Below are 72,089 nucleotides of genomic sequence, written 5' to 3'. Positions count from 1 at the left end.
AATGTGAAAAGGTGAAAGTTATCTACTGTAATTGCCAAAAATAATAGTTTTGGTGTAATTATCAGATGTTAGATACTGAAAGTAAAGTTTACAACTTTTTCAGCATTAAAACGAGCAATTTTTAGTGTCAGGAAACATGATATACTGTCTTAATGTATTTTTATAAGATCTGCATTAAATTTTTTCAAATGAGGCTGAATTATATATATGGGCAGGGGTATTCTATAGGGAATTTCTTGAATAAATATGTCTGTTTATAAGTTAAGACCAAAAGCTTTAATTTCGTACAGAGGGTGAGAATGACTTTGTAACTAGCACTGATGATCACTGTATTTGTTAAATTTAAAAAAACCATTAAAACAATGTTGAAACCAAGTTATACATTTGAATAGTTATTTCCTGTTTGTTGCAATTGAAATTATTGCTTCCCATCCACTTCCTAGCTATAAACGTTTCTAGTTTTGGTCACTCGGTGTGATGCAGGGAGACGTGAGAAAGAGGGAGGTGGTGGAGAGCAAATCCTGGCTGAGTTGGTAACGTCTTCCACAAGGTGCACTAATGAGCTCCTCTTCACCAACTGCTGCACTATCCAGTTGATGCGGCTATTGGTGCGTCTCATGCTGTAGCCCCTGGCTGACATTAGTGTTTTCTTCAGACAAACTCCAGGATACGCTCGGCCACCGTGGAGCTCCCATCTTGCCAGCTGCCACATCTTGCCTTGTCAGTCATCGCTTTGTCCATACCACTGCTCCCCCTTCCACTGCCAGATCCTCATTCTCCCGTCGCTTTGTTGGACATAGCGGCTTCAGGGGAGATGGAGGAGGGGAAGCAGACAAAGTGACAGCCAATAGGAAAAACCAGCACCTGGTGAGAGTAGAAGGTACCCGACGGTGACCAAGCGTGTCCTGTCAGCCTGAAGAAAGTGCGCTCGGCCACGGGCTACATACGCCGCAACATCTGGATGGTGGCAGCTGGTGAAGGCTCGCTGGTGCAGACCTGCAGCATCGCCGCTTAGTTTTAAGGTGAAGTGACACAGTGCATGAGTAACTGAACAGACTGAATCAGTCTGAAAAAGGGTCCCGACCTAAAACGTCACCCATCCATGTTCTCCTGCTGAGTTACCTCAGCTCTTTGTGTTGTTTTGTGTATTAACCGACATCTGCGGTTCTTTGTTTCTACCTAATTTTTAAGGTAATTCCAAATTGTGTAAAATCTGACCTGCACAAATTGCACAAGGGTTTACAGAACATACTCTTGCGTAAGTTGGCGAGTGTATGTATAGTTAATCTAAGTATTGAGTTCATTTTTTATGCCTTTTTCTGGAGGTCATGCAATATTTATAGCATATTTATAGTCATACAGCACCGTCTCAAACCTTTCAGTCCAACTCATCCTTGTTGACCAAGATGATCCATTTTAGCTAATCCGATTTGACTGCATTTGTCCCATATCTCTCTGAACCATGCTTACCCATGACCATGTCCAAATGTTGTTGTTGTACCTGCCACAACTTGCTTCCTCTGGCAGCTTGTCCCACAATCCTATTTATATCAAATGGAGAGAATCAAAAACTTCAAATTCCGGGCGTGCATATTTCCGAAGATCTTTCCTGGTCCGAGCACACTGATGCAATTATAAATAAAGCACATCAACGCCTCTACTTCCTTAGTAGATTACGGAGATTCGGTATGTTAGAGAGGATTCCCTTGAACTTCTACAGGTACACAATAGAGAGCATGCTGACAGGTCGTGTGTGTGTGTATATATGTTTTTCCCCCGTTTATTATATTATACCGTGTACTATGTTTACATATTCTGTTATGCTGCAGCAAGTAAGAATTTCATTGTTCTATCTGGGCATATGACAATAAAACACTCTTGACTCTTGACCCTCTATGTGGAAAAACCTGCGCTTGGATTCCTAATGAATCTTTCCCTCTCGCCTTATACCTACAGTATGCTCTCTTTCCAGATTCCCCTACCCTGGGGAGAAAGACTGCTTTCACCCTATCCCACCCATGATTTTATCAGATCACTCCTCATCCTTCTGCACTCCAAGGAATAAAATCCTAGCCTGCCTAACCTCTCCCTATAAATCAGGGTCTTGCTTCCTAGCAACATCCTCATAAATCTCTGCACCTTTTTGTAGCGTAATGATAGCTTTCCTATAGCAGGGTGATCAAAACTAAACACAATATCCCAAGTTTGGCCGCACCAATATCTTGTGCAACTATAACAGAACATCCCAATTTCTATACTCCATTACCTGACTGATGAAGGCTAATGTGCTAAAAGCCGCTGCCTTCACCCTATCTGCCTGCAGTGCTGCTTTCGGGGAACAATGTATTTGTGCTCCCTCTGCTTAACAACACTCCACAGGGCCATACTATTCACTGTGAATGTCCTACCCCAGTTTGACTTTCCAAAATGCAACTCATCAATTATTTGAATTAAATTAAATTAGCCATTTCTCGGCCTATTTACCTGGGTGATTGAGATCCTGCTGCAATTCTTGATAACCATTTTTACGGTCTACAATGCCACCTACAATTTGTTTTTAATCTATTCGCTTTTAGGCTTGGAGTACCTATTAACAATTAAGAATTGAAGTTTTGCATGAAGAAAGTTGAAAATAAATTAAATACTAAAATTGAATCTGAAGAACAAGTAAATACTGCATAGTCGACATGGAAAAGCAGAAACTAATCTTGAGCAACGGACAAACTGCTAAAGGAACACAGTGGATCAGGCAACATCTATGGAAGGAATGGACAGACAACATTTTGATTCAGGCTCGGGAGGTGCCTGACCTGAAACAGTGTCTATTTCCCTTTCACAGATGTTGCCTGACCCGCTGTGTTCATCCAGCAGTCTGTTTATTGCACATATTAAACTCTCATGCTTTTGATTGTAATTTTAAGCACAAAAGTACATAGGTTTAAAATAAATCATCATCCTGGGCTGGAATTTGCAGAAAAACAAGGAACTGGAAGGGCGACCGTCAGTCACACAGACACAGATGGACAGACACACGCACACACACATAGATACGCATACAGACGGGGAGAGAGAGACCCACAGACAGACACAAACGCACACACAGACAGACACACACACAGACAGACACAGACAGATACACACACAGACAGAGAGACACAGACACAGACAGACAGGCACACAGACAGAGACACACACAGACACACTCATTGCAGAGCCAAGGTGATACACACCGCGATGAACAGGAGGGTTGGCGCTGTAATTAAGACGGCTAAAGCACAGTGTATGGTAAATCCTTTAAAAAAAAAAGGGGGGGGGGAAGGAGGAGTAGAGACAACTTTTTCCCCCAATGAGCCAATGAAATTCACCGGCCAGCACCGGCTCCAACCTACAAGAACCTTTGACCTCCTGGCGACCCACTAGGATCTCCTGGAGACCCACCTACGGCTCGAGAATTCTCGCTGATCTCCATGGTGACTTCATTCTTGTTGCCGCTAATTTTTCAACATGTTGAAAAATTCTCAGCGACCATAATGAGGCCGCGACTAGTTTCCAAAATGTGGGAACTCCTCACGACCATGAAGGCGACTCCCCGGCAACTAACCGTGAACATGTGACGACAATGTGGCCACTGCAAAGTCTTCTGCAGTCGCCTAAAAAGTCACCTAAGTGGGACAGGTCCATTAGTCATTTCCTGGGACTTAAGTGACACTGCCATGTGTGTTCTCTGTAAAGAGCTAAATCATTGCTTCAGCACTATAAAAATTGGTGATTGCAAAAACACTGATACTTAAAACAAAAGATGTGTGATTGGAAACTTGAGCAACATTTATATTTCTCACATTCGTTTCTGATTTAATGAACACAAGATAAATCCAAAGAGAATCGCCCAACACACTACATTAATAGAAGCGATTGTATCGTCTGCTTGTAAGAGCAGTTTTAAAACTGAAAATTAGAATCCCTCTTCACTTAAATTGGGGTTACCTGCACTGATGCACTTTTAATGATGCTTGAAAGCGTGAGATGAGTTCTCTCTTCAGGCATGGTTCCCTGCAGCTTTATCAATTGTTTTGTAGCTCAATTGTATAACAGGTTTTCTTGATGTGAATCCAAACAACATGCTGTATTTTTAAATACACAATTATCAAAAGTAGACAAAGGGTGCAAAACCAGTTCTGAGGTACCACACCCATATCTCTTCTATGCAACTTTGTGCAAATTAACCATGAAGGTTCGGGTGGTTTACAGGTGCATTAGTGAAAGCATAGTTTTGGATATCACTTCTTTGATTGGCAACTATTCTGACTGCGTGTATGGGTGTACAACTGCAGGAATTTGCCGAGTTGTAAACATTGCCAAGTCCATTGTGCAGCCCTTCCTCCATTGTCTCCATCCATACTTTTTATCGTTGCCCCCTGGAAAACAGACAATGTAATCCAGAACCACTCACACCCCCTTATTCTTTCTTCTCTCACATGTCGAGCAGAAGATACAAAAGAACGTACCACCAGATTCAGGAACAGTTTCTTCCCTGCTGTTATCAGACTCTTGAACAAGCCTCTCATGCTAATGATGAACTCCTAATCTACATCATTGCAGCCTTTTCAATTTAATTTAAATCAGTATTTTCTTTGCAGATATAATGCTACTAAAAGTACACAAAGTGCCGGAGTCTACGCTTGGTATCACTGATGTACAGGAGGCCATATTGGGAACACCAGATGTAGTAGATGAGATTAGAGAGGGTGCACAGGAACGTCCGGGTCTAACTGGGAAGGACTGCTAGGGTCCCTGGATCGATGCGAGGGAGGAAGTATAGGGACAGTTGTTATTTTCCCCTGCAACCACTGGAAATGTAACGGGGTGAATGGTCTGCAGAAGGCTTTCAATTTCTAGGCGCCTATTACCCCATCTTCACCATGGACGTCCAGCCCTTTCCAACACCCGTACCAGGAAGTTCTCAAGGCCCTCCGTTTCTTTCTCCAACAGAGACCCAATCAATTTCCCTCAACTGATACTGGCAATACGTGTCCTCGCCCTGAACAATTTACTTGACTTTTCACTTACTTCAAGTTCAAGGTGTTGCTACGAGCACGTGCATGTCCCCCAGCTTTATGCCTGTTTTTTGTCGGTTATGTCAAACGCATCTTGTTACAGGTGTACACTGGCGCAATCCACCAACTCTATTCCCACTGCATCAATGACTGCATCAGCTCCTGCACCACCTCCTGCACCTGTGCAGAACTTGTTGCTTTCATTAACTTCACCACTAACTTCCACCCTGCACTCAAATTCACCTGGACTAAGTTCGACACCTCTCTCCCCATTCCTGATCGCACTGCCCCCATCACAGGGGCCTGATGTCTACCATAAATCTACCGACTCCCAAACCTATCTAGACTATACTTCTTCCCACTTTGCCTCTTGCTGAGATACTACCCCTTGCACTCAATTTCTCATTCTCCACTGCATCTGTTCCCAAGATGAGACTTTCCATTCTAGGACATCTAAAATGTTATCTTTCTGTTGCAAACGTTTTTACACCCCCTGCCCCCCCCACACATCACTATCTCTGTCTTAGACGGATCCCTCATCCGTGCCTCATCTACGTCCGGTATTCTGTTTTTAATTCCCTCCACCCCGCAGACGGAACAAGCTTAGTGTTCCCTGGTCCTCGCCTTTCACCCCACCAGCTGCTGCATCCAACAAATCATCCTCTGACATTTCTGTCACATCCAATGTGATCCTATCACCATTCACATCTTCCCATCTCTGTCCCTTTCCATCTTCCACAGAGACTGCTCCCTCTGCAACTCCTTGGTTCATTCATCCCTTCCCACCCAGACCACCCCCTCCTCAGGTACTTGCTCCTGCAAATGCAGGAGATGTGACACCTGTCCCTATACATACTTCCTTGCCTCATCCAGGGACACCAGCAGTCCTTCCAGGTCCTTCATGTGCACCTCCTCTAACCCCACCTACTGCATCCAGTGTTTCTCCTGTACATCAGCGAGACCAAGTGTAGATTTTGCGGCGATGGCTGCATCTGCGGTTCCTTTCTGTTCCTGAGTTCCTCCAGCATGCATTGAATTATTTCTTTCTTTTTGCGAATCGGGAGTCCACGGACGCCAGTGGCCGTCCCACCGGTTGACCCAAGCGCAACGTGATCGGCTCCATTGTAGTGGCATTGACCAAACGCTGACGCCCGACGTCCACCATGAGGGAATGCGTCCGGAGAAAATCGGCCCCGAGCAATGGTTGGGAGACGTCGGCAATGGTGAAGTTCCATGAAAAATGGCAGGAGCCGAGCACGATGGGAACCATGCGCAGTCCATATGTGCGGATGGGGCTGCCGTTCGCTGCGGTGAGGACGGGCCCCCCCCCCGCTTACCGGAACGAATGTCGGCCAGCGAAGGGGGCAGGACGCTGAGCTCCGCTCCTGTATCCACGAGGAAGCGGGTCCCGGAGCGCCGATCCCAAGCAAAAAGGCGGTGAATTTGGCCGGCCACCGCGGGGACTATTGGCAGCCGGCCCAGGCGTTTCCCGGGAACGTGCATGGCCGGCGGCATTGTCGTGCTGCAGCACCCCAGCGCTGATGGAAATAGCACCAGCTCCTTGTGTTGGTGCTATTTGGAGCTTGCCTGCCCCTGCGGGTGGTGCCTGCAGCTTGCTGGCGCTGGACTGCAGGTGCAGTACCCCTCACTGCCGCTGGGGGTAATCGTGCTGGCCGTCGGGCTGGAGCTGTCACTCCTTCTACAGCTCCCCCGCCCCACCGGAGGAAATCGGGAGCTGCTGGGGTGACGTCATCGGCGTGCCTGCCGCCAGCCAGCGCGTTGACGTCATCGGCGTGCCTGCCGATGGCCAGCACGTTGACGCCATCCGGGCGCGTCGACCTCAGCGTGACCTCGTCTCTGCTGACGCCCAGCGCGCTGACGTCATCAGGCCGCGCCATCCACATGGCGTCGGCGCGCCTCCCGAGGGCCCGAAGGTCGGCAAACGAGGCGTCGGTGAGTTGCAATCGAATGTAGGCCGGCAGCAGATGCAGGTAAGTGTACTCGAACAACAGGCACGGCGTGTGCCCGTCTAATAACGCCACCATTTCTTTTAGGAGGGTAGATGGCCGCCGGTCGCCCAGGCCACCCATATGCAGGATCCTACCTGCCCGCTCCATCCTACTTAGTCCGTAAATTTGGAGCAGGAGCTGTTTCAGGCCGAGGTATTTATTATTGTCCGGGGGGGCTGCGAGGAAGTCCGATACTTCTTCCACTGCATCCTGGTCGAGGACTCCCACCAGGTAATAGAAGCGGGTGGCATCGACCGTGATGCCCCGCAGGTTTAACTGGGCCTCCGCCTGCTGGAACCAGATGAGCGGCCGTGTGGTCCAGAAGCTGGGCAGTTTCACAGAGACCGCGTCCAGAGACAGGGTCGGGCTGGCGTGTGAGGAGGTAGAGCTTTGTTCTGTCTCCATCATGATGCCAATGGAGCGTCGGGGGTCACCAATGTAGTGCGTGGGTCTCAAAATGAGGCAAGTAGTCCGAAGTTTGAGAAGCACTTTACTTTATTTCCTCCCGGTTCAGGGGAAGACAAAACCAGGGAAAGATGGCACCCAAACCCTGCCTTTTATACCCTCCGGCTAAGGACCGCCTCCGGACTGCGCCACTCCTGTGCCGAGGGGTTCGGCAGTATAATGGCACGACCCTTAGGAGCCGCCACAGTGGGATATATCTCCATTCCTTTCACTTCTTCGTTAGTTCTGGAGTTTTTCTTTTTTCTGTTTTGTGCCTTTCTCGAAATTCTTTCTTTTTTTCTTTCTTCTTTCTTTCCTTTTTTCCTTTTTCTTTTTTTCCGATTTAGTTATTAGTATATAAAATGTTAAAACTGAATCAGTATGAAAATTGTATAACTGTTATGTCGATTACTTTCTCTTGTACACTTGCTTCTAATAAAATTAATATATTTTTTTAAAAATAAAAAATTTCAGGTCACCCAAGTTAGATGTTTCATATTTGTTTCAGAATGCTTCTATCTATAATAACTGATCATTTCATTCAGTTTTCTTAATTTTTAAAAAGGTTATGGATTTTGACTGTCCTCGATCACAGCTTTCGTGTTAAGTCAATGGAAAAGCAATAGGGAACAAGATGCTAATTTCTGAGCATGAAAATGGCCATAACATTTTTAATACTGAAGATGTGAAAGTGAATTAGGTATCAAATTAAAGTTCTTTTTATGCTTTATCTGATGGGATAAATTGCAGGCTCTATTTTTTAAATCTCAACATTTTGTAACATCCCTACTATATGACATTAAAATAAATATCTTCAGCTAAATTCCGATAATGTTTTCAAGATAAACAAATCTTTACCTCACACAATAGATCTAATTAAAGTCATTTTACAGGAACTAGTTTCATAGAAATGTAGCCAAATAGGTGCAGGAGTAGGCCATTCAGCCCTTTGAGCCAGCACTGCCATTCAATATGACCATAGTTGATCATCTAAAATCAGTACCTGTTTTTTCCCCATATCCCTTGATTCCTTTAGCCCTAAGAGCTAAATCTAGCTTTCTCTTGAAAACATCCACTGAATGGACCTTCACTTCCTTTTGTGGCAGAGATTTCCACAGATTCACCAATCAATTGGTGAAATTTGTTTTCCTCAAATCAGTCCTAGATGGCCTACCCCTTATTCTTAAACAGTGACCGCTGGTTCTGTACTCCCCAACATCGGGAACATTTTTCCTGCATCTAGCTTGTCAAATTTTATGATCCCCTCTCATCCATCTAAATTCCAGTGAATACAAGCTCAGTTGACCCATTCTTTCATCATATGTCAGCCCCGCCATCCCGGGAATTAACCTGGTGAACCTAGGCTGCACTCCCTCAGTAGTAATAATGTCCTTCATGAAATTAGGAGACTTAATTTGCACACAATACTCCAGGTGCGGTCTCACCTGGGCCCTGTACAACTGCAGTAGGACCTCCTTGCTCCTAAACTCAAATCCTCATGCAATGAAGGCCAACAGACCATTAGCTTTCTTTACTGCCTGCTGTACCTGCATGCTTACTTTCAGTGACTGATGTACAAGCACACCCAGGTTTTATTGCACCTCCCCTTTTCTTAATCTGACACCAGCCAGATAATAATCTGTCTTCCTGTTCTTGACACCAAAGTGGATAACCTCACATTCATCCACATTATACTGCATCTGCCCACTCACCCAACCTATCCAAGTCGCCCTGCAGCCTCATAGCATCCTCATTGCAGCTCACACTGCCACCCAGTTTTGTGTCATCTGCAAACTTTGAGATGTTACATTTAATTCCCTCATCTAAATCGTTAATATATATTGTAAGTAACTGGGGTCCCAGAACAGAGTCTTGCGGCACCCCACTAGTCACTGCCTGCTGGTCTGAAAAGGACCCGTTAATTCCTACTCTTTGCTTACTGTCTGCCAACCAATTCTCTATCCATGTCAATACCCAACCCCCAATACCATGTGCTCTAATTCTGCACACTCACCTCTTGTGTGGGACCTTGCCATGGGATTTTTATAAGTTCAGATGCACCATGTCCACTGGCAACCCCTCATCCATTCTACTTGTTACATTCTCAAAAAATTCCAGAAGATTAATCAATCATGATTTTCCCTTCATAAATCCATGCTGACTTTGACCAATCCTGTCACTGCATTCCAAATGCTAAAAGATCCTGTCACTGCTTTCCAAATGCTAATTCTGGGCTTGAGATTGAAATTTTTTTTTTCACATCATTAAACTTTTTGCTTCCTCACACATTGCATTGCTTTGAAGATCAGAACAATTTGCCACTCGAAGTTCCCTGTTGGACTTCCTCCAATATGTATTGTGTTTTCTTTCAGCATCAAAATGGGTTTTGCCAAAATTAAAATACTTAAGAGCATAGCTATGGGCTTAGTAATCTTTGTTGCTGAATTCTTTGCATGATTGTGTCAATTTATTTTTAATGTTTAATAAAATGCATCCCCATGGTTTCATCAGATAAATTATTGATACAAACTACGCCCTGAGACAAGTTTGTGGCTTTGTGATGTGTTGTGACCGATCAACCAGCAAATGATAACATCTTATAAGACACGAATCATCTATTCTACCTGCGCAAGATATGACAAATGTTTGTCATTTTGTTTTGTGGCATTTATGCACATAACCAGTGTACAAAGACATTGCAGTTGTCAACAAAATGTGTCTTCACTATGGAAAATGCACAGTCATTAATGTGGATGCATTTGTAGCACAGTACTGTGCAGAATCAGGTCCTTTGGCCTATATTGTCCATGCTGAAGAAAGATGTCAAGTTAAACTAATCTCCTCTGCCTGCTTGCGATCCATATCTCTCCATTCCCTGGATATCCATGTGCGTGTCTAAAAGCCTCTTAAATCATCCTATTATATCTGCCACCACCACCACCAACCCTGGCATCATTCCTTACCACTCTATTAACAGCTAACCTACGTAAAAAATTCTGGTTTCTGTCAACCCTGCAACAAGCCATTCTTGTGTCTTTTTCAGTTCGGGCTGAAACAATTATGAATGATTTTTTCAAATATTATTATTAAATTTGTAGGAAGTCAATGGGAGGGCTGGGTATTTTGGGTGGTGTCTGGTTATACTAAGATTCTGCTCTTTAGTCTGACCCTTTAAATTACTGTTTTGGTGGCGATATGGGATAACATACCTGCATGTTCCTCAACTGAATCCTCACCTGCGTTTATTCTTTGACCCCTATTCTGCTCTTACTCCCTGTTCTCCCAGACTGAACAAGAATAAGTGTTCTCCTGGTCCTTACTTTTCATGCAGCGGCACATTATCCTCCGATATTTCTGCAACCTTCAACATGATGCCATCACCCATCTAATTTTCCCATCTCCAAAACCCTTTCTGCTTTTCAGAGAGATCGCTCCCCCTGTAACTCCTTGATTCACTCAAATCTTCCCCTCCACATACATTCTCCTGCAACCGCTGGAGATGTGCCATTCTCCCTATACCTCCTCCCTCACATCCGTCCAGGGGCCACAATGGCCCATCCGGGTGAGACGGAGGTTCACATGCACCTCCTCTAACCTCTTCTACTGCATGTGGCCTCCTTTGCATTGTCTGGACCAAGTGTAGTCTAGGTCCGCCAAGGCCTGCTGGGGCTCCCAGTTGCTAACCTTTTAAACTCCCCTAAGTTTAGGAATGTTAACTCTAATTTCTGTCTTGGGATCCTCCAGTGCCAGACTGAGGCCACACACAAACTGGAGGAACAGCACCTCCTTGGGTAGCTTCTAATCCAATGGCATGAACATTAAATTCTCCAATTTTAGGTAACTAATCTACAAAACCCCCCTGTCCTCTTTTATCCCCTCTCCTCTTTATACCCCATCTGGACATGCGCCCATTTCTCCTTTTCCCCTTTCCCCCGTTCCCTTCCGCCTATATTCCTTCCTCTGGCTCAACATTTCACGCCTTTCCTCAACCTTTTCTCTACTTATCTCCTACCTTTCTACCTTTTGTCTATTTTCACAATTAAAATCCCCCATCACCTGAGAGGTGCAGATGGCCTTCCATTAAAAAAAAAAAATATTTTATTTACTAGTAGTGAGTACAATGCATTGGTACAAAAACGATGTTAACATATTACATTCTCTGTACAACTTCCCTTTTTTTTTTAAAGAGAGAAGTGAGAAAGGAGAGAAGAAAAAAGATTAGAAAAGTGAAGAATAGATTAGTGAGCGTGGGTGAAACACCAATAAAGAAAAAGTGAAAGAGAAGGAATGTGAAGAAGGAAAGCAGGAGGGAGATTATTCCATTGCCACAGTGAGATGGTTTTTTGTTTTAATATTCTAAATCATCTTTCACCCATACCTGAAACTGTTGGTTTTCATGATACTACGTCACCACATGAATCCAAGAAATCAATAAATGGGGACCAACTCCTTAAGAATAGGTCTTGTTTGTCTATTAGGAGGTCTCATTTCTTCCAAATGTGTTTAGCATATTACTGATCCACATTTTAAATGTTGGTATATTAGCATTTTTCCAAAATTTAAGTATAAGGTTGTTTGCTGTTATTAACCCATAATTGAAAAATGGGTTTTGGTGTGTATTTAATTTGTTCCCATCTCCACTTACTCCAAATATAATAATTTCAGTGTTAGGTTCCATTTTTGTCTTAAATAGCTTTGAGAATATATCAAATATATCACACCAAAATTTATAAAGTTTTGAACAAGAGACAAATGAGTGCGTAATATTGGCATTTTGAGAAAAACATTTATCACAAATGGGAGAAATATTTGGATAAAATTTATTCAACCTAGTTTTGGAATAATATAATCTATGTAATATTTTAAATTGCATTAAGTTATGTCTAGCATTGATCAAACATTTATGTATATGTATTAAATATTTTTCCCATGTTTCTTTTGAGATTTTTATCATTAATTATTTTTCCCAGTCTTCACTAATTGCCTCTGTTGATGGTAATTCTATATTTAAAATACTGTTATACAAGTATGATATTAATTTTGTTGACTCCGCATTGATATTCATTACTTCTTCCAGTGGGTCTAAAATTATACTTTGGAATCTTGGTATATATTTCTTCATAATGTCACATACCTGTAGGTATTTAAAATATTGATTGTTATTCAATTTAAATTTTGATTTTAGTTGTTGAAATGATAATAAATTTCCCAATTCATACAAATCACCTACCTTTTTAATTCCCACTTTTTCCCATTGTCTATATGTTTTATCTATACCAGATGGTTTAAATACTGGATTATTCACTATTGGTGTTAACACTGATAAATTTCTTAATTTTAAAGTTAATTTTATTTGTTTCCAGATTCGTATTGTATTTTGTATAATTGGATTCTTCTTATATAACATATTATTCAGCTTTATTGGGGGAAAAACTATCGATCCTAGGTCGTAGGGGGCGCAATCCTCATTCTCCATTCTTATCCATTCCAACTGTTGAGCAGAACTGTCCAACCAATAAATTATATTTTTAATATGTACTGCCCAATAATAGTATAGAAAATTAGGTAATGCAAACCCCCCCCCCACCTCTTTGGGTTTGCACAAGTGATTTCTTTTAATTCTATGTGCTTCATAACCCCAAATAAAATTAAAAATATTCGAGTCTAATTTTTAAAAGTGTTTTGGTATATATATCGGTATAGATTGGAATAAATATATTATTTGTGGTAGCGCTATCATTTTTATAGCGTTTATTCTGCCGATTAGTGACAGTGGGAGCGTTCTCCAAAATTTAATCAGTGAATCAAATGTATTTAATAATGGTGTAAAATTAGCATTAAATAATGATTTATATCTTCTAGTAACTTGAATACCCAAATACTTAAATTTTTCCGTTGCGATTTTAAATGGAAATTTTAATAGGTGATTCACTTTCTGGGGTTTTAATGCCATAATTTCACTTTTATTCCAATTTATTCTATAACCGGAGAAAGAGCCAAATTCCTCTATTAGATTTAATAAATCCGGGATGCTTGTTTGGGAGTTTGTAATATATATATCATCTGCATATAGTGATATTTTATTACTAGTATCCTTAGTATTATATCCCTGAATATCGCAATGCCTTCTTATCCTTTCAGCAAGCGTGTCTATCATAAGTGCAAATAGCAGGGGTGATAAAACACAGCCCTGCCTATTGCCCCTCGATAATTGAAATTTCTAAGATAATATATTATTAGTTAGTATTCTTGCCATTGGTTTATCATATAGTAATTTAACCCATCTGATAAAATTCTCTCCCATATTACATTTTTGGAGTACTTTGTATAAATACTGCCATTCTACCTGATCAAATGCTTTCTCTGCATTCAGAGATATAACTGACAAGTCTTCCTTTTCCGTCTTGCATGAATACATTATATTAAAAATGCGTCTCAAATTGTTAGATGATTGGCTTTTAGATATTAACCCCGTTTGGTCTGGAGTTATCAATTTATTAATATATTTACTCAATCTTCTTGCTAAAGTTCTTGCAAAATTTTCTGATCTGTATTTAGGAGTGATATGGCTCTATATGAGCCCGGTTCTTTTAAGTCCTTATCTTTTTTAGGTATTAACATAATTGTGGATTCGGCTAATGTTTCTAGTAATTTATTTTCGGTAAAGGCATACATATTTAATTTAAGTAACCGTGGTACCATTAACTCCTGAAAACTTTTATAGAATTCATTATTAAAACCACCTGGTCCTGGCGTTTTCCCATTTTTCAGCTCTTTTATTGTTTCACATTTCTTCCCTTGTGATCTGTACTCCTAATTCCTCTTGTTCCAAAATATCCAATTTTGGCAGATTACAATTATCTAAAAAATCTACAATTATATTGTCTTCTATTTTAGTTTTAGATGTATACAAGTTTTGATAAAATTGGGCAAACCTTTTATTAATATCCTGTGGTAACGTTAATAGTTCCCCATTCTCTGATTTGATTTTAGTAATCGTCTTTTCCTTCTCCTGTTTCTTCAATTGTCTAGCCAGAAGCTTATGTGGTTTATCACCAAATTCAAACTGTGCCTGTTTTGTGATCGAAATTAGTCTTATTGCTCTTGCCGATAATATTCGATTAAATTTAAATTTCAATAATGTGATCTTATTATGTTTATCTACAGTTGGGTCTTTTGCGTTATCTAATTCTAATATTTTAATTTCCTTTTCTAAAGTCTCTTGTTCTATGGAGTTCTTTTTATTTTGGTAACTTTGATATGAGATTATAACTCCGTGTATAAATGCCTTAAAAGTTTCCCATAATAAAGATGGTGAAAGATGGCCTTCCATTTTAAACCCATCTTGCGATCATCATCCTCCGGATTGATTTAGTCGTGTCGAATAAGATAACTGCTTGAGCTGAACATAATAAAATAGTCTTGGTTCAATGATGATGTCAGTCATTAATGCACCAAATGCAAAATACTGGATTGTAATTCAGTCAAGTTTCGTTACACCAGCTGAATGGTGTTGAAAAAACTGATTAAACTGATTAAATCCTATAGACAGTTTGTGCCAATTATCTTTTATTAACAGACTGGTATTGCAATCCAGTCTCCATTTAAATAAACATTTAGTTATTTTTGCAGGAAATGGGCAGGACCATTACAATATATTTGTATATAATTGTATATATAACTGTATATAACTCTGGGCATCTAAATTAGGAGCTGGAAAAGACCCTTTACACTTGCTCTGCAAGTTAGAAAGCTTATGGCTGGTTTGATTGTAGCCTTAAGTCTGCATTCAGAGAAAATATTGTGATTTTTAAACAGTGTCTCCATTTCTATATTTCTCCACAAGAGAAAACATCCTCTCTGCATTTGTGCTGTGAAAACCTTTCAGGAGCACATGTTTCAGTCAAAATGCCTCTGTTCTAAACTCCAGCGTGCACTAGCCTAGCCTGATAAGTTCCAGGTCTGTCTAGCAAACAGGTCAGTCAAGCAAAACTTCCTTTAGCCGCTACCAATACATTAACAATTATCCTTGAACAAATACAAACATTACTCTATACAGTACTCCAGATGTCTCATTAGTGTCCTAAATCCGAAACATAATCTAGTTTAAGATTCAATTCTGTTCCCAATGAATTCAGTATACTCTGAGCTATCTGACATCGATGGGGAGAGGAGGGACGTTAGTTGCATGAACATTACTTTAAAGAAGAACATGTTTGTACACATGACTAGCTGCATGGAGAGCAAAGGTTTGAGGGAATATGGGCCAAGTTAGCAGGCAAATGGCATTAGTTTACATGTGGCATCATGGTCAATAAAGACAAATTAAGCAACAGGACCTGTTTCCATGCTGTATTAACTGTATTAACTCATATACACTCATATTCAATACATAGACTTTAAATACATTACAAAGTATGTCTTCTTCTTTCCATTTAAAATAATATTTTTCACTGCAATTCTACACTACACATTATTTAGCAATGTTACAACATTTTGAGATTTAAAAAATCAAGTCTGCAATTTATCCCATCAGATAAAGCATAAAAAGAAGTTTAATTTGATACCTAATTCACTTTCATATCTTCAGTATTAAAAATGTTATGGCCATTTCCGTACTCGGAAATTAGCATCTTGTTCTCTATTGCTTTTCCATTGACTTAACACAAAAGCTGTGATCAAGGACAGTCAAAAGCCCATAACTTTCTTAAAAATTAAGAGAACTGAAAGACATTTTCAGTTATTATAGATTGAAGCATTCTGAAACAAATATGAAACAATCTTACTTGGATGACCTGAAATAAATCATATAATTAGTTAGTTACCCAATTGTAGCTAATTACAAAATTCAATTACTAGATCTAAACATCTATCCATTTCTTAAGAAAAGTAACATTTTTAAATAGCCTAAGTGTCCATTCACACCAGAATTCACAATATAACATGATTTTTAAATCTCATTGTCATGAATTTATAGGCCAAATGGAAGGAATTTAGTGTTTAATTCCTGTAAATTAATGGCTATTTTAATCATTCTGCAAGTGAGATTTTGTGGAACGCGATCGATTGGAACGTTGCGGTTGCGGTGAATTTAAATCGCATATCGGCAGGAAAAACACTGCCAGTTGGTATGGGGCCAAAATCACAGTTTCGCAACGTGAAATGTGGATTAAGGTCATCCTAAGAAGCACTTTTATATGTAAAATAAATGGCTTTCCTTTCGCTGTCCCATACCTGAAATCCGTCCCCGTTGTCGGCATTCACGGCATTAGAAGCGGCTTTTTAATTTACTCCAGCGCTGAAATGGTCCAATGATTTAAAAAAAAAATTCACAGAACGGCAGCCGGAACAAATCTTCAGCGTTAACTAGCTCCCCGAGAAAATATAATCCTGGACAGGCGGTACAAAACCGCATTTAAACCCCCCCCCCCCCCGTAAAAGCGCCAAAGTTGCGCACACGGCCAGTGACAGAACTGCAGCGCTGCTGAAGTTGTTTTGTAACATACCCACATTATTCATGTAAAATACTGCCAAAATCAATTGAATGACTATACTTGCCATCACACAGGCTTGTTGCTTTTGATCAGCTTTCAACTGCATTGCTTTTCATCTTTCCATAATATTTGACATAGTGCATCGTAGCCAGACATAGTGCGAACTCCATCATCAAGTTCGCCGACGACACCACTGTTGTTGGATGAATCACAGATGGTGATGAGTCAGAGTAAGGAAGTGAGATTGTCGAACTGACCAAATGATGCCAGCACAACATCCTGGCTCTCAACATCAGTAAGAACAAGGAACTGATTGTGGACTTTGGTAGGCAAAGGATGAAGACCCACATCCCTGTTTACATCAATGGGACGATGGTGGAGAGGGTCAAAAACTATAAATTCCTGGGCGTGCATATTTCCGAAGATTTTTCCTGGACCCAGCACACCGATGCAATTATAAAGAAGGCACATCAGCGACTGACTCTACTTCCTGATAAGATTACGGTGATTCGGCATGTCGAAGAGGATTCTCCTAAACCTTTACAGGTGCACGGTCGAGAGCATTCTGACCAGTTGCATCGTGGCCTGGTTTGGCAACTTGAACGTCCAAGAGCAGAAAAGACTACAAAAAGTTGCAACCACTACCCGTCCATCACCGGCTTTGACCTCCCCACCGTCGAAGAGATCGAATGTCATCACTGCCTCAAAAAGGTAGCCAACGTCATCAGAGACCCACACCGTCCTGACCACACACTCATTTCACCATTACCATTAGGAAGAAGGTACAGGAGCCTGAAAACTGTAACATCCATGTTCAGGAACAGCTTCTTCCCTACAGCAATCAGGCTAATAAACACAACAACAAATAAGCTCTGAGCTCTGAACTGAAAAATACTATAATATTATTGCAGGACAGGACAGGAAGGTCGGAATGAGAGGGGGAGTTGAAGTGCTGGGCCACCGGGAGATCAGGTTGGTTATCGCAAACTGAGTGGAGGTGTTGGGCGTAGCGATCGCCAAGTCTACGCTTGGTCTCACCGATGTAGAGCAGCTGACACCTAGAGCAGCGGATGCAATAGATGAGTTTGGAGGAGGTGCAGGTGAACCTCTGCCTCATCTGGAAAGACTGCTTGGGTCCTTGGATGGAGTCAAGGGGGGAGGTAAAGCGACCAGTGTAGCATTTCCTGCGGTTGCAAAGGAAAGTAACAGGGCAGGGTTTGGGTGGGAAGGGACGAATTGACCAGGGATTAGTTAGGGTAATTACATCATCCTTGATCCCACCAGCCTGCCAAATGAGTAATATATCTATGTGCATTCTGAGAGTTTCTGCTTAATCTCTGAATCATCATTGTTAAATATTCAAATGGTGATAGATTTGACAGCAAGCATGGTTCAGAAAATGTTTTGGAATTCCCAAAATAGAACAAGTGCTCTTTGCCAATGGAAAGAATAGTTATGAGAAAAATGAGATTAATATTACATTACAACATTAAAATTTAGTGTTGCAAATTTATTAATGTTTCTACCAAATCACTTCAACTCAGATTAATCTGATTGGCATCAAGCCTGTTTTTAGATAGAACTTATTGTTGTTTTGCACCTCACATGCCTCACATCCTGACCTTTGAGATCTTATAAATTATACATCCTTGAAACTGTTGACATTTCTGGCAACTACGCCTCAATGGTCTGAAAATACAATAGAAAAAATGAATTGCATTGAACACAATGCCTTTTGTGGCCTGAGAACATGCTTTAAAGCATGCTTTCTATTTATGGATACTTTAGTAATCAAGAATGCAAACAACAAAGATGCCAGAAAGCATCCCTATTTGGCATTTCCAAAGAATAAACCTTCTTGATAATGAAGTGATGTGAAGATTGACAGTGAAGGATTACGGTGTGTAAAGGTATAGCTTTTGAATTTAAAACTTTAATATTTATTAACGCACTGGAAACTGTTTGAATATTTGACTGAAATTTTATTTCATTCTTCACATGTTTAAATTATAATCTTTGATTTTTAATTGTTTACTGTATATCGTGTTGTTACTTGCGAGCAAAGAGCCTAGGCAAATTCCTTGGACTGTATGTATACATACTTAGATAATAAAATGAATTCAATTCAATTTATTCAAACCAGCTTCAAATTCATCGAACATTTCCAACTCCTTCTGCTTCATTGTTTTCAGGCTTGACATTGCACCTGCTTGGATATCAGGTGGACTTATCTTTTGCTTGTGTTCCAGTACAACCCTATTTTTTTTTCACCCCTTTTTATCAAGGCAGACTGGCTTGTATGCTTGTCCGCTGGTATGACACTTGATTCTGCAACAATCTGGGTTCAGCACTGGCCTCTAGTACTGTCTGAGTGGAGATTGCAGGGGAAGGTGCTGTTCCTGAGTCTGGTGGAGCGCACTTCAAGAGCGATAAGAAGAAATGACGGGATGGGACAAGTCTTTGATTACTTACTGAGCCAGTGCGAAGGGCAGACAAAGTCAATGATGGGAAGTCTGGTCTGTGTGATGGAGAGGGTTACATCTACAACCCTTTGTGATCCCATGTGGTCTTGGGAAGACCTGTTCCCAAACCAAGCTGTGATCTAACCTGACAGTTTTTATTCTATTGTGCATCTATAGAAGTTTATAACAAGTAATTGGAGACAAGCCGAATTTCCCCTCTCCACGGTGTGCCTTCTTGGCTGTTTGTTGGTAATATTAACGCCAAGGTACTTGGAGCTCTCATCCATTTATACTTCGACATCTTTGATGCTGATTGGGGCATGTACTCCACCATGCTTACTGAAGTTGATAACTAACTCCTTCGCCCTATTGACATTGATGGAGAGGTTATTGTCCTGAATCATGTTACTAAGTTCACAATCTCCTTCCTGTATTGTCTTGTCATTGTCTGTGATCCAGGGCACCACAGTGGTAACATCTGCAAACTTGTAGATGGATTTAACCATATAACCATATAACAATTACAGCACGGAAACAGGCCATCTCGACCCTTCTAGTCCGTGCCGAACACATAATCTCCCCTAGTCCCATATACCTGCGCTCAGACCATAACCCTCCATTCCCTTCCCATCCATATAATTATCCAATTTATTTTTAAATGATAAAAACGAACCTGCCTCCACCACCTTCACTGGAAGCTCATTCCACACAGCTACCACTCTCTGAGTAAAGAAGTTCCCCCTCATGTTACCCCTAAACTTCAGTCCCTTAATTCTCATGTCATGTCCCCCTGTTTGAATCTTCCCTACTCTCAGTGGGAAAAGCTTTTCCACGTCAACTCTGTCTATCCCTCTCATCATTTTAAAAACCTCTATCAAGTCCCCCCTTAACCTTCTGCGCTCCAAAGAAAAGCTGAATATAGCCTTGCATTCGTGAGTGTTTGAGAATTATTGTGGAGAGGGCATTGTCATCTTGAAGTATGATGAAGATGTTACTCCATTCCAAGAGCTAAATACTGAGGATAATTAAAATGTTAAATAAAAACAAAATAACATTGGAAGTTCCCAGTACAGCAGGTTTGTGGAGAGAGAAACAAGGTAATTCAGGAAATGTTTCGTTTTAGTTTAGAGATACAGCATGGAAACAGGCCCTTCAGCCCACCGAGTCCATGCTAACCAGCGATCCCCACAACCGAGCACTATCCTACATACACTAGCATACACTTTGTTCCATACTTAGAATAGAATAGAATAGTAAGATTAAATGAGAACTTACCAGTTTGAAGTTTGATCTTTATTTTATGAGGAGTAACGTTGAGGGATTACGTGAAGACCCCACCAGTACGCATGCGTGTCAATCTTCAAAGCAGCGGTGTGAAATCACAGACAACAGTAAATGAACTGAACATGGTAAGATTAGAGAAATAGGATACCAGTGGAACTTTATGATCGAGGGTGGGCGTGGAGGGCACGTAATCCCTCAATGTTACTCCTCAGAAAATAAAGATCAAACGTCAAACTGGTAAGTTCTCGTTTAATCTTACTATTTTACTTCGGAGTCACGTGAGTGACTACGTGAAGATTTTAAAGCTCTGTGATTTCATGCCGTGGAAACGAGTCCAGGTGTCATACACTGCATCAGTAGGCCAAAGATGAGTGAACATTAAGAATGCATTCAGACATGACATAGATATAGACATGTTGATGCTATTAATGAACAATAGTTGCAATAGTAACCTCCCTCAACCTGGAGGAAGTATGAACCATACCTAATATAGAGTTGGCAATACCCCTGATCTGGCAATAGGTTTATTCTGAATATTTGAACAGATCAATAGTTTGACTATCCTGCAACCGCTAGGATGTGGTCCATCCCTGCTGCTGAGGTATAGCGGTCCTGGTGGAATGAGACTCAATGTCAATGTACACTCCTGTATATGCCAGACCCATATAACCATCTGGAGAAGGTTTGTAGTGATTCCTTCTAACGAGGTTTTATGTAACTAACAATATTGCTGTCAGAGCCATAGGCTCTTGGGAACCTTGACATACTGGTGTAGATGCGTGATCACACACAACCCAAGGTCCATGGGATATGCAACATCTAGTTTGGTCTTGTGTCCCTGTCTCATCTGCTTGACTAAACATGTTTCAGTATTGTCATTGATGTTGAATGATTATATCATACACCAGTGCTAAATGCAAAACATCACCGATTCTTTGATTTGATGCCTCACCTTTGTTATTATAACCCGCAGATATGAAGATCATCCTATGAATTTGAGTTGTAGCATGACATAAAGACATCATTCATCAAGAGTATGCTGTGGACCCATGTAGTCCATGACTGCACTGGACCCGTAGCGCTGTAGTCAGCGCCATGGCATAACCACTAGTACGTGAGTATGACCATGGACAGGGATGTTGCTGGTGCCCATCGGCGAAGTTATTTGAAGTTATTTGAACACTTAGACTATTTAAAAATGTTAATCTATTCTTAAGAAATTGATAGTTAATCTATTCTTAAGAAATTGATAGATGTTTAGATCTAGTAATTGAATTTTGTAACTAGCTACAATTAGGTAACTAACTAATTATATGCTTTAATTTCAAGTCACCTAAGTAAGACTGTTTCATATTTGTTTCAGAATGCTTCAATCTATAATAACTGACAATTTATTTTAGTTCTCTTCATTTTTAAGAAAGTTATGGGCTTTTGACTGTCCTCGATCACAGCTTTTGTGTTAAGTCAGTGGAAAAGCAATAGAGAACAAGATGCTAATTTCCGAGTATGAAAATGGCCATACCTTTTTAAATACTGAAGATATAAAAGTGAATTAGGTGACAAATTAAACTTCTTTTTATGCTTTATCTGATGGGATAAATTACTGACTTGATTTTTAAAATCTCAAAATTTTGTAACATTGCTACATCTACCTCATGGAGACCTTTGAACTATCTTTAACATGACTGTATTGGACTTCAATGTTTAATAGGAACTTTGCTTTAACCAATGTACCCTTTATCTTTTCTTTGCCAGGATAGCATACAAATTAAAGATTTTCACTGTACCTCAATACACGTGACAATAATAAACTAAACCAAACTAAACTAAACAATTGCATTGACTCAATTCTGCAGATGTAAGTCAACCAGAACATTGAACTCATCAGTTTAGAAAGTATCAATTGCAGTTCTTTTTAGCTCCTTTGAAATTGGGATAACCAGATTTGTAATTAATTGTAATATTATTGAATTATTGGTTATTTCTCAAGGTGACAAGGTAATCAATACTGTCTAATGGATTAAAAAAATTGTAGATGATGAAAATCCAAATTAAAAATAGAAAATGCTGGAAACACAGCATCCCAGGCTACCTGGCCTGCTGATCTTTTCCAGTATTACCTGTTTTTAAGTTAATGCTTTTGAGTTCTAAAAGGAAAACTTCTGGCTGTTTCAACAAGCTCACACACTAACCTATTATTAGATAACAATGCTGAATGTAATAAACTAAAATGAGCCACATGTTAGTATCCACTACTGCATGAGTGATATACAGTGGCTTTCAAAAGTATTCATGCCCCTTGAACTTTTCCACATTTTGTCACGTTACAACCACAAACGTAAATGTGTTTTATTTGGATTTTATATGATAGACCAACACAAAGTGGCGCATAATTGTGAAGTGGAAGGAAAATGATACATGGTTTTCAAATTGTTTTACAAATAAAAAACTGAAAAGTGTGGCGTGCAAAAGTATTCAGCCCCCTTTACTCTGATACCCCTAAATAAAATCCAGTGCAACCAATTGCCTTCAGAGGTCACCTAATTAGTAAAGAGAGTCTACTTGTGTGTGATCTAATCTCAGTATAAATACAGCTGTTCTGTGAAGGCCTCAGAGGTTTGTTAGAGAACATTAGTGAACAAACAGCATCATGAAGCCCAAGGAACACACCAGACAGGTCAGGGATAAAGTTGTGGAGAAGTTTAAAGCAGGGTTAGGTTATAAAAAAATATCCCAAGCTTTGAACATCTCACGGAGCACTGTTCAATCCATCATCCGAAAATGGAAAGAGTATGGCACAACTGCAAACCTAACAAGACATGGCCGTCCACCTAAACTGACAGGCCGGGCAAGGAGAGCATTGATCAGAGAAGCAGTCAAGAGGCCCATGGTAACTCTGGAGGAGCTGCAGAGATCCACAGCTCAGGTGGGAGAATCTGTCCACAGGACAACTATTAGTCGTGCACTCCACAAATCGGGCCTTTATGGAAGAGTGGCAAGAAGAAAGCCATTGTTGAAAAAAAGCCATAAGAAGTCCCGTTTGCAGTTTGCCACAAGCCATGTGAGGGACACAGCAAACATGTGGAGGAAGGTGCTCTGGTCAGATGAGACCAAAATTGAAGTTTTTGGCCTAAATGCAAAACGCTATGTGTGGCGGATAACTAACACTGCACATCATCCTGAACACACCATCCCCACTGTGAAACATGGTGGTGGCAGCATCATCCTGTGGGGATGCTTTTCTTCAGCAGGGACAGGGAAGCTGGTCAGAGTTGATGGGAAGATGGATGGATCCAAATACAGGGCAATCTTGGAAGAAAACCTGTTAGAGTCTGCAAAATACTTGAGACTGGGACAGAGGTTCACCTTCCAGCAGGACAACGGCCCTAAACATACAGCCAGAGCTACAATGGAATGGTTTAGATCAAAGCATATTCATGTGTTAGAATGGCCCAGTCAAAGTCCAGACCTAAATTCAATTGAGAATCTCTGGCAAGACTTGAAAATTGCTGTTCACAGACGCTCTCCATCCAGTCTGACTGAGCTTGAGCTATTTGGCAAAGAAGAATGGGCAAAAATTTCAGTCTCTAGAAGTGCAAAGCTGGTAGAGACATACCCCAAAAGACTTTCAGCTGTAATTGCAGCGAAAGGTGGTTCTACAAAGTATTGACTCAGGGGGGCTGAATACTTTTGCACGCCACACTTTTCAGTTTTTAATTTGTAAAAAAATTTGAAAACCATGTATCATTTTCCTTCCACTTCACAATTATGCACCACTTTGTGTTGGTCTATCACATAAAATCCCAATAAAATACATTTACGTTTGTGGTTGTAACGTGACAATGTGGAAAAGTTCAAGGGGTATGAATACTTTTGCAAGCCACTGTACATTTCCACTGCAATTAATGACCTCTTTTAAAAAAATTATAGATGTTAGCCCGAAGCATATTTCCATTTCCTGACAAAAAAAATTCATGAGAAATTGTTCTATTATTCTTAACAAGGAGTTTTGAGTCATTTTGAATTGGCTGACTAACAGGAAGTAGCAGGAACAAATCATTTTTTATCTTGGTCAACAGGATGTAGAAGTTGAAGACAGAAACAGGTGATTTTTTTTATGGGGAAGAAGGAAATAGCAGACGAGATGAACAGGTACTTTGGGTCTGTCTTCACTAAGGAAGGCACAAACAATCTCCCAGATGTGCTAGTGACCATAGGACCTCGGGTGCCGGAGGAAGTGAAGGGAATCCACATTAGGCAGGAAATGGTGTTGGGTAGACTGATGGGACTGAAGGCTGATGAATCCCCAGGGCCTGATGGCCTGCATCCCAGGGTACTTAAGGAAGTGGCTCTCAAAATTGTGGACGCATTGGTGATCATTTTCCAATATTCTATAGATTCAGGATCTGTTCCTATTGATTTGAGGGGAACTAATGAAAATAGGTGAATTATAGACCAGTTAGCCTGACATCGGTGGGGAGGGAAAATGCTGGAGTCAATTATAAAAGATGAAATAGCCGTACATTTGGATAGCAGTAACAGGATCGGACCAAGTCAGCATGGAATTTTATATTACATTAAGTGGCTTTCACTCCAACCGAGTGGTGCCATTGCATTTTGCAGTTTTGCTCAAGGGTAAGCTGGGCAGATGAGCAGTCCTCTCCCAGTAATGCCATTCTCTCCCAGCATGGATTTACGAAGGGGAAATCATGCTTGACTAATCTTCTGGAATTTTTTGAGGATGTAACTAGGAAAATGGACAAGGGAGAACCAGTGGATGTAGTGTACCTGGACTTTCAGAAAGCATTTGATAAGGTCCCACACAGGAGATTAGTGGGCAAAATTAGAGCACATGGTATTGTGGGTAAGGTACTGGCATGGATAGAAAATTGGTTGCAGACAGGAAACAAAGAGTAGGGATTAACGGGTCTTTTTCAGAATGGCAGGCAGTGATTAGTGGGGTACCGCAAGGCTTGGTGCTGGGACCGCAGCTATTTACAATATACATTAATGACTTAGATGAAGGGATTAAAAGTAACATTAGCAAATTTGCAAATGACACAAAACTGGGTGGCAATGTGAATTGTAAGGAGGATGCTATGGGGATGCAGGGTGACACAGACAGGTTGGGTGAGTGGGCAGATGCATGGCAGATGCAGTTTAAGGTGGATAAATGTGAGGTTATCCACTTTGGTGGCCAGAACAGGAAAACAGATTATTATCTGAATGGTGTCAAGTTAGGAAAAGGGGATGTACAACGTGATCTGTGTGTCCTTGTTCATCAGTCACTGAAAGTAAGCATGCAGGTGCAGCAGGCAGTGAAGAAAACTAATGGCATGTTGGCCTTCATAACAAGAGGAGTTGAGTGCAGGAGCAAAGAGGTCCTTCTGCAGTTGTACAGGGCCCTCGTGAGACCACACCTGGAGTATTGTGAGCCGTTTTGAGGATGGAAATTTGAGGAAGGACATTCTTGGTATTGAGGGAGTGCAGCATAGGTTCACAAAGTTAATTCCCGGGATGGCGGGACTGTCATACGTTGAAAGAATGGAGCAGCTGGGCTTGTATACATGTTCCCAATGTTTGGGGAGTCCAGAACCAGGGACCACAGTTTAAGAATATGGTGTAGGCCGATTAAAATAGAGACGAGGAAAATCTTTTTCACCCTAAGATTTGTGAATCTGTCGAATTCTCTACCTCAGAAGACAGTGGAAGCTTTCAAGAGAGTCAGATAGAGTTCTTAAAGACAGCGGAGTCAAGGAATGTGAGGAAAAGGCAGGAATGGGGTACTGATTGTAGATGATCACAGTGAACGGTGGTGCTGTCTCGAAGGGCCTAATGGTCTACTCCTGCACCTATTGTCTATTGTCTAGTGTTGTGCGCCACAGGGATCAGCATTTACTCATGCAGCTAATAATCAAGCCCTTCAGCCCAATTTGTCCACGCTGACAAAGGTGCCTTTCCTATCAATGTACCTACTAGGTTTTCTATCCATGTACCTATCCATATACTGAACCGCTTGATCCAAGACCGCATTAAATTGCAGAGAAGTGTGGTCGCAGCCCAGACCGTCACACAAACCTACCTCCCTTCCATTGATTCCATCTACATTTCACGCCGCCTTGGCAAGGCCACCAGCACAATCAATGAGGAGTCACACTCCAGACACACCCACACCCCCATCTCCAGTGCCAGTTCTTCCTTTGTTGTTCCCCCCTCTCCCCTCCCTCATGTGCCCCCCCCCCCCCCCCCCCCACGCCCCACGCTGGATCCTCCTTTGTTTCTTCCCTTGGCAGCGACGTCCTCACATCCACATGTCCGTCCGTCCACGTCCGTTGTTCGGCACCATCATCGACCGTCGCACTGACCTCTCCACTAGCGCTGCCGGGTCCGCTCCGAACGCTTCCATGGTGCCGACCCACGCAGGCACCGATGGCCACGGGCTCCGTCGACCTGTGAGACTCTACCTCCGATTCGCGAGGTCCGGGCCGCGATGTTGCACCGCTGGCCCATGAGGCTCCGGCCCTGGCTTCTCAGCGGCAGCCGCGGCACTTCTGGAAGGCTTCTGCTGCTTACGGCACCTCCGGAAGGCTTTACATTTAAATTTCCTGAAGACATTTTATAAGGTTATTGTAGAAAGGTTGCCTTCATGGTGTAGTAGGTAACATATTTTGGTGAACAGATTATTGTCTTCGCAAGAAACAGCAAATAAGTAGACAACAAATGCCCATGAATTCACAGATGGGAGAAGTTAATTTAGAAACATAGAAACATAGAAATTAGGTGCAGGAATAGGCCATTCGGCCCTTCGAGCCTGCACCGCCATTCAATATGATCATGGCTGATCATTTGATTTCTGAATTCTTGGTACACTCTTTAGAATTCTAGGACCCACAGACCACTATCAATGGGTATAGGTGACAAATCATCCTCTACGATAATGCTCAAGACTAGTGCCCCGCAAGGATGTGTTCTGAGCTCCCTACTATTTTCCTTACAGACTCGCAACTGTGCAGACAAATACCAATCCAACACCATCTACAAGTTTGCGGACAACACCACCATCTAAGAAGCTGGATATCGAATAATGACAAGACCGAGAACAGAAAGGAGATTGAATCTTGTAACTTGATGCCAAGACAACAACCTCTCCCTCAATGTCAGCAAGACAAAGGAGGTTGTGGTTGACTTCAGGAAGCGAAGCAGTACACACAGCTCCATCCCAGACCGCGAGAAATAGCAGACAATTGTGGGCAAAGTAGCCCAGCCCACCACAAAAACCAAGCTCCATTCCATTGGCGCCATCTACACCACACTACCTGATCAAGGCTGCCAGCATAATCAACGACAATCTCACGCTGATCACTCCCTCCTCCCCTCTCCCATTAGGCAAGAGGTACAGAAGTTTGAAAACATAAACCTGCAGATTCAGGAACAGTTTCTTCCCAGCTGCTATCAGGTAACTGAACGGTGGTCCTGAACTCCTATCTACCTCATTGGAGGCCTTTGAATTATCTTTAACAGGACTGTATTGGACCTCAATGTTTAATAGGAACTTTGCTTTAAACAATATACCCTTTATCTTTTCTTTGCCAGGATAGCATAATAATCAAAGATTTTCACTGTACCTCAATGCACGTGACAATAATAAACTAAACCAAACTAAACTAAACAATTGCATTGACTCAATTCTGCAGATGTAAGTCAACCAGAACATTGAACTCATCAGTTTAGAAAGTATCAATCGCAGTACTTTTTAGCTCCTTTGAAATTGGGATAACCAGATTTGTAATTAATCGTAATATTATTGAATTATTGGTTATTTCTCAAGTTGACAAGGTAATCAATACTGTCTAATGAATTTAAAAAAATTGTAGATGATGAAAATCCAAATTAAAAACAGAAAATGCTGGAAACACAGCATCCCAGGCTACCTGGCCTGCTGATCTTTTCCAGTATTACCTGTTTTTAAGAATGCTTTTGAGTTCCAAAAGGAAAACTTCTGGCTGCTTCAACAAGCTCACACACTAACCTATTATTTGATAACAATGCTGAATGTAATAAACTAAAATGAGCCACATGTTAGTATCCACTACTGCATGAGTAATATATATTAACACTGCAATTTATGACCTCATTAAAACAATTATAGATGGTAGCCTGAAGCATATTTCCATTTCCAGCCAAACAATTTTCATGAGAAATTATTCTTAACAAGGAGTTTTGAGTCATTTTGAATTGGCTGACTAACAGGAAGTGGCAGGAACAAATCGTTTTTTATCTTGGTCAACAGGATGTAGAAGTTGAAGACAGAACAGGTGATTTTTTTATGGGAAAGAAGGAAATAGCAGACGAGTTGAACAGGTACTTTGGATCTGCCTTCACTAAGGAAGGCACAAACAATCTCCCAGATGTACTAGTGACCAGAGGACCTCGGGTGCCGGAGGAAGTGAAGGAAATCCGCATTAGGCAGGGTATTGTGTTGGGTAGACGGATGGGACTGAAGGCTGATGAATCCCCAGGGCCTGATGGTCTGCATCCCAGGGTACTTAAGGAAGTGGCTCTCGAAATTGTGGACACATTGGTGATCACTTTCCAATGTTCTATAGATTCAGGATCAGTTCCTGTTGATTTGAGGGGAGCTAATGTCATCCCACTTTTTAAGAAAGGAGAGAGAGAGAATACAGGGAATTATAGACCAGTTAGCCTGACATCGGTGGTGGGGAAAATGCTGGAGCCAATTATAAAAGATGAAATAGCCGCACATTTGGATAGCAGTAACAGGATCGGACCGAGTCAGCATGGAATTTTATATTACATTAAGAGGCTTTCACTCCAACCGAGGTTGAGCGGTGCAATTGCATTTTGCAGTTTTGCTCAAGGGTAAGCTGGGCGGATGAGCAGTCCTCTCCCAGTAATGCCATTCTATCCCAGCATGGATTTACGAAGGGGAAATCATGCTTGACTAATCTTCTGGATTTTTTTGAGGATGTAACTAGGAAAATGGACAAGGGAGAACCAGTGGATGTAGTGTACCTGGACTTTCAGAAAGCATTTGATAAGGTCCCACACAGGAGATTAGTGGGCATAATTAGAGCACATGATATTTTGGGTAAGGTACTGGCATGGATAGAAAATTGGTTGCAGACAGGAAACAAAGAGTAGGGATTAACGGGTCTTTTTCAGAATGGTAGGCAGTGATTAGTGGGGTACCGCAAGGCTTGGTGCTGGGGCCGCAGCTATTTACAATATACATTAATGATTTAGATGAAGGGATTAAAAGTAACATTAGCAAATTTGCAGATGACACAAAACTGGGTGGCAATGTGAATTGTAAGGAGGGTACTATGGGGATGCAGGGTGACACAGACAGGTTATCCACTTTGGTGGCCAGAACAGGAAGACAGATTATTATCTGAAAGGTGTCATGTTAGGAAAAGGGGATGTACAACGTGATCTGTGTGTCCTTGTTCATCAGTCACTGAAAGTAAGCATGCAGGTGCAGCAGGCAGTGAAGAAAGCGAATGGCATGTTGGTCTTCATTACAAGAGGATTTGAGTGCAGGAGCAAAGAGGTCCTTCTGCAGTTGTACAAGGCCCTCGTGAGACCACACCTGGAGTATTGTGAGCAGTTTTGAGGAAGGAAATTTGAGAAAGGATATTCTTGGTATTGAGGGAGTGCAGGATAGGTTCACAAAGTTAATTCCCGGGATGGCGGGACTGTCATTTGTTGAAAGAATGGAGCAGCTGGGCTTATATACACTGGAATGTAGAAGGATGAGAGGGATTCTTATTGAAACATATAAGATTATTAAGTAATTGGACATACTAGAGACAGGAAACATGTTCCCAATGTTGGGGGAGTCCAGAACCAGGGACCACAGTTTAAGAATATGGTGTAGGCCGATTAGAACGGAGACGAGGAAAATCTTTTTCACCCAAAGATTTGGGAATCTGTGGAATTCTCTGCCTCAGAAGGCAGTGGAAGCCAATTCTCTGGAGTCAGATAGAGCTCTTAATGACAGCGGAGTCGAGGAATGTGAGGAGAAAGCAGTAATGGGGTACAGATTATGGATGATAAGACATGATCACAGTGGACGGCGGTGCTGTCTCGAAGGGCCTAATGGTTTACTCCTGCACCTATTGTTTATTGTCTAGTGTTGTGCACCACAGGGATCAGCATTTACTCATGCAGCTAATAATCAAACCCTTCTGCCCAATTTGTCCACGCTGCCAAAGGTGCTTTTCCTATCCATGTACCTACTAGGTTTTCTATCCATGTACCTATCCATGTACTGAACCGCTTGATCCAAGACCGCACAAAATTGCAGAGAAGTGTGGTCACAGCCCAGACCATCACACAAACCTACCTCCCTTCCATTGATTCCATCTACATTTCACGCTGCCTTGGCAAGGCCACCAGCACAATCAAGGAGGTGTCACAGTCTGGGCACATCCTCTTGTCCCCTCTCCTCTCAGGCAAGAGGTACAGAAAACGTATACCTCCAGATTCAGGGACAGTTTCTTCCCAGTTGTTATCTATATCCAGCTCTCTCTCATGATGTTATATATACAAGATCACCTTTTAAACTTCTCCCTGTAGAGCAGGCCCTCAAGTCCTCGTAAATCCTCTCTACACTCTTTCCAGCTTACTGCATCGTTCCTACAACAGGGTAACCAAAATTGAACACAATACTCCAATGTATTCACCAATGTCTTGCACAAATGTAACATAACATAACATAAATGTAACAGTCAGGACTGGTGCAGCAACATCACGGTACTGTCAAATTTCTGCTCTCCCTCTTTAGAAACTTCAAACCCTTCTACTCTCTGAGGGAATTTAACTCCTTTATTCTCGCTGGAGTTTACATCCCCCCGGAAGAGTGACTTCCCGGACTCCATGGTCATTGTTTTGGGGGACTTTAACAAAGCTAACCTCAGCCGTGACCTTTCAAAATACAGACTTCATGTTACCTGCCCCACCAGAGGGGAGAGAACACTCGACCACTGTTACACGTCAATCAAGAACGCACATCCCGGGTGGGTCTGGGTCTCTCTGGTCATTGTCTAATTCACCTTAGAAGCTAAAAGCTGCTAAGCCTGTGGTCAGAACAACAAAAAGATGGACAAGCGAGGACATTGAGAACCTACAATCCTGCTTTGACTGCACGGTTTGGAATGTGTTCAGGGAAGCAACCACAAGCCTCAATGAGTATACGGACACTGTATTATCATATGTCAGCTTTTGTGAGGACAGTTGCATTCCAACTCGGACCCGGACCTGGTTCAACAACAACATTCTCTGCCACAGAAGGTAGTTGAGGCCAGTTCATTGGCTATATTTAAGAGGGAGTTAGATGTGGCCCTTGTGACTAAAGGGATCAGGGGGTATGGAGAGAAGGCAGGGATGGGATACTGAGTTGGATGATCAGCCATGATCATATTGAATGGTGGTGCAGGCTCAAAGGGCTGAATGGCCTACTCCTGCACCTATTGTCTATGTTTCTATGTTTCTAACAAGGTCTGGTTTACTGCAGAACTCAATGACAGCTCCAACGGTCTAAAGAGGCCTACAGGAGCGGGGATGCCGACCTCTACAGGCAGGCCAAGTACAAGCTGAGAATAGGAATCAGAGCTGCCAAGGAAAGGTACTCTGAGAAGTTGAGGAGCAAGTTCTCAGCTAGTGACTCTTCTTCAGTTTGGAAGGGCTTGCAAGACATCAGCTACACGAGGAAAGCTCCCAACTCTGGACAATAGTCAGCTGACCAACGACCTGAATGAGTTCTACTGCAGGTTTGACAAACAGAAACGTAACCCTGGTATCCCCTGTCCCCCTCCCCAACCAACACAGCCAGACCCCAGTCTGCAAAGAATGGACCGTTCTATCCACTCCTCCCCATTCACCACTTCACTGATACTTAAAGCAAGCACCTGTCGGAAAAGACTGGACCCTTTCCCACCCCAACCAATACTTCACTCACACTCACAGCCTGATCTCAATCTGCAAAGACTGGGACCTTCTACACTGACTCTTCCCCATTCATCACTTCACACATACTTAAAGCAAGACTCCAGTCTGAAAAGACTGGACCCGTTCCCACCCAACCCTCTCCAATCACCACTTCCCACCCAATTACCCACATCCTCCGTGCTGCACAACATCACTTCTCCATCATCATATTATATCTATTATTATATAAAAGTCTGCGTCCGTCCGTCCGGCTGCCTTTCTGCCTTTTGATTCGCTGCTCCATCCTATCAGCTTCCAACACACTTCAAAACAAAGTTGCAAGACAGGAACACTCTGAACTTTTCACCTCAATGGGATATCACAGCAAGTGCTTCAACAGGAGGGGGAGGGCCAATTGGTATTGCAATTGGAACTGCTGCAGCAGGCAGGGTAGGTGAAATTGGAATTTTTTAAAATCCACTGCTGAGGGGGGCAGGGGGGTGCTGGAATCTTACATTTCGGAACGGGTTCAGTTCCGTTGGAGGAGACGGGTGCATGGTGGAATATTGGGTTGGGGGATCACACCATTGGGGGAGCAGACCCAACGGGTCTGCACTTGGTCTAGTAACTATTAAAATTATCTTTGTTAGTTTGTTTGTTTGTTTGGTCGTCAGTCACATCTCCTCCAAAATGACCTCCTCTCTGTCTCCCCCGCCCTATCATCTGTCAAGCTAGTGAGTACGCTGCCGGCCGTCCGCTATTTTTCACAGTCCTCAGAGTGCTGCGGGCTTCGCTTTGGTCAACAACGCCCACAGACTAGCTCGGGCCTGGTGCCTGATGGGGAGGCTTGTGCCCAATGATCCTAGAGGAGCAAGATAGACCACTCCTCCGAAATCCAATGGACTGACGTGTAGTACGTGACGGAACGTCACAGCCGCCATTTCTTAATGCGACACGGTATGCCACCCGCTGAGATCCAAAGCAAAGATTATAGAGCTCCGCTATAATCTTTGATCCAAAGCAAAGATCCTCAAGTATCTTGTAGCGGGAACAGCCCCCTCCTTTGCGTAGTTTCCCTTGCATTGTATTGTGCAGTTTCCCTTGTATTGCGTTAACACACACTGCACAAAATTAAATTTAACGTATACATATTTTATATATTTATATGAATGTGTGTCTGTGTGTGAGAGGCAAGTTAGAGATAATTAAGTTTATTCTCATGGATCAGAAGCAACTTTGATTTAAATAATCACTATTAATTTATTTGTAAGATGATATACATAAACCATAAAGGCAATTATATATATAATTATATAGTAATAATATATATATGCATATATATACAGGTGCACAACCTTTTATCCGAAAGCCTTGGGACCAGACACTTGTCGGATTTCGGACATTTTCGGATTTCAGAATGGAAGATTTTTAGCGTAGATTAGGTAGGTAGCGCGGGCGGCTTGAAAAGTCTGGAGCAGCTGCCTCCTCCCCGGAGACCGGGAGAATCATTGCATAAATGTTAGTCAGTTAGTTTGGAGGGATTTTATGTGGTGGTGGTGGTGTAGGGGTGAAAGGGGAAACTTTAATTCTTAGTCCCCTACCTACCTGGTCGGCGACTCCCAACCTCGCGGAGCTGGGGGCTCCGTCCGGCCGCGGGCGGCGCCGGTTGTAGCTCCGACCCCGGCAACTGTACCCCTGGCTGCGCGGCTCCAAATCCAGCGACGCTCCGCGATGTTGTGTGTCGGCGGCCACAGCGCTCCGGAGCTTGCCGCACGGCGACCCGGTAAGGCATTGCCCGCACCCCGCTGGTATCCCAGCGCTGCGATGCCGCCGACTCCCGACATTCGCGGAGCTGGGGCGTCAGGCCGCGGGCCGCGCTGGATTTGGAGCGCCTCGCAGCCAGGGGTAGAGTTGCCGGGGTCGGAGCTACAACCGGCGCCGCCCGCGGCCCCACCGGCCACAGCGCTGCGGAGCTTACTGCACGGCGACCCGGTAAGGCATTGACCGCTCCCCGCCTCTCCGACCAGGTAGGGGACTAAGAATTAAAGTTTACCCCTTCACCCCCCTTCACATAAAAGCCCTCCAAACTAACTGACTAACATTTAAGCAATGATTTACAGATGTTTAAGCATCTCCCGGTCTCCAGGGAGGAGGCAGCCGCTACAGTAGTACAGACCTGGGTTGACCGTGGGTCGTTTTGGGTCAAGTTTGGCGCCAAACGCGAGCTTTGGTGCGCAGACGACATCTGGAAAAAATGGCCGGTTTTAGGAGCTTTTCGGTTTCTGGAACACCGGATAAAAGGTTGTGCACCTGTATATATATTTATACACACATATATATACACATACATATATACACATACATACATACGTATACACATGCATATGCACACATACAAATACACACATACATATGGATACATTTATATGCATACATACACACATATAAACATATATACATACATATATACACACATATACATATACATGCATATATACACATACATGCATATATACACATACATATATATTTATACATATGATCATTTTCCAACGATCAATAGATTTACGATCAGTTCCTGTGGATTGGAGGATAGCTAATGCTATCCCACTTTTCAAAAAAGGAGCGAGAGAGAAAACGGGGAATTACAGAATAGTTAGCCTGACTTTGGTGGTGTGAAAGATGCTGGAGTCAATTATTAAAGATGTAATAATGGGGCATTTGGATAGCAGTAAAAGGATTAGTCCAAGTCAACATGGATTTATGATTTTACAATGTTTAAGCCTCTCCCATTTTTATGAGATGCATTCCTTGAATATGTAGGAAGTTTATTGTAACCTAGTGCTACATGCCTGAACAATTGATGATATATCACTTAAATGCAATTGTTTTCAGTTGTGTGGAGAGACCTGTATATTGAAGATGCTTTTTGCCTCTAATATGTCAATTTACCTTAAATGTAGAAGAACTTATTAAAATCTTCTTACAAAGACCATTAAGTATTTTATTTCTATCCTCTTTTGGACCCAAGGCATAGCAGAGCTGCCAACTCTCACGAAGAGGTAAGGGAGGGAGAGATGGGGAAGGGAGAGAGAGAGGGAAGGGAGGGAGATCGAGAGAGGAGAGGGGGAGAGAGAGAGAGATCGAGAGAAGAGAGGAGAGCGAGAGATCGAGAGGAGGGGAGAGAGAGATCGAGAGAGGAGAGGGAGAAGGGGGGAGAGGGAGAAGGGGGGAGAGGGAGAAGGGGGAGAGGGAGAAGGGGGATGGAGAAGGGGGAAAAGGGGGGAGAGGGAGAGAGGGGGGGGGGGAGAGGGAGAAGGGGGACAGGGAGAGGGAGAAGGGGGGGGGAGAGGGAGAAGGGGGAAAGAGGGGGGAGAGGGGGGGAGGGGAAAAGAAGGGGAAGGGGGGGAGAGGGAGAAGGGGAGAGGGGGAGCAGGGGAGAGGGAGAAGGGGGAGAGGGAGAAGGGGGGACAGGGAGAAGGGGGAGAGGGAGAGTGGAACGATAGCACATTATAACGCGCAGCCGTCCCATTCCGACCAAAGATTATAGAGTAGAGCTCCTCTAGTATCTTTGATTGCGGCCGCCGCCACCGAACCCCCCAGCCCACCATTGCACCCAAAGATGATTGAGCAGAGTTGTATAATATTTGATTGCACCCTTCTTCACGGCAGGCTTGTGATCTTTGCTTGTGATGTCTTGACAATTCGAGGGATATAATGGGTAACAGCCGCCCATTCTCGGACTTGAATCTGAGCTCGAAAAATCTCCTGGTCACTGGACCTAATGTGTCCCGCGGGCCATATTGTGGAGACCAATCCCTTACAAGAACAAAACCAAAAACGTACAGAAGTGTTAAAATTGTCTTTATTATTATGGTAAGTAAAGAACTATTGAAAATAAGTCTAATAATTTTCTAATGTACCGACAAACCCAGTTTCCCAATGGCCGTTGATGGGAGAACAGAAAATAACATTTTCACGACAGAATATCGACTGAAAATAATAAAAATATTTTCTCACCTTTCTTTTTTTATTGGGGAACCTAAAGAATGACAGGTCGGGTCGTTTAGATTTACGATTAGAATACTTGATAGCAGAGCAGTGAGATGAAATTTAGATAAGGACGCCATGACAGTGTGGGGGAAGCCCAATAAAATGCCTCAAAAAATGGCGTCCACAATCACACACGTCATACTACGCGTTTTTCGAGGAGTGGTCTATCTTGCTCCTCTAGGATCTTTGCTTGTGCCCTACGACTTCGGTAGCTGCTGCCTCTACCCCTCCCCCTCCCTCTCTACCCCCTCCCTGAGGCAGAGAAAGAGAGAGAGAGAGGGGGGAGAGAGGGGGGGGGAGGAGGGGGGGGGCGGAGAGAGAGGGGGGGGTGGAGGGGGTGGAGAAGGGGGTGGTGGAGGGGGTGATGGAGGGGTGGGGGAGGGGGGAGAAGAAGGGGGGATGGAAAAGGGGGGGGAGAGAGGTCCCTTCCTCTCTGTCCCCCGACACTCTGCCCCCCTCTGTTCACCCCTCTCTTCCCCCCTTCTCTAACCCCCCCTCCCTCTCTGCCCCCCCCTCCTCTCTCTGAGCCTCCCTCCCTCTCCACCCCCCCCTCCCTCGCTAGGGAATCCCCCACTTTCCCCACTCCCCCTTCTTTCCCCCCCTCTCACTCTCTTCCCCCTCCTCTCTCTCCCCTCCCCCCTCTCTCACCCCTCTCCCCCTCCACCCCTCTGCCTTCCCTCCACCTCCCCCCTCCCCTCCCCCCCCCTCCACATCCACCTCCCTCCCCACCTCACCCCCCTCTCCCCCCTCCCCCTCCCTGTGTGTTTGGGGGGGTGGTTAGTGTGTGTGTGACGTTGCAGCCATCCCCCTTCCCCCCCCCCCCCGCCCCCCGTGCATTGAGGGGACAGGATCCAACGGGTCCCCCTTGGTCTACTGAACAATAACATTAGAGGAGGTGGAGGGGCTTTTCAGAAAACAGAAAAGGCAGAAATCACCAGGACCGGACAATTTTTCCCCTCTACTCTCAAGCTCTGTGCCGAACAACTATGCAGACATGTTTAACCAGTCCCTGCAAACCTCTACTGTTCCTGCCTGCTTCAAAGTCTCCACTATTGTGCCTGAACCCAAAAAGGCAAGGATTAATGACTTCATCCTCCAGCACCTAGACTGCCAGGGGACCTATGTGAGGATTTTGTTTGTTGATTTTAGCTCTGCATTCAACACCATTGTGCCAGAGCTACTACACTCAAAACTTTCAGAGTTGACTGTGCCTGAACCCCTCTGTCGGTGGATCACCAGCTTCCTGACAGACAGGAAGTAGCATGTGTAGCTGGGAAAGCACCTTAGACCCGCAAACCCTGCATTGGATTCCTTTCGATGCTATATTATTCCATGATTCTGTGATACCTCTGTAACCTTCTAATTATGTTTTGGATGTGATACCAACTTCAGTATCACTACGTTAAAAAATAAGTTTTAATTCCAGGCGACTCAAAACCTTCCATAAATGAACTATAGCGCTACTGCCTTTGAAAAATCTCAAAAGAAACATGGGAAAAATATTTGATACATATACATAAATGTTCGATCAATGCTAGACATAACAATTCAATTTAAAATAGCACATAGATTATATTATTCCAAAACTAGGTTGAATAAATTTTATCCAAATATTTCTCCCATTTGTGATAAATGTCTTTCTCAAAATGCCAATATTACACACTCATGTGTCTCTTGTTCAAAACTTTATAAGTTTTGGTGTGATATATTTGATATATTCTCAAAGTTATTTAAGACAAAAATGGAACCCAACACTGAAATGATTATATTTGGAGTAAGTGGAGATGGGAACAAGTTAAATACACACCAAAACTAATTTTTCAACTATGGGTTAATAACAGCAAAAAAACATACTTAAATTTTGGAAAAATGCTAATATACCAACATTTAAAATGTGGATCAGTAATATGCTGGACACAGCACATTTGGAAGAAATGAGACCTCCTAATAGACAAACAAGACCTATTCTTAAGGAGTTGGTCCCCATTTATTGATTTCTTGGATTCATGTGGTGACATAGTATCATGAAAACCAACAGTTTCAGGTATGGGTGAAAGATGATTTAGAATATTAAAAAAAAACATCTCACTGTGGCAAATGGAATAATCTCCCTCCTGCTTTCCTTCTTCACTTATTCCTTCTCTTTCACTTTTTCTTTATTGGTTTTTCACCCACGCTCACTAATCTATTCTTCACGTTTCACGACCTCTTTTTCTTCTCTCTCACTTCTCTCTTTTAAAAAAAAGGGAAGTTGTACAGAGAATGTAATATGTTAACATCGTTTTTGTACCAATGCGTTGTACTCACTTCTAATAAATAAAATATTTTTTTTAAAAAGCAAAAAAAAAAAGCATCTTCTTGTGCACAGATTATCTGCTGACTTTCCTACATTAAGGTGGCAATTCATTGCTTTTAATATTTTACAAATGTAGGTTTTTTACCTCACACTCCCTTCGAGTGAAGAATTATAATTTTTCTACTAGTAATGTTAATACATTAACCAAGGTGCACAGTATAAATAGACATATTTTGTAAAGAGATTTTCAAAATAAATGACAATATTCTGTAATTTGGTAAGGAAATTAGCACCAAGGTAAATGATCAGTTGTGATCTTAGTGAAAGGTTGAGTAGGTTAGGTGTCTGAATGATCCACTCTTGCTTTCTTGTGGATAAAGGCTACAAGATTGCTGCAATAGTGTATTGTTAAACACACATCACTGCTCACCCTTCTCCATTTACAAAGTTTTATCAAAGACTTCCACTCAAATAGGAAATTCACTGTATACATTTTATTGTGAACAATTTATCTTACATTATGTCAACAAATACAGTATAATTTACAAGTAGTTACATTGTAACATACAAAATTCCACCACTTGCGATGGGAAATTAGCTTGTGAGTTCCAAAATATTAGAACAACATTAACAATCCAAACTTGCATTTTAACATGTCAGAGTTCCAAGAAGGTTAATTTAAGCAACTGATTTAATGCACAGCAATATTACTAACACAAATAGAAAAGTGAGGACACAACAGTACTATGCTAAAACCAGTTGAATACAAAGGTGGACACAAAATGCTGGAGTAACTCAGCAGGTGAGGAAACATCTATGGAGAGAAGGAATTGGCGAAGTTTCGGGTCTAGACCCTTGGGTCTCGACCCGAAAAGTCACCAATTCCTTCTATGCATAGATGCTCCAGCATTTTGTGTCCACCTTTGATTTAACCAGCATCTGTAGTTCTTTCCTTAAACATGAATACAAAGCTGGACAGTTTAAAATCCAGTTTCTCAAAATGAGTTTCTTTACAATCTGGTCTAAGACCAGCTTTTACAAGCTTTTAAATGATAAAGCTTTTACAAAGCAAGATGTTTTACATTCAAACTCCAATGTAGCATGAAGCAGTTCTGTAGTGCTGTAGCCGAGTGTTACCCCAGTCATCAGCAACAGCCAAAGACAACGATTGTCACAAGTGAGGCTGCCAGCAGCACTCGTTATTGTATTAACTCCTGTATCCATTTGTGAACAGCTGCTGTCTCTGTATATAGGCCTGGATGGTCAGGTCTTCCACAGCCTACTCCAGCGGAAATAACTCCTGCAACTAACCACGCACCGGAGTTCTTATCTTGGCACAGCAATGGTCCTCCAGAATCACCCTGGGGAGAAAAGAAAAACAAGTTTACAACCTGTGGCACTCAGGGGGGTCGTTATGTTGCTGCAATTAGCCTGACCCATCAGGTTCAAACCATAAAAATTATTGTTTCTTTCCACAGATACTCCTAACCTGCTGAGATCTTTCCAGAATTGTTTCTACTTGTGAAATACATTGTGTTCATCTGCCCTTGGTTGCTGCAATGCTGTTTTAACAGCAGGGAGAGTCGGGATTGGAGAAAATGCATGGTATATGCCTCCATTTCCTGTTTTATTTTCAAAGATTATTACATCAGGGGAGAAGACTCCGGCCATTCCAACCAACATTTTGGATGTGTACAGTTATTGAAATGTAGTGATGGGGCAACTAGTTTCTGAATAGGCTGATAGTGGGATTCATTAATTTGCCATATTTAAGGGCAGAATAGCAAGTTAAAGCATAAATCCCAGAAAAACAATTGCCAGTTTCAATTCTTGGCTCCACCTAATGATCACCAATTTATTCCTGCATGCACAATAGGGCTTGTTAACATCTCCTCACTGGTGAGGAATTTAGACTGAAGGTGCCATGCATCATCCCAAAAAGAAAAGTGGAAAGTAAGCTGTTCAAACTAGCACTCTACAGGATATGTGCATGTGTATAATTAAAAACACTGCCACAAATATAGTTAACATACAGGAAATGAGCTTGTAACGAACAATGCATGATTTCCATCACTAGATCTACCTCCAACACCACACACAGCCAAACATTCAGACCTTCCACCCACTTTAACAACTTAACCAGAATTACAACACCCATCAGTATCCAGCTCCATTTCTTGCCAAGTAGAGTTACATCCAAGAATGAAGAAAGAGGATCATCCCAAGAAGAGTAAACTAATCAAAACAATTCCATACCCGACATGCATCTTTGCCTCCTTCAGGTACCCCTGCACAAATCACGTGTGTAGTTATAGTTGGCATCTTCTTCTGGCACTGGGTGTTGGTGAATACCTTCACTTCTGTCTTCAAAAGCTCATCACTTGACGATCCAACTGTCAAGGAACAGTAGGAAGTTAGTTTGTAATCCAAGACAGTTACAATACGTGCCAAGTGTCATTCCAGCCCCTTTATGATTGCACTGTTCCCACATTACAAAAGATCACACCAGATAAATGGCTACACAAATCGATTGACCTTTATGTTGGCATTCATAGCAAAAGGATTTGAGTATAGGAGCAGGGAGGTTCGACTGCAGTTGTACAGGGTCTTGATGAGACCACACCTGGAGTATTGCGTACAGTTTTGGTCTCCTAATCTGAGGAAAGACATTCTTGCCATAAAGGGAGTACAGAGAAGGTTCACCAGACTGATTCCTGGGATGTCAGCACTTTCATATGAAGAAAGACTGGATAGACTCGGCTTGTACTCCCCAACAATTTAGAAGGTTGAAGGGGGATCTTATAGAAACTTACAAAATTCTTATGGGGTTGTTCCCGATGTTGGGGAAGTCCAGAACAAGGGGTCACAGTTTAAGGATAAGGGGGAATTCTTTTAGGACCGAGATGAGAAAAAAAATTCCCACAGAGAGCACTGAATCTCTGCCACAGAAGGTAGTTGAGGCCAGTTCATTGGCTATATTTAAGAGGGAGTTAAAGTGGCTAAAGGTATCAGGGGGTATGGAGAGAAGGCAGGTACAGGATACCGAGTTGGATGATCAGCCATGATCATATTGAATGGCGATACAGGCTTGAAGGGCCGAATGGCCTACTCCTGCACCTATTTTCTATGTTTCCATGTTTCTAAATAAAATAGGTCTGTCATATTTAGCCAGAAAGTTTTTTTTTAATATTTTGCCCAAATAACTGTTATCCCTTCTAAATGATCTTGCTCTCATTTTAAACACAAGCCTTACATTGCCGGAACAGAGATTATTTAAAAAACAAAAAACAATTTTGGGTGACCCAAGGAGCAGGAATAATGGCAAGATGACAAATTTTGCATAATTTTGATCATTACCATTTTCACTTGTTTGGCCCCATCCAATTGTTGTACATGTTTGACCAGAAACGGAAGTCGATGCTGCAGGTAGACAAGCTGGTTGGACAAAGTCTGTGTATTCAACTGGCTCGGCCAACTCCAGTAGGGCAACATCGTAATTAAAGTTAGTTGATGCATGAGGATGAATCTCTATTTTTTTAATTGTTTGTCTCTGGATATCCTTTGTTGGCCGTTTCAAGAAATGGACTCCAAAAACAGCATTCCAGGACTCTGCGCTACTAGAATTCAAAGATAAATTGAAACAAGTTTGAACTTATTCATGCAAAAATTATTAAACATTTTTTGTCTGTATTTCCCCCCTCCGTCCATTGATTTAACCTTTCCCCAGTTACAGAGTCAGATTAAAGAAAATTGTGTCAAATGTTCATCCATATTCAAGTTTCTTTGACACTAAATGTTCACTGGACATGTTGACCAATAAAGCATAATCACATTTAAGAACTGCTTATTGTAAAATTAATACAGTAGTTGTTAATATTCTAATGAGCAGTAGTAATGGTTCCTCAAAAGGCACACAATCCAGCGTTAAAACAATGATCTCAACCCCTTTTGCTTTGGCAATTCTGTTTCTAATGCCCATTTAAGCTGTGCCAGTTCTATCCAAATTACTGGTCAGTTCCCCATGAGGTGTACATGGTCTTCATTGGGCAACTAATTCTTGGATTGTCACCTTGTCATGGTGGAGAAGCTTGTGTGGACCTGATATCCTGAGAGCAATGCCATCTGGAGCTATGCTACTGATAGGGCCACCCGTGGTGGTAAAATCGAGGGGGCAAAGAGCAATCCAACCAAGACCTCAACAGTGGAACAGGCAGAGGACAATGGCTGATATTAGTGGAGTGTCACAACGGCTAGGAAGGCAGATGAAGGCTGCAGCAGAAAAGGGTCTCTGGTCATCTTGGACTCCATGTCACCGGATCCTGACCCAGATCTGTCAAGGACCGTGGGGTGGCTGCCTGTGCACCAGTCTCCCCACGTTAAACAAAGTCACACACAGGCATCCTCCATATAGCTCCGGAATATGCAGAGGAGACCACCACTTGGTGATCCAACGGGTAGGAAGGTGGACTCAGCAAAGCGTCGTGGAGCACAATTCGGGCACAATGTTCATGTAGAACACTGCTGATCATCCACTGCATCCTGACCTATCGCCAGCCGTCTTGCCTACATCTTGCCACTGGAACAGTTAGGCTGCGACGAGAGAGTGAGGCTGGTGATTTGCGCAACTCTCCCTCACTTTAATCCAAGTCAAGCACAAGTCATGACTTCAGGACCCATACCGCCCAACTGGGCGAAGCAAGATCACCACAGGAGTGCGTGCAGCTGAGAAGAAGCGCACCGCAGAAGGTCAGAGAAAAACCGCCATGCGCAAAGCTCGAGCCACTTCAACATCTACTGCAGCACCCACCCAACTTTGTCCCATATGCAAGCAAGCCTTCCAGGCACGGACCAGTCCCACCAGTCACCTCCGGACCCACAAACAAAACATTGAAGTAATGGTCTTCTTCGACTACGAAGGATGAACAACAACAATTCTTCGCACAAAGTAAAACAATTGGTGTTCAGGTAGCATATCCTAGATGCTTAACTATTCACCATAAATAATCATCCTCATGGAAAATAGTAAATCAGCAATCAGGATTCTACATGAAGAAACGTTGTGAATAGAATGCTTAAGCAAGCCACATAGAGGAATCACAGCTGTGTTGTGATATTGCACAATTGCCAAATGGAGAAGTTGAATTACAGACTTCCAATTAACAAATCATTTTACAGTGAACTGAAGGACAATAACAACAAACATCAATTTGACTAGCCTTTAGAATGTAGCAAACTACATTTCCATGTGTTATATTATATATATTGATCAGGTTATCTTCAAGATATTAATCACAGGGGAGCAGCAATAGAGAAACAAAACCAATATTTGTTTTAAGATATCGATGAAGGCAATTGTATTTACCTGTTGCCGATGCAATGGGCAGCAGTTAAAATCCATCGACAGGAGATGAGTGTTGCTGCACAGCTGTGCTGACCTCCGACCTGTAAACTGACAATAAAAGGCCACTCGCCATCATCGGTGCTTGACCCACCGACAATCCTGTGAGATTGGGTTTTCCGTTGGCCACATCCTTTCAAATAAAAAGTAAATAATATGTTAATATGCCAAACCCTCAAAATTTCCTCTTGCAAAAAAATTAAATGCAAGCTGTGAGGCCATTAATGTTATGAAGTGCTAACTGAAGTCATCTAGTCCCTTTACACGATATGTTACTCAAAACCTATGCCAAAGGAAACAATAAAAAAATCCCATTATGTCCTAACCTAGACTTTCATCTTCCGCTGATCACCAATGACCTTAGATGTCATCATTTCTTAGAAAATAAAACAGTGAAAATAATGGCAAACTGTATTCTCCCATCTCAGGTTTCATCCATAATTCTGTTTCTCTCCCTGCCTGTCTTCCACTCTGCCCCCTCTCCCTCACATCCCCATATAAAATAATGTGCCAAATTGTTGCACTGGTAACAGCTTGAACAAAATCAAATCAATCCTCTCCCATTTAGAGCGCACACACACACACAGTCTCCGTGATCACATGGATTTCATCTATGTCCTCTACTTTATTCCGCAATTCAAGAATGTGAGGATTTTGAGCTTATTGCGAAAATATAGGCGCGAAGTAGAATCTGTGGGGGAATTGATGGGAATATGCGGACAATAATAGTTCAGTACAGAGTTAGCCCAGAAATTGGTCGCCAATGGTCAGTGAGGGTTCAGAGAATTAAAGCACCCATTTTCATGTTGTATCTCTATATCTCTATACTATTACAACTTACCACAGGCTGTATATTCAGATCTTCTGCAAGCTTCACTGTCCGTGCACGTGTGAGGGAGGTAAAAGACTGAAATACAAAACATTTTGCACAGCTATTATATATAGCCAAGTAATCTTAAAGGCTTTCATAAAAATCTTACAAATGAATGGATCTCAACTTCGACTGCAAGTTGTTCTAACAGGCATTTACTTGGGTTTAACATTATCCCAAAGACACAAGGACCTGGCTGTTTTCTCCCAATCCCAGAAATCTAAACTTTTGTAACAAGAAAATTCCTGGCAGAGCTGCATTTAAAGCCTCTTCAAAAGTAGGAGTTAAGACATGTTTTCCCAAAACAAGGAAGTATTCAATTTTTCAGTATTCCAAAAACTCCCACCAAAAGGAATATGGAATTTTAAACAAGTATTCAGAGGACTATTTGAAACAACTTATTTTCCTTCATTCCTATTTACCAGATTGGGGGTTTCTGGTAATAACATCATGTTTAGTACTTGTTGGCCAAAACCCAATCATTCTAACTATATAGTGTGCAATGGTTTAAAAATTTGAAGCGGGTCTCACTCACAGGTGATCTCCGTGCATCATTTCTATCAAGCAGTTTTTATTCCAGTTAAAACGTGAAAACATCGTGCAAGTGCAAGTTCAAGTTCACACAGTTCGTGCTTCTTCACCTGTTCACACATTCAGAATGTGGCTGGTCACGTTACACAAACACTAAGTCAGTTTATACCAAATTGATGTTCTTTCAGCTCAATGTCAGTGTAAAGAGGGCAGTAGTTAGAGTAGAAACTGCATATCAGCATCTCAGGATTTGCAACGGAATGAAATCAAACGTGGGGTAAAAAACACGACGAATGACATTCAACTCCACCATAAATCCAACGCCGGACGATTAAAAGGGGGTAAAAAGGGGTATTTAGTAAACGTACCAGTAGACTTTGGGAAATGCTAGCGCGGGAAGATTCACAACATCAGTAAACCCCCCCATCAAAACGGCTAAAATAAACTTAATGTTTGATTTTACGGACAGAAATGGCCTTTGGAATATTTAAACATATCGATCATCAAAATGATTGCCGTCAGTTAGGAAAGATTTAGAAATTAAAACCAAAATTGGTTAAAATTCGCCTGTAATCAGCATTACAAATGCAAATTACTCACCCAACATAAAAGCGACCAGCGCTACAATTATTAAAGCGAACAGCGAGGCTGAAACTATAGCCAGTATCTTAAACGTTCTGGAGGTCGGTATCCGAGTCCTGATCTCCTCGGTCTTCGCCGCTTCCACATTCACGCTCGTCATTTTCACAGCGAGAACAAACGAGCAGCCACTGGAGTGAATCCGATGTCAACCTCTACTGGCAACTACAGTGAAGGTAACGCGTCAACCTGCCGGTATTTATGGAGAGGAGGGAGTGGCATCAGGTGCCTCCAGGTCTGAGGATATGGTGAATATGGTCCTGGGCGCTCATCCACCCTTGCACATTGTCATTGGAGTATTGTATCAGAAGGAGTGATGATGATGGAATACAAACAGGTCCAACAAGTGGGAGGCATTTGGTCTGTGTGACCCTCCCCCCGTCCATCCCCAAGCAAGAGCGCGAGTTGTATAACAAGCGATTATTTAACAAAATAAACTGATAAAAGTCCCGAAGATTAACGTGATTGCCGCTTGTTCTTCGACCTTCATGCAAGTAGAATCTACATGTGGGATGCTTCCATCCTCCCCTGCAGTTGGTTAAATGGTTTTGTATGCTAAATGATTATTGACTTTGAACATATTATCAATGTCATCAATGGATTGTAGAGCAATTTACTTTTATGTATGAAGTGAAGAGATTTATAACTTCATGGCGATCCTTACAGGGATGGACCTCGGGATCAAAGGCTGTGGAAGTCGGAAGGCTATAACAAACCATCTGAGAATGGAATGCACACTTTTTTCAGAACCAATGGTTTAAACGTTGCCAAATACAAGGATGTTTTATAGTCTGTGAAATTCTCCGAGAATATTGGGAAACCATAAGCATTGACAATATCTGAATGGAAGGTGGAAATCACCAATCTGGTTCTGCAAAGGATTGTGAAAAAATGTTGCACTGAGAAGTCATTGGTTGCAAATAAAGACTCCATAAAGTAAATGAATTACAGAATGAGACAAGAGACAAATACCCCGTGTAATATTCTCTCTGCGGAATAAACAGCAACGATGAATTGGGAAGTCGGCTCATTTTCCTAAGCTTCAATGTTTCAGAAGCCTAATAGTTCTAACCTTTTTTTCCTGTTTGCTTGTGTTTTGCTAGTTAATACGCATGTAGTCCTGTATTTTTGCTTCTCCATAACAGCACCCCATTATTTTTAGATGTGCAAACGTGAGTCTGACTAGTTGTCTAGACGATATGATTCTGCGATTACAAACATATCAGCCTGATGCTTAATTTATATCAAGGTCCTAGCATTGTAATCCTCTCAATCCAGATTAGAAATGAAACATTCAATCTATTTCGCTATCCACGCAATTGTGAAAGGCCAACATAAAATAGGATCTCCTCCCCAGTTCTGTACCCTATTATCTCCATGGGTTATTAACTCTCCTGGCAGTGGAAATTCGCTCTGCCAGTACTTCGGATAATTTTAAAGTGCCCCATTAATTCCTGCCTCAGTCTTCATTGGTGTCAGGAGACCATTTCCAGCTGCTATAATCAGACGAGCTAAACAAAGATGAAATATACTACTTTTGAAGCAGGCTTTGTAACCTCAGGACAGCACCATGCCTTATACATCCAAAGAATAAGTTATTTTAAAATGGTGATATTACAGAGAACACAGAAAAGTCCTGGAAGATGCAAAGTGACAGATAATCTGTCCTAGTGATGGCAATGGATTGACTGCTGTTGATCCAGAATTAAGAGTGAACAGAGCTGTTGCACTCTAAATTTGATTGTGCAATTCTTAACTAATATTTCATTAAAAAAACAATACTTTTTCAACATTATAAAATAGTGTCGACCTACATTTAGTTTTTCAGTCTCGTGGAATCAATCCTTGGGCATTTCACTCACATGTGACAGTAATGTCACTGAGTCATGGAGAAAATACCTCAGGTGCAAACAAAATGCTTTGAATGGTTTACTGGAAACATTCAAAAGTAGAACAGTTAATTACCCAATCAAAGGTGACGTGCATTTACATTTTACCAGCAGAGCAATTAATGTTGACAATAAGAAGTTGACATGCATTTATTTTTGCATCCAGAATAGCAGTTAACATTGTCAGAAAAGACTGCAGGTGCTAGAATCTGGAGCAAAACATAAACTGCTGGTAGAATTGGGCAGGTCAGGTGAGGCATAGAAAAATAGAAACATAGAAAATAGGTGCAGGAGTAGGCCATTAAGCCCTTCGAGCCCATTCAATATGATCATGGCTGATCATCCAAAATCAGTACACCGTTCCTGCTTTTTCCCCATATCCTTTGATTCCATTAACCCTGAGAGCTAAATCTAACTCTCTTGAAATTGTCCAGTGAATTGGCCTCCACTGTTTTCTGTGGCCAAGAATTCCACAGATTCACGACTCTCTGGGTGAAAAAGTTTTTCCTCATCTCAGTCCTAAATGGCCTACCACTTATTCTTAAACTGTGATCCCTGGTTCTGGAATTCTCCAACATGGGGAATATTTTTCCTACATCTAGCCTGTCCAATCCCTCAAGAATATTATGTTTCTATAAGATATCCTGTCATCCTTCCAAGCTCTAGTGAATACAAGCCCGGCCGACCCATTCTTTCATAAGTCAGTCCCACCATCCCAGGAATTAATCTGGAGAACCTACGCTGCACCCCCCAATAACAAGCATGTTCTTCGTCAAATTAAGAGACCAAAACTGCATACAATACTTCAGGTGCGGTCTCACCAGGGCCCTGTACAACTGCAGTAGGTCCTCCTTTCTCCTATACTCAAATCCATTCCCAATGAAAGCCAACATGCCATTAGCTTTCTTCACTGCCTGCTGCACATGCATGCTTACTTTTAGTGACTGATGTACAAGCACATCCAGGTCTCGTTGCACCCCCCCCCCCTTTTCCTAATCTGACACCATTCAGATGAAGAAGGGTCTCGACCCGAAACGCCGCCTATTCCTTCTCTCCGTAGATGCTGCCCCACCCACTGAGTTTCTCCAGCATTTTTGTCTACCTTCGATTTTTCCAGCATCTGCAGTTCTTTCTAAACCATTCAGATAATAGTCTGCCTTCTTGTTCTTGCCACCAAAGTGAATTACCTCACATTTATCCACATTTTACTGCACCTGCCATGCATCTGCCCACTAACCCAACCTATCCAAGTCATCAAGCAGCCACATAGCATCCTCCTCGCAGCTCATATTGCCACCCAGCTTTGTGTCATCCACAAACTTGGAGATGTTACATTTAATTCCCTTGTATAATCGATAATATATATTGTAAATAACTGGAGTCCCAGCACTGAGCCTTGCAGCACCCCACCAGTCACCAACTGACATTCTGAAAAGGACCCGTTAATTCCTATTCTTTGCTTCCTGTCTGCCAACCAGTTCTCTATCCATGTCAATACCCTACCCCCAATACCATATGCTCTAAATTTGCACACTAATCTCTTGTGTGGGACCTTGTCAAAGGCTTTCTGTAAGGCCAGATACACCACATGCACTGGCTCTTCCTTATCCATTCTACTTGTTACATTCCCAAAGAAATCCAGAATATTAGGCAAGCATGATTTCCCCATCATAGATCCATGCTCACTTTGACCGATCCTGTCACTGCTTTCCACATGAGCTGATATTACATCTTTAATAATTCGCCAAGCATCTTCCCCACTGTCAATGTAAGGGTAAATGGTCTATAATTCCCTGTTTTCTCGCTCCCTTCTTTCTTAAAAAGTGGTTACATTGGCTACCCTCCAGTCCACAGGAACTGATCCAGGGTCGAGAGAACATTGGAAAATTATCACCTATGCATCCACGATTTCTAGGGCCACCTCCTTGAGTACTCTGGGATGTAGACCATCAGGCCCTGGGGATTTATCTGCCTTCAGTCGCAACAGTTTACCTAACACCATTTCCTGACTAATATGGATTTTTTTCAGTAACTCCCTCCCACTAGATCCTCGGCCCCCTAGTATTTCTGGGGGATTGTTTGTGTCTTCCTTAGTGAAAACAGAATTAAGGTACTCATTTAACTGGTCTGCTATTTCCTTGTTTCCCATTATAAAATCACCTGTTTCTGACAGGAAGGGACCTACATTTGTATTCACCAATCTTCTCCTCTTCATGGTCGATGATTTGGAATGGTCAATAATTTGGGACGAGACCCTGCGACATGACTTTTGCCTGTGAGATTTTTCTTTATTTTTTATGATATATCAATGGTTCTGCTGAGACCACCTTTAGTCAGCAATTCCCAATTCCATTGAGAGTGTGATAAGGTGCTTTATTCTTGAACTGCTCCAGTTCATTTGATGCAGGTAATCCCCCGGCACTGTTTCAGGATTTAGACCCATTTACAAACAAGGAAAGGCAATGTACTCAGAAGTCAGAATATGACACATTGGGCGGTGTACACCGCACATTACAGTAAGTAAGTGGCAAAGAAATCAAAAGGGTATTGATGGATATGCAAAAGAGAATAAGCTGTTAGGCCGCATTGAAACAAGAGGGTGAGTCAGACGGATTGCTCTGTTGAGATTTGGCATTCATACAGTAGTTTCGGCAGCAAGCGGATAGCTGAGAAGAGGAGCATTGCGGGAGGTTTATTAACCATTCGTGTTCAGGAATGTCTGCTCCAAGAGGTGGCACTAGTGTAGTGGGCATTTGGGAGCGGTTGTTTTGGGAGAGGCTGCATACTGAGGTGGGATTGCTCTGTTTGAGGGTAATGCCTCTGTCCCACTTAGGAAACCTGAACGGAAACCTCTGGAGACTTTGCGCCCCACCCAAGGTTTCTGTGTGGTTCCCAGAGGTTGCAGGTGATTGCCGGAGGCTGCAGGTAGTGGAAGCAGGTAGGGAGAACCTCCAGGAACTGCACGGATACCTTGGGTGGGGTGCAAAGCTTTGTGTGAAAAATACATTTCTTTGCACATGTATCTGACAATTTAACCTGAATCTTCCTCAACTCTTTCTTCTTATGAACCAACCTGGTCTATTGCCACTATTTGTTTGATCTCCAGCAAAGGAAAAAGGTTACATACTATTTTGCTCTGGGCTTCCTTCACTTTTCTTCCCACACTACCAAAATACATTGTAGTAGACATTTAGCTTAAATCAGTATTTTATAATTATAACCAGTTACCTTTAATTTTTTATCTGTATGCAATTATGTGGGTGGGATTCATACCGAGATTGGGGCGTGGTTTCTAGCTAGGATTCTGGCGCAGACTCCCATGGAGTGTAGTTTTATGAAGATTGTGGGAGAGACATCGTTTTCGACCATGCACGAGCACGAGCACGAGCATGACCACGAGTGTGATTGAAATGTACTTATACAAGAAGAAACTTTTAAGAATTATATTACTGTTTGTACTACTACAATAAAGAAACTATTAATCAAGAGACTGTTTCTGGAATATTTATCTTTCATCGGCAGTGAATGTCTCGTGGAGGGCCCGTGGCTACGTATAGATTACATTCTGATTCACGGTCATCGATTAAAGTGACTATTGAGGGCTAAACCCTTGAGACATCATAGAGACTGTCACTATATGCAGTATGTGCAAATCACAACATTTCAAAGCACAGAATCCTTTCATTGATAGAATGGCATCTTGCTGTGCAGATTATCTACTGACTTCCCAACATTAAGGTGGCAATTCATTGCTTTTAACATTCCAAAGTTTAATATTTGACAAATGTAGCTTCTTTACCCCACATTCCCTTTGAGTGAAGAATTATAGTTTTCTTACTAGGAATGTTTAATATATTAACTTAGATGTAGGGCTGCACAGTAAAAAAAGATATTTTAGAAAGAGTAGATTTTCGAATTAAATGATGACATTCTGTAATTTGTTCAGGAAATTAGCACCAAGGTAAGAGATCAGTTGTGATAGTGAATGGTTGAGTAGGTTAATGACCCTGTCCCACTTAGGAAACTTGAACGTAAACCTCTGGAGACTTAGCGCCCCACCCAAGGTTTCCATGCGGTTCCCGGAGGTTGCAGGTGTTTGCTGGAAGTTGCAGGTAGTGGAAGCAGGTAGGGAGACTGACAAAAACCTCCAGGAACCGCACGGAAACCTTGGGTGGGGCGCAAAGTCTCCAGAGGTTTCTGTTCAGGTTTCCTAAGTGGGACAGGGGCATTAGTGTGTCACCTCCCTCCAGAGATGCTGCCTGTCCCTCTGAGATACGCCAGCTTTCTGTGCCTATCTTGATCCACTCTTACTTTTCATGGATAAAGGTTACAACATTTCTGTAGTGGTGTGTTGTTAAACATACAGTACATCACTGCTCTCCCTTCTCCATTTACAAAGCTTTATTAAAGACAACTTCCACACAAAGAGGAAATTAAACAAACACATTTTGTTGCAAACAATTTATCTTATATTGTCATTAAATACAGTATAATTTACAAGTAGTCACATTGTAACATTCAATATTCCACCACTTGCAATGGGAAATTAGCTCACGAGTTCCAAAATATTAAAATAACATTAATAACCCAAACTTGCATTTTAAGATAATGTCAGATTTCTAAGGAGGTTAATTTAAGCAACTGATGTGATGCGTAGCAATATTACTAAAAACAATACCAAAGTGAGAATACACAAGATTATGTTATAACTGGTCGAATACAAGGCTGCATAGTTTAAAATCCAGTTCCTCAAAATGAGATTCTTTACAATCTGGTCCAAAATCAGGACAAAGCTTTTACAAAGCAACATGTTTTACATTCCAATGTAGCATGAAGCAGTTCCAACTTCAATGTAGCATGAAGCAGTTCACAACAGTGCTGTAGCCGAGTGCTACCCCAGTCATTAGCAACAGTCAAAGACAATGATGGTCATATTAGGCTGCCAGCAGCACTCGTTATTGTATTACATCCTTGATCCATTCCTGAACAGCTGCTGTCTGTGTATATATTCCTGGATGTTCAGGTCTTCCACAGCCTACTCCAGAGGAAATAACTCCTGCAACTATCCACGCATGAGAATTCTCATCTTGGCACAGCAATGGTCCTCCAGAATCACCCTGGGGAGAAAAAACAAAGCAAGGCTTTATTTTTGTTAGTTTACGACCTGTGGTACTCAGGAGGGCATCATGTTGCTGCAATTAGTCTGACCCATCAGGTTCAAAACCCAAAGTTATTATTTCTTTCCACAGATGCTCCCTACCTGCGGAGTTTTTTCCAGCAATGTTTCTGTTTGTGCACTTCAGTTTGTCTATATGCCTTTGGATGTTTTAACAGCAGGGAGAGTCAGGAGTGGAGAAAATTATTGCATGCCTCCATTTCCTGTTTTATTTTCAAAGGTTATTACATCAAGGGAGGTTCATTCCATTCCAACCAACATTTAGAAGTGTACTTTTATTGAAATGTAGTGATGGAGCAACTAGTTTCCGAATAGTAGGTTTAGTTGATTTGCAATATTTAAGGATAAATTAGCCTGTATTCTCAGAATAGGAAGTTAAAGAAAGAGTCACTTATTCTAGTCTTCTTGAATAAAGGCCAGAAAAAACAATTATGTAGGAAGGAACTGCTAAACTCTGGTTTAAACCAAAGATGGACACAAAAAGCTGGAGTAACTCATCAGAACAGGCAGCATCTCGGGAGAGAAGGAATGGGTGACATTTTGGGTTGAGACCCTTCTTCAGACTAGGGAAAAGGGAAAGGAGTGATGTGGACGATGATGTAGAAAGATAAAGAACAGTGAATGAAAGATGTGCGGAAAAGTAATGATGATAAATGAAACATGCCATTGTTAGCGGTTTGTTGGGTGAAAACGAGAAGCTGGTGCGACTAGGGTGTGCAACGGATGGAGAGAGAGGGAATTTACTTGAAGTTAGAGAAATCAATATAATATTGATATAATAAAACAAGTAGAGTTACAACCAAGAAAGAGGATCATCCCAAGAAGAGTAAACTAATCAAAAACAATTCCATACCTGACATGCATCTCTGCCTCCTTCAGGTACACCTGCACAAATCATGTGTGGAGTTATAGTTGGCATCTTCTTCCGGCACTGGGTGTTGGTGAATACCTTCACTTCAGTCTTCAAAAGCTCATCACTTGACGATCCAACTGGCAAGGAACAGTAGGAAGTTAGTTTGTAATCCAAAAAATTTGCAATACATGCCAAATGCCAGATGGCGGGACTGTCATATGAGGAAAGATTGAAAAGACTAGGCTTGTATTCACTGGAGTTTAGAAGGATGAGCGGGCATCTTACAGAAACATATCAAATTATGAAAGGACTGGACAAGCTAGATGCAGGAAAATCGTTCCCAATGTTGGGCGAGTCCAGAACCAGGGGCCACAGTCTTAGAATAAAGGGGAGGCCATTTAAGACTGAGGTGAGAAAAAACTTTTACACCCAGAGAGTTGTGAATTTGTGGAATTCCCTGCCACAGAGGGCAGTGGAGGCCAAGTCACTGGATGGGTTTAAGAGATAGTTAGATAGAGCTCTAGGGGCTAGTGGAATCAAGGTATATGGGGAGAAGGCAGGAACGGGTTATTGATTGGGGACGAGCAACCATGATCACAATGAATGGCGGTGCTGGCTCGAAGGGCCGAATGGCCTCCTCCTGCACCTATTTTCTATTTTTTTATGTCATAAAAAGGCCTAAGGCAGGCAAGTTTTAATATTTTGCCAAAATATCTACTATCCCTACCATATTGTCTTACTCTCATTTTATACACGTCCTTCACAGCCAGAACAGAAATGATTTAAAAAACATTTTTGGGTGATCCAAATTACAGTAATAATGGCAAAAAGAAAATGTAGTATTATTTTGATCATCACCATTTTCATTTGTTTGTCCCCATCCAATCGTTGTACATGATTGGCCAGAAATGGGAGTCGTGGCTGCAGGTAGACAAGCTGGTTGGACAAAGTTTGTGTATTCAACTGACTGGGACAATTCCAGTAGGGCAACATCGTAATTAGAGGCAGTTGTTCCATTAGAAGGAAACTTTATTGTTTTAATTGTTCGTGTCTGGATATTGTTTGATGTTTGATCCAAGAAATGGACTCCAAATACTGCAACCCAGTTTTCTGCACGTCTAAAATTCAAAGATAAATTTAAACAAATTTGAAGTTATTCTTCCAAAAATTAGTAAGCAAATTTCAGCTATATATCTCATCTGCACCCCCTTCTCTATTGAAACTTTTTCTCCTCAGTTCATAGCCAGATAATAGCAAATGAAGTTCAATGTTTTGTTTTAGAAATCATGTTTCTAATGCCCTTTTGTGCTGTGCCAGTTCTATCACAAGTTCACAAGTTATAGTAGAATTAGGCCATTCGGCCCATCGAATCTCGGCCACCTAATCCCCATTACCTGCACTCACCCCATAACACTTAACGCCTGTTCTAATCAAGAACTTGTCTATCTCTAAAAATATCAAGACTTGCCCTTCACAGCCCTCTGTTCCACAGATTATCTACCCTCTGACTAAGAATTTCCTCCTCACCTCCTTTTTAAAAGAGCGCTCTTTAATTCTGAGGCGAGGACCTCTGGTCCTATACTCTCCCACCAGTGGAAACATCCTTTCCACATCCACTCTATCTATGTCTTTCATTATTTTATATGTTTCAATGAGGTCCTTCTCAACCTTCTAATCTCCAGCGAGTTGAGGCCCAGTGCTATCAAACGCTAATATGCTAACCTACTCATTCCTGGAATCATTCTTGTTAAGCCTCCTCTGGACCCTCTCCAGAGCCAACCTCAGATATCCTCCTCAGATATGCGGCCCAAATTTGCTCACAGTACTCCAAATGCAGCAGAATTCCAGTCCTCTTGATATAAATGCTTGCATTGAATTTGCCTTCCTTACTACCGATTCAACTTGCAATGTATTCTTTTTGGCAGTCCTGCATCAGCACTTCCAAGTCTCTTTGCACCTCAGATTTCTGGATTCTCTCTCCATTAAGAAACTAATCTACTCCTTTATTCTTATTACCAAAATGCATGACTCCATATTTTGCTGTACTAAATTTAATCTGCCACTTCTCTGCCCACTCTCCTAACCTGTCCAAGTCCTTCTGCAGTCCTTGCTTCCTCTACACTGCCTGCCTCTCCACCTATCTCTGCATCATCTGCAAACTTGGCCACAAAGCCTTCAATCCCCTTATCCAAATCATTAATATACAATGTGACGAGAAGCGGCCCCAACACCGACCCTTGTGGAACTCCACTAGTCACAGGCAGCCAGCCTGAAAAAGCACCTTTTATTGCAACTCTTTGCCTTCTGTCATCCAGCCAACACACACACACACCATGCGGGTACCTTCCCTTCAATACCATGGGCTCTCATCTATCCTAGCAACCTGACGTGCGGCACCTTATCGAAGGCCTTCTGAAAATCTAGGTAACAACATCTCCAGCCTCCCCTCTCTCCAATGGGGTTTACAAATTACTGGTCAGTTCCCTATGAGGCGTACATGTTCTTCATTAGGCAACTCATTCTTCTGCACAAAGCAAAACAGTTGGTATTCAGGTAGCATATCCTAGGTCAGGGGTCGGCAACCTTGTTCTGCATAGGGGCCAGTACCCATGTCTGTGAGCCACATCTATCAACATCGTTAATAAATGGAGGTAATAATACATACTAATTAAATTAGTAATTAGTAATAATACATACTAATAATACATAAATTAGTAATAATCCATACTAACTAGTGTGACACTTGGTGATATTTTTCTAATTCGTTTTCACTTGTTTATCAATCTACAGTTCCCAGATCGCCTGCGTGCCCCGGGACTGGCTGTAGCGCCCAGGTCACAAAAACAAATGGGGGGAAAAAACCGGCTGCGGGCTGGATCATTTCAGAGTACGGGCCGGATCCGGCTTGTGGGCCGTAGGTTGCCGATCCCTGTCCTAGATTATTTTATTTATTTATTTATTTATTTTTTAAATTTTATTTTTATTAGAAGTACGGTAAATTACAATCCTACACAACACATATATCTTAATACATTTTTTGTACCGCTTCATTTTTTTTGAGCTTTAAGAAAAAGGTAGAAGTAAGGAAAGTAAAGAAAGTGCAAGAGAATCGTGAAGTGCAAGAGTGTTGGGAAAAGAAAGCCCCTTAGGAAAGAAGTTAGAGAAGGAAGTAAAGTGAGAAAATAGACCCTAGAAAAGAAAGAAAGAGAAAATAGAAACAATCGCTCTATTATAACATTAAACTCCGCAGAAAGGGGACTACCAACCAAGTCTGTTTTTGTTGTTTTACCTCCCGTTACCAGGTCCTGATACCACTTATTTATATATTTTTTTTTTTTTAAATTACTATTGCTTCCCTTCATACTTGTAATAGGTCCAGAAACATAGACCACGTCTTTTGGAATTGGTCTGCTTTACCTGCTAGGAGGAATCTCATCTCTTCCAGATGTAATGTTTCAAACATATTTGATATCCACATTTTTTTTGTTGGTGTCGGCGCATTTTTCCAGAATTTAAGTATAAGCTTTTTTCCCATTATTAGCCCGTAATTAAATAAATTCTTCTGATGAACACGTTTAATTCAGGGTTACCTTCCGATATTCCGAAGATAATCCATTCTGGTTTTGGTACGAGTTTTATTTTGATCAATTTTGAAAAAATATCAAATATTTCATACCAGAATTTTTGGATTTTTGTACAAAAAACAAAACGCTCGAAGATCTGTATGAATTGGGGAATTTACTATCATTTCAACAACTACAAATGAAATATAATTTGAAAAATAACCAATATTTTAAATATCTTCAAATTTGTGATTATCTGAAAAAACACACAAAAGACTATCATAATATGCCTTCCGACTTATTGGATGAAGCAATGAAGACCAAGGCGGAATCAGCTAATTTAGTATCGTACCTATATAATATCATTTTAAACATAGAAATACCCACAACAGATGGAATTAGAAAAGATTGGGAACAAGAATTAGCTATAAAAATCTCAAAAGAGACCTGGGATAATCATTTACTACCAGGTGCATAAATGTTCGATCAACGTACGACATACGCTCATCCAATTTAAAACATTACATAGATTGCCCCGGGACTGGCTGTAGCGCCCAGGTCACAAAAACAAATGGGGGGAAAAAACCGGCTGCGGGCTGGATCATTTCAGGGTACGGGCCGGATCCGGCTCGTGGGCCGTAGGTTGCCGAAGCTGTCCTAGATTATTATGTAACTTTTCACCATAAATAATTATACTCGTGGAACATATTTATTACACGTTCAGGTTTGTATGTGGAGAAACAAGTTGAATAGAATGCTGAAACAACAAGTGTTGTGATATTGCACTATTGCCAATTTTAGTTGAATTATAGAATTCCAATTAACAGATAATTTTACAGTAAACTGAAGGATATTTGCAACAAACACCAATTTGATTCGCCTTTAGACAGCAGCATCCTACATTGACAGTTGTTACATTACATATCAAGATCAGGTTATCTTCAACATATTAATTTCATAGGAGCAACTATACAGAAACCAAAGCAATATATATATTTTAAAATGTATGGGAAGTAATTAGTATTTACCCTTTTCTGAAGCAATGGGCAGCTGATAAAATCCATCGACAGGAGATGAGTGTTGCTCCACAGCTGTGTTGACCATTGAGCTGTAAACTGACTATAAATGGCCACTCGCCATCATACGTGCTTGATCCACCGACAATCCTGTCAGATCTGGTTTTTCGTTGGCCACATCCTTTCAAAGAAAAAAACAAAATATATGTTAACATGCCAAATTCTCAAAATTTCCCTTTGATCTGCCAAACTTTACTGATAAAGCATTTAGGAGTCCATTTAATAAAGTAAAGACCTACAGAAGAAACCTAGACATCCCTTTACATGAGATGTTGCAAAAAAAAAACCATGCCACAGTACATTGAAAAATATCCCATTATGTCCTAACCTTCTCGACTTTCATCTTCAAGTGCACTGATCACCAATTACCTTTAGAAAATAGCACAGGTGAAAAAATTGTAAACAGTATTGTAACATCTCAGGTTTCATCCACAGTTCTGTTTCATCTCCCTCCCCGTATTGCGTCTGTAATGGTAACAGCCTACACAAAATGAAATGCACAATACCAGTATTCAATATTCGTGCATGGAATCTGGAATTTTGAATTTAAAACTATGAAGTTCTATGAATTAAAGCCCCAGGAGACATTTTAAGCATCTAAAATCTACCAACTGGGCGGATCAACTCAATGCCACAGATAGACATAAAATGCTGGAGTAACTCAGCCGGTCAGGCAACATCACTGGGAAAAGAGAATAGGTGTAGTTGTGGGTCAAAACCCTTTTAATAATAATAATAATAATAATAATAATAATAATAATAATAATAATAATATTTTATTGTCATTGCACATCAGTGCAACGAGATTTGGTATGCAGCTTCCAACCGATGTACAAGATAAGTAAAATAAATAAATAAGCTGTGTGACGTGACCATCCGAGGGAGACAGTCCAGGGGGGGTGGGGGCACTCAGCAGGGCCGGTTCAGAGCCGCTATAGCTCTGGGAATAAAGCTGTTTCTGAGTCTGGAGGTTCGTGTGTAGAAGGCCTTGTAACGTCTGTCGGAGGGAAGTAGTTCGAACAGTCCGTTACAAGGGTGTGAGGAGCCTTTACGGATGCTGACGGCCTTCCTGAGGCACCGTTTGTGGTAGATGCCCTCCAAGGCTGGTAGCTGTGTCCCAATAATCCTCTGCGCTCTGTGGACGATGCGCTGAAGAGCTCTCCTCTCCGCCTCCGTGCAGCTGAGATACCACACAGAGATGCCATACGTTAATATGCTCTCTGTGGTGCAGCGGTAGAACGTTGTCAGCAGCTGTTGGGGCAGACCAGTCTTTTTTAATGTCCTCAGGAAGAAGTCGTTGCTGTGCCTTCTTGACCAGTGCAGGTGGTCAAGTGGTGTTGGTGGACCATGTGAGGTCCTCTGAAATGTGAGTGCCCAGAAACTTAAAGCTGGACACTCTCTCCACACTTTCCCCGTAAATGGAGATTGGGGCGTATTCTCCATTATGGGACCTCCTGAAGTCAATAATCAGCTCCTTGGTCTTGGAGGTGTTTAGCGACAAGTTGTTACGTGCGCACCAGTCCGCCAGGTTCTGCACCTCCGCTCTGTTTTTCAGACTGGAGAAGGGTTTCGTCCCGAAACGTCACCTATTCCTTTTCTCCAGAGATGCTGCCTGACCTGTCGAGTTACTTCCAGTGTTTTGTGTCTATCTTCAGTGTAAACTAGCATGTGGAGTTCCATCCTAAACTCAAGGCCACATTGGTTTGTCAGTCTGAATTCAAATGTGCAGCCAGGGTCAAGTAGAGCTGCTGTCTCATTACTCCAGCTCCTCGGTTCAATCCTTTCCCCTGGAGAGTGTGTGCACCTACATTCTCTGTGCCCATGTGGGTTTCATCTGGGTGCTCTACTTTCAACCCTTTAACTCAAGAATGTGAATGTGAGGGTTCACAGTGAAAGTGGCCTGTGTGCCTCAGCATGGGGTTAGTCCAGAAATAGGTGGCCATTGAGGATTCAGAGGACTGAAGAGTCCATTTTCATGTTGTTTCTCTATACCATGAGAACTTACCACAGGCTGTATATTCAGATCTTCTGCAAGCTTCACTGTCCGTGCACTTGTGAGGGAGGTAAAAGACTGAAATACAAAACATTTTACAAAGCTATTATGTATAGCCAACAACTTGGACTGCAAATTGTTCTAACAGGTATTTACGCATGTTTAACATTATCCCAAATATACAAGAACTTAGCATTAACCCAATTCCAGAAAGTCGAACTATTGTTTCACTTGATCACTTAACATTTTGACAGGTTCACTCATTTAGCATTCCAAAGCCCCCCCCCCCCCCCCCCCAACCAATTGTAACCCCCTCCCACATTGTAATCAAAATCAATATGAGTCTCGCCAAGAGGGGATCTCCATACATCCTTTGTATTAAGATCAGCGGTATTCGTGCAGTTTTTACAACAGTGCTTGCAACAGCTTATAATGAAACGAAGGGAAAAAATAAAAAGATGTTCAGCTCCACCACAGATACAACATTGGACCATGTAAAAATGACATTCAGCAAACGTACCAAAACTCTTTGGGAAGCGTTAGCGCCTGAAGAATCTCAACATCAGAACGGCAAAATATACTTAACGTTTCATTTCACAGACAAAAGCGAACCTGCCTTCGGAATAATTAAACACGTCCTCAATTTACTGATCCTCAGTTAAGAAAGACTTAGAGATTAAAACCAGAACTGGTTAAAAATTCGCCTGGTTTAAAAACATCATCACATTGCAAAATACTCACCTATTACAAAAGCGACCAGCGCTGCAATTATTAATACACTTAGCAGGGCTGAAACTATTGCCAGAATCTTAAACACTTTGGACATCTTGGCTTCCTCGGTCTTCGCCGCTTCCACATTCACGCTGGTCATTTTCACAGCGAGAACAAACGAGCAGCCACTGGAGTGAATCCGATGTCAACCTCTATTGGCAACAACAGTGAAGGTAACGCGTCAACCCGCGTTATCTGTGGAGAGGAGGGAGTGGCATCAGGTGCCTCCAGGTCTGAGCTGACGGGGCAGATCCCCACCTGGTGAATATGGTCCTGGGCGCTCATCACCCCTTGCACATTGTCATTGGAGTATTGTATCAGAAGGAGTGATGGTGATAGAATACAAACAGGTCCAACAAATGGGTGTAATTTGTTGTTTTTTCCAAAGCGGGTGCGCGATGAATGGGACAGCAAGCGATGATTAAAATAAATAAACGACAAAGTGCTGAAGATGAACTTGATGCCGTTAGTTCTTCGCCCCGCCTGAGCCCACATGCAAGTACAACTTATCTCTGGGTTCCTTCCATCTGCCCGAGAGGGAGGCTGATGATTACGGGTGATGTTGAAGGGATGATGATGAGCGAGTGGAGGGGAGGGTTGATGAGTGGAGGGATTGCTGTGTGTGTTGGGGGTGATGCAGATGGTGTTTTTATATTTTGTTGCAAAGATAACGAAGGTAGGATCTGAAGCTGCCCAAAAGTCCCAAATATATAAAGAGGTATTTGTAACTATTATTTTTTTAATTACATTTGCAAATATTACACCCTTTGTATATTTACCATTTTACTGAAACATTAATGAAAAAGTAACAATATTTGCCAAGATCAAGTGAAAAATATTAAGGTTATTAATAACTAGTTAAAGGTGAATATATATGACAACATGGTGTGAGAGATTACTAATAGTAATAATCCTATCCATTGTATATTTTATGCAGTTAATTAAATGATTTTGTCTGCTGAATGTACCTTATTGATTTTTTAAATATATTACTGGAATCAATGGATTGTAGAGTAACCACTAACTGCAGAGTAACCAACCCCCTTCAGCATTGCGTTTTGTTGGTGGAGTCTGTTGTCCAGACTGTATGATTCTGCTATTTCAACCAATGCTTGATTTATATGTGATGCAGTTGTTCCTACTCTCCAGACATTTATGAAGAGCATTTTGGAAAGTCAGCTGGGGTATGAGCAACTTTGTCTTGTCTGAAATTGGTGTCTCTTGGTTGGTCTTGGTAATCTGGTGGTCTTTATTTTCAACATAATGGTTATGATAATATAACTGACTGGCCTTTGCCTTTGTAGGGAATGATATCTGATAGCATTACCTGGTCTGGTAGACGTGAATGTCAAGGAATTGTTGCAGCAGAGAAGGAGACCATTTGGCTCATGGACTCCTAGTAGCATATCAACTCCTAGTAGTGTAATCCTCTCAATCCAGATTAGTAATTAAAATTACTGGATTGTCATTAACAACCCAACTGGTGATGTAATAACAGTGTTTGAAATAAATACCAAATCCCACAAATCCCAGATGATAGAAGAAATAAAAGCAATAATTCAGCAGGTCAGACTATATTTGCTGCCAATCTTTTTTCATGTTTTTTCCTTTATTCCTTTATCTCCACTTTTACTCCTGTGCCTTTGAAAAGAGAAACTGAGTTAATATCTCGTCAGACCCTTCACAGAACTGGAAACAAAAATAAGAAACAAGTTGTTAAGAAAGCTGGGGGTTGGAGTAGATATGTCAAAGGGGAGATATCTGATAGGGTGATATTGAGGTTGCCGTGATGCTTTGCTGTTTGTAAAGCCATCCAGTTGATGTTACGATACGATATGATAGAACTTTATATATCCCAAGTGAGAAATTAATCTGCCATCAGTCATAAAACACAAAATACATGAAACATGAAATTAAAGCGATGAATGGAAATGATTGGGGATGTGCAATGATTATGGAGGGGGTGGGGACGGGAGTCAGTCTCAGTCTATCCCATGACAGAAGGGGGAGTAGTTTGATAGCCACAGGGAAGAAGGATCTCCTGTTGCATTCTGTCCTGCATCTTGGTGGAACCAGTCTGTTGCTGAAGGTACTCCTCAGGTTGACCAGTGTGTCATGGAAGGGGTGAGCTGTATTGTCCAGGATGCTCCGCAGTTTGAAGAGTATCTTCCGCTCCAAAACCACCTTTCATGAATCCAACTCTGCCCCCAGGATGGAGCCAGCCTTCCTGATAAAGTTGTTGATTCTATTGGCATCCACGGCCTTCGCCCTGCTGCCCCAGCACACAACAACAAAGAACATGGCACTGGCTACCACCGATTGGTAGAACATCTGCAGCATCTTGCTTCAGACATTGAAGGAGCGGAGCCTTCTTAACAAGTACAGCCGGCTCTGTCCCTTCTTGTACAGGGCCTCAGCATCCCTGGACCAGTCCAGTTTACTGTCCAGGTACACTCCAAGGTATTTGTATCCCCTGGTAAATAGCACATCCACACCATTGATGGAGACATGGGACAGGGGTGTTCCTCTCCTCCTAAATTCACCACTAATTACCTTAGTTATTGAAGTCAGTTAGAGAGAGAGCAAGCAAAGAACACATAAAAGCAGTGATGTGATGATCGTAGCTGTGCTGATAAATTTAACTGATCCAACAGGGTCTGTGGAGAGATATCTGCTATCGTTTGGGATTTGTGGAAGTGCCGTACAAGATTTTTCTGCTCCTAAATTTCTCATATGTCCCTAGCAAACTATGGGCAATATTCACACAGCTGCCCTCATGTTGAATGGCCAGGCAGAGTTTTTGCAATGATTTACATTTTGAATTTCTGTTTTAGATTCCTGGAGCTAGTATTAGAGAGAGCACAACAAATCACTAGAAAATGCTAAGTGACAATGCCTAGATAATCTGTCCTGGTGATGGTGGTGGATTGTCCAGAACCAAGAGTGAATATTGCTGTTGCATTCAAAATGTAATTATGAAATTCTTAACTAACATTTCATCAAAAAGATAGGACCTATGAAACACTCTAAAGTAGTATTGACCTAAATTTTATTTTTCAGTCTTGTGGAATGAACCTTTGGGCATTTCACTCACATGTGACAGTAATATCACTGAGTCATGGAGAAAATAGCTCAGGTGCAAACAAAATACTATGAATCGTTTACTGGAAGCAAGCAAAAGTAGGACAGTAAACAACGTGACTAAAGTTGACATGCATTTACTTTTGAGCCAGAGTAGCAATTAACGTTGTCTGAATGGCCTACTCCTGCACCTATTGTCATTTGTCTAGAAGACCGCAGGCACTGGTATCTGGAGCAAAAGGTAAACTGCTGGAAGAACTAGGCCATCGGTGCCAACTCTGATTTGTTCCGTATCATTTCATACCTCTAGTTTCCCTCTACCCTGACTCTCAGACTGAAGAAGGGTCTCGACCTGAAACGTCACCTATTCCTTTTCTCCAGAGATGCTGCCTGACCTGCTAAGTTACCTCAGCATTTTGTGTCTATCTTTGGAAGAACTAGACAGGTCAGGAAGCAACTGGCAAGGCAAAGGGATGATCTATGATTTGTGTTGAGACCCTGCAACAGGATATATTTTTTATTTATGATATATTAATGTTTCTGAGGAACCCAACTTTCATTGCCAATCTCAAATTCCATTGAAATGGTGATAATGTGCTTCCTTCCTGAACAGTTCCAGTTCATTTGGTGCAGAAATCTGATGTTAAAAAGGAGGTATCAGGATTTAGACGCGTTTACAAAGAAGGAAGTCAAAATATTGCACTTCCGGGATGTGTGTTTCTTTATGGCTTGGTTTTGCAAAGAGGCAAGTTCTCTTCTCGGGCCTGTTCCTGATGAAGGGTGTCTAGATATATCAGAAAAATATGAAGGATTTTGCGAGGGCCAACTGGGTTGTTGGTTTGGTGAAAACAGGCAGCTGTGACTTGACTTCACAGAATCAAGCTTTTACTCATCGTATGTTTCAGTTACCAGCTGTTTTTTACTCACTCTCATTCCTCGCATTCAATTCCTACCTGAGTATTCGCCTCTGCCCCAAACAAATCCTTTTTCTTGTCTTTCACCATGTCAAATGCTTGGCAGTAGGCAAGAAAATCGCTGAAACATGAAAGGAGACCATAATATTAAATTTGATAAAGATTGTCATAAAAAGCCGGAGTAACTCAATGGGTCAGACAGCAACTTTGGAGAAAATGAATAGGTGATGTTTCGGGTCCAGACCCTTCTTCTTGACTCAAAACCTCACCTACACCTTGCTGTCTGACCCGCTGAGTTACTCAAGCTTTTTGTGTCTATCTTCGGTTTAAACCAGCACCTGCAGTTCTTTCCTACATTTAATATAAATTTAGCAGGATCTCCAGATCCTTAGCATGAACACTTTTTTATTTTTCCACTCCTGTACTCTTCTGATGATCTCCACCATTCCACGCATGACGGTTTGCTGGAAGTGTTTATTTTCCTCAAAATAACTTGACCTAGAACCGGTGGCAATATCGTACACACCCAATTCAATCTCACCTTTGGACATTCCAAAACTAAAGAACGTTTATGCTCATGTTTGGCACATCTGTGCCAAACATGATTGCGACATCAACTAATCCCTTCTACCTGTACATGTTTCATATCCTTCCAATCCCTGCTTTAGTATGATTCAGATAGTACTTATATCTTTGTAAAAACTTCCCTGAGTCGCCATCGTTTTTGTGAGCTTAGATAGTATTGACCTTCCTTACAGCAATGTAGGACATCTCAATAAAACACTCAAACGCATTATTACTAATGCGGCTGAAACAAGTAATATGTACAAATAGTATTAACAAGTAATGGGCGAAACGGTGGCGCAGCGGGAGAGTTGCTGCCTTACAGTGAATGCAGCGCCAGAGACCCGGGTTCGATCCGGTCAACGGCTGCTGTCTGTATAAAGTTTGTACGTTCTCCCCGTGACCTGCGTGGGTTTTCTCTGAGATCTTTGGTTTCCTCCCACACTCCAAAGACGTACAGGTGTGTAGGTTAATTGGCTTGGTAAATATAAAAATTGTCCCTAGTGGGTATAGGATAGTTTTAATGTGCGGGGATCGCAGGTCGGCGCGGACCCAGTGGGCCGAAAGTGTCTGTTTCCGCGCTGTATCTCTAAACTCTAAATATATATGAAATGTGGCATTTTAATTTTGTTGGAACCGAGTGGACCGCTGATGAGTCATTTAATATTTCACGTTGTCTTTGAATTATATTTGAGGAACCAGTTTAGTTTAGTTTAGATATACAGCTTGGAAACAGGCATACATTTGTTCTATGTTATCCCAGTTTTGTATACTACACCCAAGGGGCAATTTACAGAAGCCAATTAACCTACAAGCCTGCATGCTTTGGTATGTGGGAGGAAATCGGAGCACCTGCAGAAAACCCACACGCTCACAGGGAGAATGGACAAATTCCGTACAGACAGCCCACGTAGTCAGGATCAAACCCGGGTCTCTGGCACTGTAAGGCAGCAATTCTATCACGAGGAGAGGGATGGTGGTTCGCTGGACGATTCAGATGGGTATGACAGCTGGAGGTTCTGCAGCAGCATTGGGCTCACCTGGATTAAGTGCCGCTCCAGGAGATCGAGCACGCAGACCAGACAGGACTTTAAACATGGCACCAATACCTGGCGATTCTTGCATGCAGTCTATGTGGAGTATTTCTATAAGCGAGTTCGGTATTCCGAAAAATGCAAGGAATCATGGGATTTATCAAAGGTCAGTCGCGATAAACATTCTCGGCAGCTGTGCTGCTGCATGTATACAGACCTGCGCTTCATCTGTAGTCAGGGTCGAATCAGGGTCGCCGGCACTGCAAGCGCTGTTGAATTGCCACTGGACCATCCCCTTCCCCTTCATGTCCCATCCCTGTCTGGGGGTGGCCGGACATGTCTGGGGTGACCCTGGACCGACGGGACACCGGCCCAGAGAAGTAGTGGCTCAGGCTTACAGCCAGCATGGAGAGGAAGCGTTAACTCCACTGCACCGGGCCGGTGTCCCGTCAAAGCAGATTTCGGGTCGAGACCCTTCTTCTTGACCCAAAACCTCACCTATTCATTGCTCTCTGACCCACTGAGTTACTCCAGCTTTTTGTGTCTATCTTCGGTTTAAACCAGCACCTGCAGTTCCTTCCTACATTTAATATAAATTTAGCAGGATCTCCAGATCCTTAGCATTAACACTTTTTCTTTATCCACTCCTGTACTCTTCTGATGATCTCCATCATTCCACAGCATGACGGTTTGTTGGAGGTGTTTGTTTTCCTCAGAATAACTTGACCTAGAACCGATGGCAATATCGTACACACCCAATTCAATCTCACTTTTGGCCATTCCAAAGCTAAATAATGTTTATGCTAATGTGAGTAACTTAACCCACATTTCTAGGTCAAATTATTCATATTCTTTAATTGGCAAAACCTGAACTAGAACAACATTTGACCATACATGCTGGTTGCTATAGTTCGTTTTTTTCTAATGTTCATCCATTGTACGTAGTACTGGGACTGCGTTGAAAATTGCATGGATTCTCAAATATCAGATAAACAAATCTGAAGTCTTTCAAAACTCTGTGCTTGGATCTGAGGCTAAATGTACTGTTGGCTCCTCTTTCCTCACTGGTGTCCATATGAATTTCAAATTCAGAACGTACATAATTTCAACACTTTTGTTCATGTTTATATTTCCCTGCATTGTATCCCATCTCCATTTGCCCATTGAGTAATGAACAAAGATCAATGGATCAAAGATCACTGCACGGAAACAGGCCCTTTGGCACATGATTATCTGTGCCAAACATGATGGCGGCTTCAACTAATTCCTTCTACCTGTACATGTTTCATATCTTTCCATCCACTGCTTTAGTATGATACAAATAGTACTTATATCTTTGTAAAAACTTCCCTGAGTCGCCATGTGAGCTTAGATAGTATTGACCTTCCTTACAGCAATGTAAGACATCTCAATAAAACACTCAAACACACATTATTACGAATGCAGCTGAAACAAGTAATATGTATGTAATATGTAACAAGTAATGGGCGAAACAGTGGCACAGCGGTAGATTTGCTGCCTTACAACAAATACAGCGCCGCAGACCCGGGTTATATCCCGACCATGGCTGCTGTCTGTATGGAGTTTGTACGTTCTCCCCGTGACCTGCGTGGGTTTTCTACGGGATCTTTGGTTTCCTTCCACACTCCAAAGACGTACAGGTATGTAGGTTAATTGGCTTGGTAAATATAAAAATTGTCCCTAGTGGGTATAGGATAGTTTTAATGTGCGGGGATCGCAGGTCGGCGCGGACCCAGTGGGACGAAAGTGTCTGTTTCCGCGCTGTATCTCTAAACTCTAAATATATATGAAATGTGGCATTTTAATTTTGTAGGAACCGAGTGGACCGCTGATGAGTCATTTAATATTTCACGTAGTCTTTGAATTATATTTGAGGAACCAGTTTAGTTTAGTTTAGAGATACAGCTTGGAAACAGGCATACATTTGTTCTATGTTATCCCAGTTTTGTATACTACACCCAAAGGGCAATTTACAGGTCAATTAACCTACAAACCTGCATGCTTTGGTATGTGGGAGGAACTCAGAGCATCTGCAGAAAACCCACACGCTCACAGGGAGAATGGACAAATTCCATACAGACAGCACCCCTAGTCAGGATCAAACCCGGGTCTCTGGCACTGTAAGGCAGCAATTCTACCACGAGGAGAGGGATGGTGGTTCGCTGGACGATTCGGATGGGGATGACAGCTGGAGGTTCTGCAGCAGCATTGGGCTCACCTGGATTAAGTGCCACTCCAGGAGATCGAGCGCGCAGACCAGACAGGACTTTAAACATGGCACCAATACCTGGCGATTCTTGCATGCAGTCTATGTGGAGTATTTCTATAAGCGAGTTCGGTATTCTGAAAAATGCAAGGAATCATGGGATTTATCAAAGGTCAGTCGCGATAAACATTCTCGGCAGCTGTGCTGCTGCATGTATACAGACCTGCGCTTCATCTGTAGTCAGGGTCGAATCAGGGTCGCCGGCACTGCAAGCGCTGTTGAATTGCCACTGGACCATCCCCTTCCCCTTCATGTCCCATCCCTGTCTGGGGGTGGCCGGACATGTCTGGGGTGACCCTGGACCGACGGGACACCGGCCCGGAGCAGTGGTGGCTCAGGCTTACAGCCAGCATGGAGAGGAAGCGTTAACTCCACTGCACCGGGCCGGTGTCCCGTCAAACCAGCTTTCGGGTTGAGACCCTTCTTCTTGACCCAAAACCTCACCTATTCATTGCTCTCTGACCCACTGAGTTACTCCAGCTTTTTGTGTCTATCTTCGGTTTAAACCAGCACCTGCAGTTCCTTCCTACATTTAATATAAATTTAGCAGGATCTCCAGATCCTTAGCATGAACACTTTTTTCTTTTTCCACTCCTGTACTCTTCTGATGATCTCCACCATTCCACAGCATGACGGTTTGCTGGAAGTGTTTATTTTCCTCAAAATAACTTGACCTAGAACCGGTGGCAATATCGTACACACCCAATTCAATCTCACCTTTGGACATTCCAAAACTAAAGAACGTTTATGCTCATGTTTGGCACATGATTATCTGTGCCAAACATGATTGCGACATCAACTAATCCCTTCTACCTGTACATGTTTCATATCCTTCCAATCCCTGCTTTAGTATGATTCAGATAGTACTTATATCTTTGTAAAAACTTCCCTGAGTCGCCATCGTTTTTGTGAGCTTAGATAGTATTGACCTTCCTTACAGCAATGTAGGACATCTCAATAAAACACTCAAATGCATTATTACTAATGGGGCTGAAACAAGTAATATGTACAAATTATATTAACAAGTAATGGGCGAAACGGTGGCACAGCGGGAGAGTTGCTGCCTTACAGTGAATGCAGCGCCAGAGACCCGGGTTCGATCCCGTCAACGGCTGCTGTCTGTACAAAGTTTGTACGTTCTCCCCGTGACCTGCGTGGGTTTTCTCTGAGATCTTTGGTTTCCTCCCACACTCCAAAGACGTACAGGTATGTAGGTTGATTGGCTTGGTAAATATAAAAATTGTCCCTAGTGGGTATAGGATAGTTTTAATGTGCGGGGATCGCAGGTCGGCGCGGACCCAGTGGGACGAAAGTGTCTGTTTCCGCGCTGTATCTCTAAACTCTAAATATATTTGAAATGTGGCATTTTAATTTTGTAGGAACCGAGTGGACCGCTGATTAGTCATTTAATATTTCACGTAGTCTTTGAATTATATTTGAGGAACCAGTTTAGTTTAGTTTACAGATACAGCTTGGAAACAGGCATACATTTGTTCTATGTTATCCCAGTTTTGTATACTACACCCAAGGGGCAATTTACAGAAGTCAATTAACCTACAAACCTGCATGCTTTGGTATGTGGGAGGAAATCGGAGCACCTGCAGGAAAACCCACACGCTCACAGGGAGAATGGACAAATTCCATACATTAAGCACAGCACCCCTAGTCAGGATCAAACCCGGGTCTCTGGCACTGTAAGGCAGCAATTCTATCACGAGGAGAGGGATGGTGGTTCGCTGGACGATTCGGATGGGGATGACAGCTGGAGGTTCTGCAGCAGCATTGGGCTCACCTGGATTAAGCGCCGCTCCAGGAGATCGAGCGCGCAGACCAGACAGGACTTTAAACATGGCACCAATACCTGGCGATTCTTGCATGCAGTCTATGTGGAGTATTTCTATAAGCGAGTTCGGTATTCTGAAAAATGCAAGGAATCATGGGACTTATCAAAGGTCAGTCGCGATAAACATTCTCGGCAGCTGTGCTGCTGCATGTATACAGACCTGCGCTTCATCTGTAGTCAGGGTCGAATCAGGGTCGCCGGCACTGCAAGCGCTGTTGAATTGCCACTGGACCATCCCCTTCCCCTTCATGTCCCATCCCTGTCTGGGGGTGGCCGGACATGTCTAGGGTGACCCTGGACCGACGGGACATCGGCCCGGAGAAGTAGTGGCTCAGGCTTACAGCCAGCATGGAGAGGAAGCGTTAACTCCATTGCACCGGGCCGAAGACCCGTCAAAACAGATTTCGGGTCGAGACCCTTCTTCTTGACCCAAAACCTCATCTATTCATTGCTCTCTGACCCACTGAGTTACTCAAGCTTTTTGTGTCTATCTTCGGTTTAAACCAGCACCTGCAGTTCCTTCCTACATTTAATATAAATTTAGCAGGATCTCCAGATCCT

General features: G+C 42.2%; 3 protein-coding genes across 3 annotated transcripts in view; 1 reads left to right on the top strand and 2 right to left on the bottom strand.

Moving 5' to 3' along the window:
• pi4k2b (phosphatidylinositol 4-kinase type 2 beta) overlaps nucleotides 1–375 on the top strand; it is a 40,385-nt gene extending 40,010 nt beyond the window's left edge. Inside the window, exon 9 of the mRNA XM_055638134.1 lies at nucleotides 1–375. This exon is cut by the window's left edge and continues 296 nt beyond it. The gene's annotated coding sequence lies outside the window, so the exon portion shown is untranslated.
• A 39,149-nt stretch (nucleotides 376–39,524) lies between these two features.
• Nucleotides 39,525–46,751, bottom strand: LOC129698800 (serine protease 27-like). Its single transcript, XM_055638086.1, has 6 exons — nucleotides 46,446–46,751; nucleotides 45,285–45,350; nucleotides 44,408–44,576; nucleotides 42,403–42,662; nucleotides 41,302–41,438; nucleotides 39,525–40,406 (listed from the first exon to the last, which is right to left on the bottom strand). The coding sequence occupies exons 1-6, from the start codon at nucleotides 46,585–46,587 to the stop codon at nucleotides 40,245–40,247; spliced, it is 936 nt and encodes a 311-aa protein (XP_055494061.1). The 5' UTR covers nucleotides 46,588–46,751; the 3' UTR covers nucleotides 39,525–40,244.
• A 6,105-nt stretch (nucleotides 46,752–52,856) lies between these two features.
• Nucleotides 52,857–61,905, bottom strand: LOC129708983 (transmembrane protease serine 9-like). Its single transcript, XM_055655478.1, has 6 exons — nucleotides 61,776–61,905; nucleotides 61,047–61,112; nucleotides 58,994–59,162; nucleotides 55,261–55,520; nucleotides 54,403–54,539; nucleotides 52,857–53,490 (listed from the first exon to the last, which is right to left on the bottom strand). Exons 1-6 carry the CDS (start codon nucleotides 61,903–61,905, stop codon nucleotides 53,329–53,331), a joined length of 924 nt encoding a protein of 307 aa, XP_055511453.1. The 3' UTR covers nucleotides 52,857–53,328.
• Nucleotides 61,906–72,089: the final 10,184 nt, after the last annotated feature.

Source organism: Leucoraja erinacea, chromosome 1 (assembly GCF_028641065.1).
Source record: "Leucoraja erinacea ecotype New England chromosome 1, Leri_hhj_1, whole genome shotgun sequence".
In the NCBI taxonomy this organism is placed as follows: domain Eukaryota; kingdom Metazoa; phylum Chordata; class Chondrichthyes; order Rajiformes; family Rajidae; genus Leucoraja; species Leucoraja erinaceus.
The sequence above is the reverse complement of the archived record's forward strand: the minus strand, read 5'-3'. Positions and strand labels throughout refer to the sequence as shown.

Coding starts and splice junctions, on each gene's coding strand:
- LOC129698800 (XM_055638086.1), bottom strand. CDS start 46,587: ATGACGAGCGTGAATGTGGAAGCGGCGAAGACCGAGGAGATCAGGACT. Junction 41,439..42,402: donor GGGCCAAACAAGTGAAAATG/GTAATGATCAAA, acceptor GTTCCTTGACAG/TTGGATCGTCAAGTGATGAG. Junction 40,407..41,301: donor GAGGCAAAGATGCATGTCGG/GTATGGAATTGT, acceptor TTTTCTCCCCAG/GGTGATTCTGGAGGACCATT.
- LOC129708983 (XM_055655478.1), bottom strand. CDS start 61,905: ATGACCAGCGTGAATGTGGAAGCGGCGAAGACCGAGGAAGCCAAGATG. Junction 61,113..61,775: donor GCTGGTCGCTTTTGTAATAG/GTGAGTATTTTG, acceptor TTTGTATTTCAG/TCTTTTACCTCCCTCACAAG. Junction 53,491..54,402: donor GAGGCAGAGATGCATGTCAG/GTATGGAATTGT, acceptor TTTTCTCCCCAG/GGTGATTCTGGAGGACCATT.